Below are 72,089 nucleotides of genomic sequence, written 5' to 3'. Positions count from 1 at the left end.
CTTTCTCCATAATGCAGTAAATGTTGACAATTTGGTCTCTCATTCCTCTGCCTCTTTGAAAACCAGCTTGCTCCTCTGGTAATTCTTGGTTTACGTATAGCTGAAGCCTAGCTTGAAGAATTCTTAAGTATAACCTTGCTGGCATGTGAAATGAGTGCAATTTGTTCAGTAATTTGAACATTCCTTGTCATTGCCCTTCTTTAGAACTGGGATGTAAACTGATCTTTTCCAATGCAGTAGCCACTTTAAACCTATTCATACCTCTACTTCATATTCAAAAGGAATGTTATTTAGGTCATACTTATATGATCTAATAGTTTTCTCTACTTTATTCAAGTCTGAATTTTGCTATGAGAAGCTCATGATATGATCCATAGTCAGTTATGTTGTTTTAACCGTGTAGAATTCTTCCACATAATCAATCTGATTTCTAGATTGCCCATCTAGTGATGGCCATCTGTAGAGTCACTTTTGGGTTGTTGGAAAAGAGGGCTAAGTGGAGAGTTGTCTTAACAAAACTCTATTAACCTCTGCCCTGATTCATTTTGTTATTTCAATTATCTTTTGATTTCCTACTTTAATATTCTAACCTCCTATGGTGAATATGATATCTTTATGTGGAATTGGATGATTTGCCTTGGATTCAAATAGATGTCATTCAGATATTTTTGAGATTATATCCCAGTATTGCTCTTCTCGTCTTCTTATTGACTCATGACTATTTCATTTCTTCTAACGGGCTCTTGTCCACAATAATATATGCAGTGGTTAGCTGAATTAAATTCATCCATTCCCATCAATTTAAATTCACCTACAGTTAAGATACTGATGTTTATTGTTTTCATCTTCTGTTTGACTGCATCTAGCTTGCTTTGATAGATTTTACATTCCAGGTTCATCAGCAGATGCATCCATAGCTTTGCCCCAGCTTTTGACTTTAGCCCAGCTGCTTCATTAATACTACAATTGCTTGAAGTTGTCCTCTATACTACTCCAATATCATACTGGACACATTCCAACTTTATAGGTTTATCTTCCAGTGTCATCTCTTTTATCATTTTAGTACTGTCCATAGGGTTTTGTTGGCAAAGATACCAGAGCAGTTTAGCATCTTTTTCTCCAGTGTATCACCTATTGTCAGAACTCTCCATTATGACCTGTCCATTTTGGGTAACCTATATAGTTATTGCACATTGTTTCACTGACCTATGCAAGGCCCACTACCATGGCAAGACAGTGCTCTAAGAGTGAGGGGATAGGAACATAGGATTGACCTAATGGTTCCTATCAATAGTGTATCAATTGGTGCAATTTGGTGGGGTTAAGTTTAAAGGCTTAGGAATTAAAGGTGAAGAAAAAATTGAAGGTAGAAGGCCATTCTTAGGAGAAGTAAGGGGGGGAGCATAATAGGCTTCTTTTTAATTAAATAAATCTAATTTTGATATGATATTAGAAAATATCAAATCCATGAAATACAACAGAAGAATTACCATGAAGCTTAAGCCAAATAAAGTAGATATTTTGAAGTCTAGCCTTGGAGCATAACTGAAACAAATTAAAACTTTTTTTTCTCCACTTAATGTTAGGATGCTCATATGTATATAAATCATAAACTCTTAGCAACATAGATTAGACATAGAACTTACGTCTCTATTCAACTCTGTCTCTATCACACACCAAATCACAACCAGGCACATGTTACAGTTCAAAGAAATGAAATAGTAATGAAAAAAATCTGAAATTTTGGGAAATCTTACACAACTTGAGTGATTTTGAAAAGTTGAGACAGTCTCTTGTTACTGTTGCTAAGTAGTTTTCAGCCTTGTCTGACTCTCCATGATCTCGTTTGTGGTTTTATTGGTAAAGAAACCTAGAGGGTTTTGCCATTTCCTTCTCCAGCTCTTTTTACAAATGAGGAAACTGGGACAAACACGGTTAAGTGACTTGCCCAGGGTCACCCAACTAGTACGGGTCTGAGGCTAGATTTGAACTCAAGGATTTGAGTCTCCCAGGCTCTGGGGTTCAACACTTTATTCACTGTGCCACTTAACTGCCCAGGGGCATTCTAATATATTTAAAATAGACCTTTTCTTGCTTAGTGTTTTGTAAGAGAATAAGAGAACTTACATAGGTAGGCTTATTGGGCAAAAGAAATTTTTCAGGAAAGAGTATCAATAAATGAGAAGATTTGGAGGAGGGCTATTGCAGTAAACTTGAGTGGTAATGGTCAGAATTAAAATAGTAATAGGGCATGCAGAAGAGATGTGTACAGAAAGGTGATAGTGCTCCTCATACTGTATGTATTTTCTAATACTCATATAGATATCATATGCAAGACAAGGTAAAGTAGAGAAAAATCTTTTGCATAAAATTATACTCAAAACAATAGAGTAGGAAGACTGCTTAGATAAAGGGCATGTGAAGTGGAAGAGAAAAGGCCTTGTTATTCCTAAGAATGAGAAGCTGAAGAAATATTTAAAATAAATACAAAGTAAAATACTTATACTTAGAATAAAGGACAAACTCAATGACTGTCTTAATGAATTTGGGACATTAATAAAGTTACATTGAAAAAGTTTCTTCTATTGGATGGTTAAATTAAATCAGATTTTGCTTTTAAAAGAAAATGCCCCAACAAGTCCATGGTTGTGATCTTAGATCCCAATTCATTTAATGTTTCCTTAAATGTCCTAGTGTAATGAAAGCTTGACAATGAATTCAAAGGACACTGATCCTCCCATAAATTTGGAAGGGCAAAGGGTAGAATTTATTTTCTTTTATCAATGAGAGATAATTGAAATGAACTATTCATTTCTTCAAAGCTGTCTACCATATCTTCCAAACAATTAAACCTGAAGGAGGAGAACATGTCGAGAGAGAAGTCCTGTAAGGGAACACTAAAGGTATTATTTGAAAGTGTATTAATTAAATTGATTTTTAGTCTGGAAAATGCAGTAACTGTACTAAAAGGTTTTGGCAAAGTAGAAATAAATATTGGTTAAAGGGAAGCATGAAAGAATGAAATGATAAAAGTTTTCACTATGCTATTATTTTCAATAGGCATATTAGGAGCTGAAACTGAAAAGAACACTGAAATGGGAAGGAGTGATATTCCATGGAAGATTAAAAGAAGAATTTGACACTTAGATGAATTATCCAGAAACTTATAGGAGCAAATTAGTCTATTTATCTGAGCAGCTAATTTTCTTAGAAAGGAAAAAAAAAAAACAGATTTGCTTTCTTCAGTTCAGTTGGATAGCTGGCTAAAAATTCTTACCTTAGAAATTTCTATACATGCTTGGGAATGAATGAAAATCTTTGAATGACAATTCTGTAAAGAAAAGAACTTTAGAACTACTTGTGATTTGAAAACTTTATACCTAAAGCTACATTTACCTGCCAAGGTTTCAGTGCTGTATGAAATCCCTAATCCTCTAGCTATACTGGAGACCTCAAGGAAATCTGACAGCCTTTAATGAAAAACAAAAATAAAAACATTTTGCTGTTTGGTCTGAAAGGTCAACCTACTGATATGAAGTTACACTAACATGAATGTACTTTAGGGATTGTCCAGAAACTTGACTTAGAGGCTATAGTGACACACATTCTTTGGTGACAACAAAGAACTCATATAAGCACTCATTTTTACATAATCATTACAAATATATTCAAGCTACCCAGCATTTAAAATAATAAAGTTAAATGCTAGCCAAAGAAAGTGTACATGATGCTCATGGATAGGCCGTGCTAATATAATAAAAATGACAATTCTACCCAAATTAATATACTTATTTAGTGCCATACCAATTAAACTATCAGACAATTACTTTCTAGAGCTGGACAAAATAATATCAAAATTCATTTGGAAAAACAAAAGGTCCAGAATATCAAAGGGACTAATGAAAAGAAATGCTTGGGAAGGTGGCCTAGCGCTACCAGACCTCAAACTGTACTATAAAGCAGCAATTATCAAAACCACTTGGTATTGGCTAAGAAACAGAGAGGTAGACAAGTGGAATAGACTTGGCACTCAAGAAGCAGTAGGCAAGGAATATAGCAACCTTCTGTTTGATAAACCCAAGGACCCCAGCTTCTGGGATAAGAACTCATTGTTTGACAAAAATTGCTGGGAAAACTGGATAACAGTGTGGCGGAAATTAGGCATAGACCCATACCTGACACCGTACACAAGAATAAAGTCCAAATGGGTACATGATTTAGGTATAAAGATTGATGCCATGAATAAACTGGAGAAGCAAGGAATAGTGTATTTATCAGATCTATGGAGAAGGGAAGAATTCTTTACTAAAGGAGAGATAGAATGCATTATGAAATGCAAAATGGATAACTTTGATTACATTAAACTGAGAAGTTTTTGCACAACCAAACCCAATGCAACCAAAATCCGGAGGGATGTAGAAAATTGGGAAAGAATTTTTACAGCTAAGCTCGGGGATAAAGGCCTCATTTCTAGAATATATAGAGAACTGATCCAAATGTATAATCATACAAGTCATTCCCCAATTGACAAATGGTCAAAGGATATGAACAGGCAATTTTCAGAGGAAGAGGTTAAGGCTATCTATAATCATATGAAAAAATGCTCTAAATCACTATTGGTTAGAGAGATGCAAATCAAAACAACTCTGAGGTACCACATCACACCTATAAGTTTGGCAAACATGACAGAACAAGAAAATGATAAATGCTGGAGAGGATGTGGGAAAGTTGGAACACTAATTCATTGTTGGTGGAGCTGCGAGCTCATCCAGCCATTCTGGTGAGCAATTTGGAACTATGCCCAAAGGGCTACAAAAATGTGCATACCCTTTGACCCAGCAATATCGCTACTAGGACTATATCCCCAAGAGATCATAAAAATGGGAAAGGGTCCCACATGTACAAAAATATTTATAGCAGCACTCTATGTAGTTGCCAAAAACTGGAAGTCAAGGGGATGTCCATCAATTGGGGAATGGCTGAATAAATTATGGTATATGAATGTAATGGAGTACTATTGTGCCATAAGAAATGATGAACAAGAAGACTTCAGAGAGGCCTGGAAGGACTTATATGACCTGATGCTGAGTGAAAGGAGCAGAACCAGGAGAACTTTATGCACAGCAACAACCAAAGTGTGTGAGAGTTTTTTCTGGTAGACTTAGATTTTTGTAATAACACAAGAACTTCTTACCAAAAAAAAAAAAAAAATCCCAATGGAGGACCTCAAGGCAAAATGCCTGCCACACTCAGAGAGAGAAATATGGAAGTCACTCACATATGGTAGCAGATCATGTTTGTGTATGTGTATGTGTTTGTGTATCATGTTCTGATTTGTTATACGATTTCTTTCATTTATCTTAGTCTGACTACATAGCATGACTATAGTGAAAATATACTCAATAGGAAAGTATATGTAGAATCTATACAGAATTGTATGCAGTCGTGGGGAGGGAGGGGGGGAGTGGGGGGTAGGTGGGGGGGATAAAATCACAATTGTATGGCAGTGATTGTTAAACATTACAAAATAAAAAAAAAAAAGAAAAATACTTTGGGGCATAATTAAATTGCAGAAAGTCCAGTGGTTATCTTTATCAGTGTGAGGGACAGTTAAAATAATAACTTGCTTTCATTATAATTTTTTTTGCTTTGAAAAATAAGTATACTTTTTATTGAAATAAAATTCTGGTGCCATAAAAAAAAAAAAAAGAAAGTGTACATGAAACTGAATGTGCAACTATTTAAGTTTATTTTTTGTCAACAAAAGCATTAATTCATAATATCAAATAGTAAAGATAAAAATTACTCTCCTCATGTGGAATATAATCAATTAGAAAAAAAGTGGCTTATAGGACATGCAGCCAGCCAATGTCTCATTTCATTCTTTGTTTTGAGAACCAAGAAGAATTCATAACTTCTTAGGGGCTTAGTTTTTGGAAGAAAGTTTTTGTGCCAGATGAGACCCTAGGAAGCCACTAAGTAGCCCCATAGGTTTGAAAGCCCAGATGTTGGTGCTTCTCTTTCTGGTAACTACGTTCAGACAGTTGGACCTGTCTGTTTAATTGTGATGCATATACTGTTTACTGTTAGATAGTTTGGAAGAACTGTCTTCTGATTTAGATTTCTCTGTATTTTCTCTGAAGTCTAGGGTGCTGACTTTTTCACCTGAACTAACTGAATGAAATATGTGCTTGGTTAAAATGATTGTTAACCCCTTAAAAATAGAATTTCTAATTTCTTTCTGGTCTGCAATACTTTGGAGACAACACTGAGAAGGAAAAAGACAGAAGAGAAAATGACCTTTTGTCCTTCGTTTCTCACCCATTCTTAGTGGCAGATTGGGCAGAATGTCAGAACCATAAAGATTGGCTCAGAACTTTGAATACATTTTCCTTGTATAGAATGGTGCTAAAAACCAGAAGAGCCCAGAGAAAAAGGAGGAGGAGGTGGTGGAGGCGAAGGACAAAAAGAGCAAGAACAAATAGGATGAACAGAATCACAGAGTACAAGAAGTATCATTGATATAGTATTTTAAAATGCATAGAGTGTTTTACGTAAGTTCTGTTTTTTTCTTTCAAATATCCATGAGATAGATGTTATTATTATTACATTTTAACCAATTAACTGAAACAAGAGATTAAGTAACTTCCTCAAGGTAATAATACTGCTAAGAATCAGATTTCTCTACACTTCAAGACTAGCAATTGATATCCACTGAGACTCATAGCTACTTGAGATCAGTCACTATTATTTTTCCCTAGAATTATATCATGTACATAGAAGTCAACTACTAAAATGTTTACTGAAGGAATAGAAATCCTATGTCCTGGGGCAACATTTGTTATGATATAAACTAATTTTTCTATTTGAGGTAGAAAGATACTAGAAGATTATGACCTATATGATCTCATCTAGCAGACAGAAGTTTGAAGAAGACTTGTTGTGAGAACCAACTAAATGTGCAAAGTCGTCCTAAGGCCATGGAAGCATAAATATGGAGGAAAATAAGCAGACGGAAAATAGAAAACATCTACATAGACTTGAAGAACCATTTTTTTTCACCACTAGAGACAATGGAGAAAGTATACAGTTCAGTTCTTTCAGGATGGTACTTAAATTCTCTCAGAAATTTTCCTCAGATTGCCTTCCCAACAGCACATCTTCTCCACAAAAGATGAAAATTTGATTCTCTCAATTTTCTTCCAGACACTCTCAAAGATAACAGTGAATATTATAAATCCTTTACAGCTTCTTTGTCCATAACAGCTTAATCATAAGATCCTATTTTTTTATTTAACTTTTAACATTCATTTTAACAAAATTTTGGTTTCCAAATTTTCTCCCCTTTTGTCCCCTCCCCCAGCCAAAACACCGAGCATTCTAATTGCCCCTATCACCAATCTGCTCTCTCTTCTATCGTCCCTCTCTGCCCTTGTCTCCATCTTCTCTTTCGTCCTGTAGGGCCAGATAGCTTTCTATACCCCTTTACCTGTATTTCTTATCTCCTAGTGGCAAGAACAGTACTCGACAGTTGTTCCTAAAACTTTGAGTTCCAACTTCTTTACCTCCCTCCCTCCCCACCCCTTCCCTTTGGAAGGCAGGCAATTCAATATAGGCCAAATCTGTGTAGTTTTGCAAATGACTTCCATAATAGTCGTGTTGTATAAGACTAACTATATTTCCCTCCATCCTATCCTGTCCCCCATTACTTCTATTCTCTCTTTTGATCCTGTCCCTCCCCATGAGTGTTGACCTCAAATTGCTGCCTCCTCCCCATGCCCTCCTTTCCATCATCCCCCCCACCCTGCTTATCCCCTTATCCCCCACTTCCCTGTATTGTAAGATAGGTTTTCATACCAAAGTGAGTGTGCATTTTATTCCTTCTTTTAGTGGAATGTGATGAGGGTAAACTCATGTTTTTCTCTCACCTCCCCTCTTTATCCCTCCACTAATAAGTCTTTTGCTTGCCTCTTTTATGAGAGATAATTTGCCCCATTCAATTTCTCCCTTTCTCCTCCCAATATATTTCTCTCTCACTGCCTGATTTCATTTTTTTAAGATATGATCCCATCCTCTTCAATTTACTCTGTGCACTCTGTCTCTATGTGTGTGTGGGTGTGTGCATGTGTGTGTGTGTAATCCCACCCAGTACCCAGATACTGAAAAGCTTCAAGAGTTACATATATTGTCTTTCTATGTAGGAATGTAAACAGTTCAACTTTAGTAAGTCCCTTATGACTTCTCTTTGCTGTTCACCTTTTCATGCTTCTCTTCATTCTTGTGTTTGAAAGTCAGATTTTCTTTTCAGCTCTGGTCTTTTCATCAAGAATGCTTGAAAGTCCTCTATTTCATTGAAAGACCAACTTTTTTCCCTGAAGTATTATGTTCAATTTTGCTGGGTAGGTGATTCTTGGTTTTAGTCCTAGTTCCTTAGACTTCTGGAATCTCCTATTCCATGCCCTTCGATCCCTTAATGTAGAAGCTGCTAGATTTTGTGTTATCCTGATTGTATTTCCACAATACTTGAATTGTTTCTTTCTAGCTGCTTGCAATATTTTCTCCTTGAGCAGGGAACTCTGGAATTTGGCCACAGTGTTCCTAGGAGTGTCTCTTTTTGGATCTCTTTCAGGAGGTGATCAATAGATTCTTTCAATATTTATTTTGCCCCCTGGTTCTAGAATCTCAGGGCAGTTTTCCTTGATAATTTCATGAAAGATGATGTCTAGGCTCTTTTTTTGATCATGGCTTTCAGGTAGTCCCAAAAGTTTTAAATTGTCTCTCCTGGATCTATTTTCCAGGTCAGTTGTTTTTCCAATGAGATATTTCACATTATCTTCCATTTCTTCATTCTTTTGGTTTTGTTTTGTGATTTCTTGGTTTTTCATAAAGTCATTAGCCTCCATCTGTTCCATTCTAATTTTGAAAGAACTATTTTCTTCAGTGAGTTTCTGAACCTCATTTTCCATTTGGCTAATTCTGCTTTTGAAAGCATTCTTCTCCTCATTGGCTTTTTGAACCTCTTTTGCCAATTGAGTTAGCCTATTTTTCAAGGTGTTATTTTCTTCAGCATTTTTTTGGGTCTCCTTTAGCAGGGTGCTGACCTGCTGTTCATGCTTTGACTGCATGTCTCTCATTTCTCTTCCCAGCTTTTCCTCCACCTCTCTAACTTGATTTTCAAAATCCTTTTTGAGCTCTTCCATGGCCTGAGCCCACTGAGTGGGCTGGGATACAGAAGCCTTGACTTCTGTGTCTTTCCCTGATGGTAAGCATTGTTCTTCCTCATCAGAAAGGAAGGAAGTAAATGCCTGTTCACCAAGAAAGTAACCTTCTGTAGTCATTTCTTTTCCCTTTTCTGGGCATTTTCCCAGCCAGTGACTTTACTTCTGAATATTCTCTGCACACCCACTTTGCCTCTGGATCCTCCCAGCCAGCACTTGGGGCCTCAGATTCAAATGCTGCTTCCCAGCCTCAGGGCTTTGGGCAGGGGCGGGGCTGCTAGTCAGTGTGAGATTAAGTTCAAGTGCTCAGGTGGGGGCAGGGCTGCCTCTCAGTCTCAGTTCCCTCAGGGGGTTTATGCAGAGACCTTCAACAATGGATCCGGGCTCCTGCCTGCTTGGGGAGCCCTGGTCTGCTCCTGCCTCTGCTGCTGCCTCCGGAGGGGGCCTGAGTTATGGGGGCACCCCACTCCCCTCTCGACCCGCCAAAGAGACCCTCTCACCAACCCCCATCACCTGTGCATGGAGGGACCCGCGTGGCCACTGGAGATTCTGTCCCTGAAGCCCACTCGGATCTGCTCCTCTCGGTGCTGCGGCCAGCGCAGGGATGGGCTCGACTCCACTTCCAAAGCCCGACGGACCTTTTGCGAGAGGTTTACAGGGCTCTCTGGACCAGAAATCTCCTCTGCTCCACTGTTCTGTGGCCTCTGGTGCTCCAGAATTCGCCGGAAGTTCTTTTTCACAGATGTTCTATGGGCTGTGGGTTCGGACCTATGTGTATGTGCGTCTTTCTACTCTGCCATCTTGGCTCCTCCCCCCCACAGCTACTATTTTTACTGAAGTCTTCATGATGTCTGACTTAAGTATTGTGTAGCTACTTTGTTAATATCATTGTAGAGTCCTGAATCTCTCTTTCCTCATCTTTGCCATTGATTAACAAAGCAAAACTGCCACTAGTTTCCACCCTCTCTAGGATATTGCTTGGATGTTGCTAAAAAAGTTAAAAACCTCTGGCTTATTTGATTAATAGTAATATTCATGTGAATGTGGAGAAGAGAATGACTATTTTAACACATGGTTATTTTGGAGTTAAAAATTATAAGAAAAAACAATGGGTTAATATGGTAGGTAAGAAGAGTGAAGGCTAGAGGATGGCATTAATAATTAACTGAGGTGACTGCAAGAATGGTGAAATCTTTGACAGAAATATGGAAGTAAGATAGAATGGTCAGTTCAGAGGAAAAGATATTGAGTTCTGATCTGAATAGCTCAGTCTGAGTTGTTTATGTGACATTCAGTGGAATTATCTACAGTTAAAGGAGTTGGAGATAAATGAGAGAAGCTCAGAAAAGACTTAGGGTTAAATCGTGCAGGAATATACATAAAGATAAGTGAGGTAATAAGAGCTAATGGGATCATCTGGAAAGAATGTGTAGCTAGGGAAGAGAAGGCTTCAGACGTTCAGAAGAGTCTCCTGACAACTGTCTTTTCCCTCATCTCCAACTCCCCAAGTCCATTTTGGAGGTGGAATATAAATAATGATCCAATAAAGGAGACTAGGAAAGAACAGCAAGATGGGAAGTGAGAGAACTAGGGAAGATTAGTATCTCCAAAATCCAAAGAAAAAAAGACTATCATATAGGAGTGTGGACAGTAGTGTCGCATGCGTATAAAGATCAAGAAGAATGAAAGCTGAGAAAAGCCATGAGCTATGTTAAAAGATCATTGGTAACTCTGAAAAGAACAGTTTTAGTTGAGGGATGGTCAATAACTTCAATTTTCTTAGTTAAGTATTCCGGTTCCTTGACATGTGAGAAAGAGATGACAGAGGATGTTGGAAATGAGATTTGAAACACCTGCAGTGGAGAATGAGATAGGAAAGAATAAAATAACCACTTATAAAGTATCCAGATAAAGCTATAATAAACAGAAAGTGACCATCCTTTTCTGAAAGAAAACCTAGTTCAATCTCCAGTGCTAATATTTGCTATGATCAAGTCATTAACTTATCAGAGGTCCAAAACACCTCTCTAAGATTAGAAGTTACAGATGAATCTCTATGTCTCATAAGCAGGAATTTGCACACAGAGGGAAAAATATCTGAAAGAAAGGGCAGCAATTAAAAGTCTGCCACCACCAATATCTAGCAATATTATTTGTAAGGTCAGCTTCCAGGAAGTATCTTCTTAATTGTAAATACCATTTATAAGCCATTTGAGTGGAAAGATGTTTAATTTTGTTATCTCTTTTAAGACTGCAGGGATCATAGCTTTAGAGATAAAGAAATTGAGATTTATAGAGATCAAGTGACTTCCCCAGGATCACATAGATCATAAAAGCTAAGAAACGATTTTAAATAGGGCCTTCTTGACCTCAATTTGAGTGCTTTGTCCATAGTGCTAGCTCAATTTATGGATACATATATACTATGTGATCAAGTACTTCCTATGAAATTATAATAATGACTTTAGCACATTTTATTGTCTTCAAATTAGTAAGAAATAAAGTGTTCACCTTTTAACCATCTTCCTTTGGATAAATATTTCATAAGTTATGTAGTATTTCTAGAAGTATTTTTTCAATAGTCACTATATCATTACTTTCATGCATACATTGGATCCTTGAGCTAAAAAGTAGCTTGTAGAGGAAAGTAGGCTGCTGTGATACTTTAGGGAGAAAAAGAGTTGATGGCCTTAGGGAAGTCTTTGAAGACAACACCAGTGTTCTACAGGTGGCTGTGTAGTCTTCTTATGCCCCTCGGACACTAATTTATTATGCAAGTTTAGGTTTGAATATATACTTCTTAGGACTTCAGAAAAAAATGAAATTACCTTTAGAAGATGGCACTAAAAGTACTTTAAAATGCTTCTGGAATAGATCCATAGTTTAGGAAGTAACTTCAATATCCTCTGAAAAATCATATGTGACACAGTTTAGAAATTACAAATGGATAAGGGCTAAGTCTTTTTACTGATATAGGGAACCCCAGCCTAAGGAAACTCCAAAAAATGTGGGTTAGCCCCTTTCAGTCTTTGATAACCTGAGTATTAGTATATGTAATTAGAAAAAAAAACAGTAATCACCTATATTCCAAAAATATGGAAATGTTCATCCCAAGTGGTGCCATGTATCATTATAGTACTGCACCTGGGATCAAGAAGACCTGAGTTCAAATCCTGACTCAAAGGCCTATCCTGGGCAAGTCATTTAACCTCTGTTGGCCTCAGTTTCATCAACCATAAAGATGGGGATAATAAAAGCACTAACCTTATAGAGTTATTGTGAGGATCAAATGAAATTATATTTGTAAAATGCTTAGTCAATATGTGTTACGCACTTACTATCTTCCAGGCACTGTGCTAAGTTCTAGGAAAACAAAAAGAATCAAAAAGAGTCCCTTCCTCAAGGAACTCACGTTCCAATGGATGAGACAACAAGCAAACAAATATGCATGAACAAGTTCTATACAGGAAAAATAGGAAGAAATTAAAAGCAGAAGATGTTAGAATGAAGAGGGGTTTCAAAAGACTTGCTGTAGAAGATGAGGTATTTCTTGGGACTTAAAGGAAATCAGAGATGTCAATAGCTAGAAATAAGGAAGAACATTCCAGGAAAAGCACAAAAAATGCACAGGGTTAAGAGGACTGCCTTGTTAGTGGAACAGAAAGGAAGCCTGTGTCACTCTGTGGAAAAATATACGAAGCTGATGGATTGGAGAGAACAAAGAGAAGAGTTTGGTAAAGGAAAGCAGAAGGAAAGGTGAAAGACCAATAGATTATAGTCAAATAAGAAGATTTCAGAATTCTTGAAGACTGATGTGGTGCACAGCACCTGATACATAGCAGGCACTGAATTCATTGGGAAAATGCTGTTAGAAAAGATGTTAGGCAGAAGGAAGAGTCGGCAAAGGTGAGATAGAGATTGTCATGGAAACAATGGACATGAGCTTGGGCAGGCTTCACAAGACAGTGAAGGATAGAAAGGCCTGGTGTGTTATGATGCATAAGAGCAAGAAGAAGCAGACACAACAGAACAACTGAACAACAGGCACTAGGTGAATATTAACTGTTGCTACTGCGGCTGCTACTGCTGCTGCTGCTGCTGCTGTTGATGATGATGAAGAAGATGATGATGATGACTGCAATGAAACAGCATAATGAAAATCAAGATGAATATTATATGGAAGAAAAACAAATAAGGAAAATCTTTCTGAAATAACTTAAAATGAATAAAAAGCTTATCTAGGAAAATAAGGTAGATTCTAAATATGAGGGGGAGAAAACACAATTAAGATGAATGCATAAAGAATCCTGAGGGAGATTTAGAAAGAGGGACCAAAAATGTGATGATGTTTGAGACGGTAAAGTTATGAAAAGTTACTAAACAAATTTAGTTGCTGTCTTCCTTGCCACTAAGTAAGCACAAAGCCACCATTTGCAATATGTATCAGGCTACAATACCCCCTACATATCACTCAATTGTTTGGTTTTTTTGCTTCATCTCAGATCTTAATTTTTCAAGATTATGGTACACTCTGATTCACAAAAAGAATCTTGATATGAAAAACATGTTCTTTTTTATCTGAGAACAGCTTGTGATCCTTAATCGCCCAATGCAATTTCCCAATGCAACACAGCCTGCTTTCTACCTCCTATTCAATATCAAGGACCAGCTCATTATCCATCTGCAGTGTCTGTCCACATATATGTCCGCATGGATAAATTAAAAGGGTTGTTCATTCAAGTGCATGTCGCAATCGGGAAATACTAATTCTTGGCTCTTTTTTTCTGCTCTATATTTAGAGGGTCTGAGAGTCTCGGGATTTATACAGAAAACCTCATTGAATTCCAAGATTTAAAGAAATAAGTATGTTGCCATACACAAACAGAAGCTTGTGAAGAAGGTCACCCTAGGAAATCATTTTAATATATAATTTTTTGGTAAATTGAGTGTTAATTTTTAACAGTTTTATTGTTATATTTTGTTTCCTGTCACTTACATTTACCTTGTTCCTGAAAGAGTCATTCCCTATAACAACAAATAAAGTCGTGAAAAAAATTCAGTCAAACTAGTCAACACACCAAAGAAATTCAACGTTGTATTCAAAATTCCACATATCTAGTTCCCCACATCTCTGAAGAAGAGAGGGAGGTGTGTTTTCATAAAGGTTCTTTAAGGCTGTTTTTTTCCACTCCTTTCAGCTTTTCATGATACAACACCTCAAAGGGTCTAATTAACTGTTTTCCTCAATGATCTCCCATTCACTAAACTCATTCACCAATTTGTTGTATACTGCCACCCCCTTATAGACTTTATATCTAAATGTTACAGAACTCCCTGCTATCAGTGATCAAATCCCATTCTCCATCCACTTCTGCCCACCTGTTTATTTTCATCCAGTTCAACCTCAGCCCTTCCATTTCCCAGATTTGATTTGCCCCACTCTTTTCTCTATGCCCTTTGAAATGCCTGATCCATAATTGCAAACTTGTTGATTTGAAATCCTTGCTATCTTATACCTTCAAACTTCTGGGTCTCACCAACACTAGACTCTCTGAAAACACTATTTCCCTAGCTATGCATTCCAAGTTTTGACTACTTTTTTTCATACTCCCAATGACTGATTGGGTGGAGAATCTGAAGGACTCTGCTCTCCATTGCCACTTATACTTGGTGGCTATACTTCTCCCCCTCTGACTCTCTTCTAAATTTCTAAGATCCAGAGAAAGTGAAGAGTTTTATAAAAATGTGAGACACAAGCATATAATTGTTGGCATTAGAGGAGTCACTAGGTAAATACTGAAGATTTGAAGATGAAAATGGAGGGCAATTTGTTGGAACAGAGGAGAAAGAAAGGGATAATGGATCCATGTAGAGGGGGTTGGCCTTGGCATGGACAAGGGCCACTTCCACTTCAGAGACTGGAGTGAAAAAAGAGATAGGATGTTGTAAAAGGGCTATGAAATCAGGAGGAAGAGAGAAGACAGAACTTCTGACAGAAGTACTATTTTTTTTTGTCCAGTGAAGTGTGAAGCAAAGTACTTGGTTGGGAGGGTAGAGGAAAAAATGCCTGGGGAGGTTTGAGGAGATGTGGTTAGAAACATCTGCTACTATGGATGTGATAATCAGTTAGGGATGAGTCTAGGATTAACCTGCTGCATTGATGGGGACAGTTGAAATTAGAAAACATAAATTCATAGTGACCTCAATCAGAGCAGAATATTCTCATATTACCAAGGATACTTGAACAAGCAGGTTATGAACATGTGCCTTGGAAGTCTTTTTAGCCTCCACCCGAGAATAAATCAGGAAAATTTTTTCTCCCACAGAAAAGCTTTTTCTCTCTCAGTTTCCAAAGATGAACTATTTTAGTCTTAGCCAAATAGCATTGTTAAAGGTCATGCAATTTATTGAGCATTGAATAATTAATAATAGATAAGCATTTAAAGATAGTATAGGCTTGAAAGAAAATCTCTTTTATCAAAAATAGCAGAACTAGAAAATACATAGAGTTTTCTTCTAAGCCTGCCAAGAGTCTCTGAACAATGTCTTTTAATAATTTACTTCTCTTCAGAGTGGTGGTTAACAATCTTTGTAGTTCTCTTACTGAGATAACACCAGTGTCCAAAATCCTTATGATTCTCTTAATAGTAAAACATCAGTAATAATAAGAACAATAATAAAATTAACATTCATATAGTGATTACTATGGACCAAACTCTGTGCTTTACAGTAATCTCATTTGATCCTCACAACCACCCTGGGAGATAGATGTTATTATTACCCTCATTCTATAGATGAGGAAACTGAGACAAACAGGAATTAAGCAACTTGCCCACGGTAGCTACTAAGCGTCTGAGGCCAGATTTGAACAACTCAGGTTTCTTGCCTCCAGGTCTGACACTTGTCCACTGTGCTACCTACTTGCCCCCAAGTTTGTTTGTCAATTGGGGTCTCAGCAAGCTAGGACTGCTTTAGTCAATATTGAAAGCAAATATCATTGAGTAAAGGGTAGGGCCACTTCACTAGAAATGTCTTTGTGAATTTATACTGTCCCATTAGTAACTACTCTTTGGTTATAATCACTTAATCAACCCAGAATCTTTTAAAAGGGCAAAAGTGAGAAACTGTCAGATAGTTTGCCATATATTTGAAATGCCTCTGATCATCAAAAGATTGTTTAAAAGGGAAATAAGTCTAGTGTGACATGATGTTTTCGTGTTGAAGCCAACCCGGCGCTTAGTGATTACCACTATTTTTCTAAATTATATCTAATAGCTAGCATTTATATATCACTTTAAGATTTGCAAAGAGCTTTACAAATGTTACTTTATTTGATCAGGACAGCAACCACATGAGGCAGGTGTTATTATTATCTCTATTTTACTGAGGCTGAAAGAAGCTATAAGTGATGTGCCTAGTAAGTGAGATAAGACTTGAACTCAGGTCTTCCTTACTCCCAGTCTTTACATTGTGGCACCTAATTACATGTCTACAGATACCTAGAGAAAGAAGTCTTTGAATTTTACTAGAACTCAAAGTCAAGATCACTAGCCTATAAATTTAAGTTATCTACGTCTTCCAGCTTTTTGATTATTCAAATCCTGTCTTTATCCAGTTCTGCTCCACTTCTCTTGTTTTTCATCATCTGGCAAAGTTTAGTGACAGTGATCCAGCAATCACATTTGGAATTTCATGTTCAGGTCAGGTACCTTGAAACTAAGTACATGCAAGAATTCTTTTTTAACCTCTTTATTAATTATTTTACCATGCTCTTGTCTATCTAAGTATAATTTTTCCTGGAAGAGAAAAGAGGAACAAAATGATAGTTGGTTCATTCTGCTTTCTCTCTACCATCCATTATCATGATATGATGCATCTCAACCAGCAATCAAATTAAATTTTGCCTTTAGCATTCATTCCTTGCCTCCATTCATATTGAGCTTCAGTGGTAGTCTTATATAACACAAATTCTTTTAAGTATTCACCTGCCACTTCATTTTATTTTCTATATATTTTTTAAAAATATCATTTGTTTAATGACTTTCCTTCACATTCTCACTGTTCTTTTTAGAATACTTCAAATTTTCTGCCAAATAAGATTTATTTCTCTTTTAATTTTGAATTTTATTTTTAAGAATTTCCCTTCCCTCTTAGGTAGATTTCCCTGTATAGTTCTGGGACATAGGATTCTCTTTACCTCTTGTTGAATTCTTTGTAGTTTCTCTACAAATTTTCATATGATACATCATCTTCCATCTCATTCTCTCTTATGAATTCTAAGATAAATAACTTCTTCGTTCATTCTAATCCAATATTTCTTTCTTTTGGGTAATAATGAGGATCGAAATACAAGTTCTTTATTTTTATCCACTTTCAAAAGAATAAAATTATTAATGCCACTCAGAATGTTTTTTTGTCTGTTTTGCTTTTGGCAGAGAATTATTTCAACACTTATTTTAATATCTGTCAGTACCTGTGCAATATTGTGTCAACACTCTGGGTTTATGATTTGTTCCTTAAACTTCTTATCTGTTTTTTTTTCTTCTGGCCGGGAAATTTGTGTATGGTCTTCTACAATATAACTTCTGTTTCTGCCTCCAAGGACCTTAATCTTCATGCTTCCTTACTCAAATTCATGTGTTTTCTCAAATGAATATATCATCTAGATATAATTTACCACATCTTTTATCATATGTGCGTGTTGAAGAAAAAAAAAGACAAACATGCATTTTTTTAATGATAGGTGGTAAATAAAGGTCAATGAAAAACTAGCCCAGTGTCAGGAAAATCTAAGTTTGGATCTCAAAACAGATAAATATTCTCAGTGTTCCAAGCAGAATTCTAAGACTATAAATTGAAAAAAATAGTTTTTACTAATCATAATAGATTCAATTTCCCTTTTTGACAGTCAAGATTTTTGAGGGACAGCCAAGATATCAGAGTTAAGGTAGAGATCGACTGGAGCACTCCCCAAAACCCCTCCAAATACCTTTAAGTAATGAATCTAAACAAATTCTAGAGTGTCAGAAACCACAAAAAACAGAGTAAAACAATTTTCCAATCCTTAGAAAGGTGGGAAGTAAGATGTGTTGCAGCAGGGTGAGAGAAAAGCACAATCCAGTGCAGACTGTGCAATGCAGACCATCCCCAGCAAATCCAGAGCAGGCCATAGCAGTGCTGATTTCCAGATGTCACAGATCCCAAAGATAAATTAGAAGGTCAATAGGAAACGTCTGTAACATCTGGGTGAGAGTGCAGGACAGTCCAGTGGAGGCCATACCAGCACAGGCCCAGATCCAGAAAACCAGGAGCAGGCTTTGGGAGCCATTGAATCAGCAACAGCTTCAGCTGTTTCTGGAGCTCTCAGCCTATGTAGATTATGGGGTCAGAACAACTGGTAAGGAGATTATAGGGGTTTCTGTGTACTGTGGCAGTACTGTTGCTTTACTCATACTCATATCTATATGGCAGTCCTGGATGGCATTCCCAGTGTAAGGAGGAGTGCTAGCATAGCAGAGCCAGTAGACATGGTGGAATAGGGACCCTCCTCACAGTTTTAGAGCAGAGTACTTGTGGTGACTCACAGAACAGATTACAAGCCAGGAGAGTAGCAAACACCTCTCATGCCTTCTAAGAAGAACTGAAAACTTATAGCTGCCTAGAAGTCTGAAAACACCTGCACAAATACCCTAAAAATTGGAAAAGTGTGCCCTCCACCCTGAAAGCAGAGTCCCACTTTAACAAAGAGTAAAAAAATCAGGTAATAGGCTTGGAAAATGAGCAAACAACAGAAAAAAAAATCTGACCATAGAAAGTTATATCATGACAAGGAAGATCAAAATATACATTTAGAAGAGGATAACAGAGTCAGAATTCATACATCCAAAACCTCCAAGAAAAATAGGAATTGGTCTCAGGCCATGGAAAAGCTCAAAAAGGATTTCAAAAAATCAAGTAGGAGACCTAGAAGAAAAATTGAGCCAAGAAATGAGAGTGATGCAAGAAAATCATAAAAACAAGTCAACAAGTCAACAGCTTAGTAAAGGAGACATACACACAAAAATACTGAGGAAAATAACATTAAATAGCAGAGTAGAAGAAAGGATAAAAAGGTACAACAAGTCAATGACAAGAAGAAGGCTTTAAAAAGCAGAATTGGCCAAATAGGAAAAGAGGCACAAAAAGTCACTGAAGAACAAACTCCTTAAGAAGTAGAATTGGCTAAATGGAAGAGGAGGTAAAAATTCACTGAAGAAAATAAGTCCTTAAAAATTAGAACTGAGCAAATGGAAGGTAATGACATTTTGAGAAATCAAGAAAGAATAAAACAAAATCAAAACAATAAAAAAATAGAAGACAATGTGAAATATCTCATTAGAAATACAACTGATCTGGAAAATCGATCCAAGAGAGATAATTTTTTTTTAATTATTGCATTACCTGAAAGCCATGATCAAAAAAAGAGTCTAGATATCATCTTTCAAAAAATTATCAAGGTAAACCTGATATTCTAGATCTAGAAGATAAAATAGAAATTGAAAAAATCTACGGATCACCTCCTGAAAGAAATCCTAAAACGAAAACTCTCAAAAATATTTTAGACAAATTCCAGAGCTCCCATATCAATGAGAAAATATTATAAGCAACCAGAAAGAAAAATTCAAGTATTAGGGACCCACAGTTAGGAAAATATAAGATTTAGCAGCTTAAAGGATTAGAGAGCTTGGTATATAATATTCTAGAGGGCAAAAGAGCTAGGATTACAACCAAGAATCACCTACATAGCAAAACTGAGTATAATCCTTCAGGAGGAAAATGGACATTCACTGAAGTAGAAGACTTTTAAGCATTCTTGATGAAAATACCAGAGCTCAGTAGAAAATTTGACTTTCAAAAAAAGACTTGAGAAGTATGAAAAGGTAAACAGAAAAGAGAAATCATAAGAGGTTTAATACATTTAAACCATTTGCATTCCTATATGGGAAGATGATGCTTTTAGCTCATAAGAACTTTCTCATAATTAGAGCAGTTGGAAGGGCTATATATAGGCAGAGGGCATAGATATGAGTTGAATATGAAAAGATGACATCTAAAAATAAAATTACGGAGTGAGAGAGGAATGTATTGGGAGAAAAGGAAAGGAATATGTAGAAGGAGGTAAATTATCTCCTATAAAGGAGGCAAGAAAAAGTTTTTACAGTAGAGGGGAAGAGGAGGGAGGTAAGGGGAAGTGAGTGTACCTTACCTTCATCAGAATTGGATCAAAGAAGGAACAACATACACACTCAGATGGGCATGGAAATCTTATCTTACCTTCCACTAAAGTAAGAGGGGAAGGAGAATAGAGAGGGGGGCAGTGATAGAAGAAAGGGCAGAGTAGGGATGGGCGTAGTCAGAACAAAAGCACCTTTGAATGGTGAAACAAGAAAATAGAATAAATGAGGGGTTAGTGGGGGAATAAGATGGAGGAAAATGCAATTAGCAATAGTAACTGTGAAAAAAAATTTGAAACAAGTTTCTTTGACAAAGGCCCCATTTCTCCCACACAGAGAAGAGTCAAATTTATAAAAATAGCTATTCTTCAATTGATAAATGATCAAAAAACAGTTTTCAGATGAAGTAATCAAAGTTATCTACAGCCATATGAAAAAAATCCTCTAACTCACTATTAAGTAGAGAAATGCAAATTAAAACAATTCTGAGATATTACCTCATACCTATTAGATCGCTTAATAGGATAGAAAAGGAAAATGACAAATGTTGGAGGGGATGTGGAAAAAAATGAGACATTAATGCACCATTGGTGGAGTTGTGAACTGATTAAACAATTCTGTAGAGCAATATAGAACTATGCCCAAAGGGCTATAAAACCACACATACCCTTTGATCTAGCAATACCACTACTATGCCTGTATCCCAAAAGATATAAAAAAACAAAAAGGAAAAGGACCTATATGTACAAAAATATCTGTAGCACCTCTTCTCTACTGGTAAAGAACTGGAAATTGAGGGGATGTCCATTAATTGGGGAATGGTTGAACACATCATGCTAAGTGATTATGATGGAATAGTATTGTGCTATAAGAACCGAAGAGCAGGATGCTCTCACAAACTTGGAAAGATATACATGAGCTGATGCAAAGTGAAATGTACTGTCTACAAAGTAATAGCAATATTGTAAGATGATCAACTGTGCAAGTGACTCAGCTATTCTTAATGATCCAAGACAGCTCTAAAAGACTTATGATGAACAATGCCATCTATTCCCAGAAAAAGAACTGATGGTGTTTGAATACAGAATGAAGCATACTTTATTTTTCTAATTTTATTTTTCTTTGGGTTTTGTTTTTGTCAATGTTTTCTTTCACAACATGAATATTATGGAAATGTTTTGCCTCATTACACGTTTATAGCATACCTAATTGCTTGTTACTCAATGGGGGTAGGAGGGTAAAGGGAGAGAGAGGTACAGAATTTGGAACTCAAAGTTTAAAAATGAATGTTAAAAATTGTTTAAACGTGTAACTGGGGAAAATAAAATACTAAATAAATTTAAACAAAAACAAAATTCCATACATCAATGAAATTACAGATTTGGTAAAAAAAAAATTCTTTCACAGTCATATTCACAGTTTCATTTCAGCAATTATCAATGATCTTGAGGTCAAATGTCACTCCTTTGTTTGGTTCTATAATTCACCCTATATATTACTAATATTTACTGATTTTTGGAATGTGTATATCTGAAAACTCTTCCTTTTGTGGCCAAAAAAACAGATGTAATTCCTCTTCATAATAGTTCTTCAAATATTTGAAGGCAAATGTAACTGCTCTTTAACTATAGCTGCCCTAAGTCAAATTTCCCATTTCTGAGGTAAAGACCCTTACTTGTTTACTAACAATTTATATGCATTGAACTTGAGGTCCCCACCTCCCCCTCCACTTCCTAGTGCTATGCCCATTTTTTCCCAAACATTCCTTGCTGGTCTTTTCCCAGGGCACATGGCTCAAGTTTGGCACAACTGGGGCCAGTTCATGCTGCTTACAATCTGGAGGGGGGCTTCATCGGGAGTGTCCCTGTTGTCCCTTCTACACCTGCCTCTGCACTCTCACTCTCCAGAAAAGGTTATATTATTTTTCCTTCTCATATATTCTTTGTTCTTGAAGAGTGCCAATACCATCAGGAGATTAATGCCTTGAGTTGCAAGTGAATTGCATTTAAGTGACACAGAGTTGTGCAAAGTCATCACCCTCACTCTTTCCACCAGAGTCATCTGAGTCCAGTGGCAAGAAATAGGTCAAGACAACTGGAGATGGCCTCAATTGCAGTAGGAGAGCTTGGCCTTTTTAAGTTAACGTCTTTCCCAGGTCTCAGTCTGTTTGAAGCAACACCTATTCAGTGATTTAAGACTAGGTAAGAATTGAGGCAAAAGATGACTGAGTTTGCTTATTGAAAAAAATAAATCTGGGAGGTGAAGACCATCAGGGTTATCATCCTTGGCCCTCCCCCCTCTCCAACAGAGCTGAAGCATCCTGGGTGTAGGAAAATCATAACTGTAGGTTTTCCCCCAGTCAGAGCCAGATCCCACTTCACACTGGTTGTTCCCCATCCCACCTCCCATTGATGTCAAGTCCTGGATGTTTGTCCTGTCCTTGGTGACTGTGAAGTACAGTTTTCCTTGATGAAAATTCTAGGATAAACAAATCCAAATTTTGACTTTTGCTCAACTGCTCCCTAATATAGAAATCATATTGGGACAAATTCACATTTTCAAAATGCTATGGAATAACTATTTGCATGTATGTGTGTATATGCATGTATATAACTAATATATATATTTATGTTTATACATATATTCTTATATACATATATATAAGTGATATTTATCTCTATACATATATATGTATTGGGTGTAATCTACCATCAAAAAGATCACTGATATCTGTATCTCTCTCTCTCTTTCTTTCCCTTCCTCTCTCTCCAGAGAGAGATGATAATGGCAGATAAAGAAAAAAGAAGAAATACAAATAAATGGATATCCTTTAGTTCCCACCATCATGACTTCTTTCCAACTCTTGATTAAAATGTACTGATTGCCTTTCTGGGGAGAATTTCTAAATGTCTGATTTAAAACATGGACTTAGAAGGCCACCTAAAACATATTAAAACATTTTTAGATGACAGAATTGAATAGTTGAAAGAACCCTATATTTGGAGTCCCACATTCAAGTTTTAGTTCTTTTTATCTACTGTATTTTCTAAAGCAAATCACTTAAACTCTCTGGCCCTTAGTTTGCTCATCAATAAAATGAAACAATTGGGTTAGATAATTTCCAAGGTCTTTTTTGGTTCTAAATATTATGGGATCATCAGCTGTCTCCTTATGTGTACATTACAGTATAGATTCAAGGAAAATTAGGCTATAGGGGATTGCTATTATCATTTAACATAAAATTATTCTGAAATACTTTAATGGTCTGTTTTCACAGCAGGAAAGGAAAATGAAAGATTACGTGCAGATGTGCATTAGCCTCAGATGGCTTTTATCAATCTATTTCAATGTCATTTTTAATACATTTGAATGTTGAAAATATTCTACTTAGTGAAATAGTCACTTTAGAAAAAATAGTAGGAGTAAAAAAATGGGCCATCAACCTGAATGCAAATTTAATCATATGGTGTGGAGTACAGGTTGATATTTTACTGATGAATTTAAGTTTATTATTTAAATATTGTGCTTATGTATTTCCCAATCTCCATATACAGTCATGAATTACACACACAGTGTAGCCTATTAAACAAAATATTAGGAGGCAATGAAATGTTGCATGGCATTTTATTGTTTAGTTTTAAATGACGTTTGATAAATACTCACATAACTGACTTGATGAAGTTGTGATTGCATAAGACAAAGGTTGATTTTAAAACTAAAAACATGGTGTGTGTGTGTGTGTGTGTGTGTGTGTGTGTGTGTGTCTAACTGCGGAAATTACAGAATTTATAAATTGGAAAAGTAGTTCTATAAAATTGTGAATGAATACCTTTTCATATGAATTCAGTTTCACTCTATACATACAAACTAAAGTAGAAAAAAATAATAATTCAGTTTATCCAACCAGCTCTACTAGATGACAGAATCATAGGCTCTACTATTTGGAGCTAAAAGAGAGAGACCTTTCAATTAAATCTTCACCTTTTACAGATGAAAAAACCATAGGTCCAAAGATCAGTAACTGATTTAAGGTCAAAGTATTGAGTAGCAGAGTTCTGATTCAAACCCCAAGTACACTAACTAGAAATCTGCTGTTCTGTCGCCTTCTGAATCTTACTATTCTTTTCCCTATCTCCCAAACTTAAATAACTGGTGATTAACTGAAATTTGACCTTCAAAAATGAATATATGTCATTAGCCATAGTCAGTCTAAAGAAATAGAAATCTTTGTATAAATGCACTATTCTTAGTATAGGATAGGTAGGATATGGATTTGGGGATTTCTTTTATATTATAATTGTTATTAGTGAGGCATACTTGATAAAGGGTTAGCCTTGGATTGAAAAAGATCTAAAGTCTTGCACTCCAGTGTCCTTGTCAGTTCCTTAAGACTATAAATTGCAGAGAAGATAAGGCTTAGAGAGATCCATAACTAGGATAGACTACCTGGGCATTTTTGCCAAAGGACACTGACATTCAGTCAGGATTATGTGCTGCCTCATGTAAATGTTTTTTTTTTTTTTCTATCTTACTATACATTGAACCTCAGGCTTCTGTTGGTCCTATCCCACATAGTATATCCACCACTACTCCGTTGTTTGGATCAATCCATCAGCCTTGAGGTTCCTATGGAAATCAAACATCACTTTATCAAGGTTTGCATTATCCCACTACTATTCCTCATGTTAACTCTTCTTCTACCTGTCTACCCATGGAGTATGAGTCCAAAGACCAGGATTTTATTTCTCATGACAAGGTAGTGCAGCTCAGGTTCTGGAAGACAGGTAGCAACCACTCCTAGAGCAATGACATATAACTAAAACCATACTGCAACATCTTAGGACCTGTGCACATATTACACAGTGAAAACTCATTATTAACATCCTAAGTCCTCTCAGAACCCTGGGTAAACTCCTCCCCATATCTAACTTGATTTGCCCAGGGCACTAGAATTCCAAGTTACAGCTTTGGACTCTTAAGTCGACTGTTCTGGAATAATCTTCCTTTTCCTTATATCCTCTTTGTCTCCCTTAAGATAAACAAAGTATTTTTATAAGAGATAGAAAAGATTAAAATGCAGTCTGTGGACATGAAATTTATTTTTTTCTCTATGCAAATCTGATCAGCTTAGGCATGGATTAAATTCCTAGTATTCTGGGCTTTTTAATGTCACGATTTAACCACCTAAGATCTCTGACCATAAATGTTATTGCTGCTGTTTTTTTTTTTTTTAAATAAAGACAGTATTCCATCTCATTATAAGCTTTTCATTTAAAAAATCTTTTAAGTCACTCTGGAAGAAACAAGTGCTTTTATCTTTATGATGCTTACTATCCAGATATAATAGCTGATCCAAGAAGTGACTGTAGCCTATTGCAAATTACAGAAGCACTTTGTTTTTTAAGTGAAGGAATAGGTCATTAAGATTAGTCATATTGTTACTAGTTACATATTTGATCCATCTGATCAAAGTCCACTTTGATCGAGTCCACTTATAACCTTTAGAAAGCAAAAATATAACTAATGATTTTCCAATTCAGCTCTACCCTCTCTGTTAAAGTTCCACTCTCACATCTCCAACTGCCCACATCTCAGAATGGATATCTTCTAGACATCTTGAATGCAACGTGCAAATCCAAGTTCATTATCTTTCCCCAAAAATCATCTTTACTTTATGACTTACCCATTATTATCAAATGTATCACTATTCTCCCAGTCATTCAGTCTTGCAACCTAGATGTCATCCCCAATACCCCACCTTCTCTCTCTGCCTGCCTCTGACTCTCTCTGTCTCTGAGCTCTGTCGGAGTCTCTGTTCAAGCCTCTGTCTCTCTCTGTCTCTGCCTCTGTCTCTCTCTGTCTCTCTCTGTCTCTCTGTGTCTTTCTGTCTCTCTCTCTCTCTCTCTCTCTCTCTCTCTCTCTCTCTCTCTCTCTCTCTCTTTTTCATCTCCTCTCATATCCCTCCTATCTGTCATCAAGGCTTGCCAATGACTATTTTACCTTTGTAGCGTCTCTCTTCATACATTCCCTTCTTTCCTCTGACACTGCCACCACTTTCGTGCAGGCCCTCACCACCTTATTCCTTAATATTTCAAAAGTCTATCCTTTGTTCTCCTTGCCACAAATCTGTTGCATTTCTGGTCCATCATCCATTCAACTGGTAAAGTGATTGTCCTACACTATTGTAAATCTGACCAATTAACTTCTCTACAAATAAACTCCAAGTTTATTTGGCTCCCAATCACCTCCAAGACCAAATATAAAATTCTCTTTTTGGTATTCAAAGCCCTTCATAACTGGCCCTACCTGCCTTACCACTTTAATTTTTACACCTTAATCTCTGCCTTCCCCCCACATACATATCAAGTGACATTGGCCCCTTTGCTGTTATTCAAACAAGATACTCCATCTCCCAAAATCTAGGTCTCCAATTTTCATCGACTGCCCCCCAAACACAGAATACTCTTCCTCCTCATCTCTACTTCCCAATTTCCTCAACTTTCATCAAATATCAACTAAAATCCCACTTTCTACAGAAATTCTTTCCCAATCTCTCATCCATGGAAGAGGATATTAGGTTGGCTTCCCCTTAAAATGTATAGGCATTTTGTCTGTATTGCCTTTATTAAAATAGTATCACGTTCAATAGAAAATATTATGTATTCAATCAATAAAAAAGTATGTCGCTCTTCCTCGGACTGCTCGTTTGTAAAATGAGGATGATAATGACAGCTATAGTATTTCCCTCATAAACCACTTTTGAGTGTAAAAGAAGATTGCATTAATCAAAAAAATCTATACTCCCTAACTCCAACCAAGAAAAGGAAAAATGGGGTCTTTGGATTGGGTGATGAGAAAGGAAGTTACATCATTTAGCAGCTTAGAGAGTGCTGCTGAAGCTCAGATTAAAAGGGATACAAGATTATCATATGATTGATCATTTCTTTTCTGATACTGATTTTCTGTTCCATACATATGATTCTCAACAGGATAGGGATGACCCCTGACATCCCCCCAGGGATGGCCCCTGACAATGATCAAAGAACTGAGATGGGGAAACAATCAAGGACCACACATGAATTCTAGCTCACACTCTGCATCTTTCATTTCCTCATCTTGAATAAATGAAAATGACACTATTTTTCTTGTCTTCTTTTCTTAATTCGTAACATTGTAGGATGACAGATTTAAGCCGTAATGGACCTTAGAGCCTGTTGAATCCAAATTCCTTATTCTACAAATGAGAAAAATGAGGTAGAAAGGTTAATTGATTTGACACAGCTTGAAAGCATCTGAGGCAGAATTTGAACTCAAGTTTATCTAACTCCAGGACTAGTACCCTATCACTGGGTAATTTTATGCCTATTTTTACTTCAGAATAATTTTCAAGTGCATACTTTCTCATTGAATCCTTCCTGATAAATGCAGTTGATTCATCAAATTGTTGGTGCCTTTCTCTCAAAAAATATTTTGTATATATTCTGTATATATTTTGCATTCCTTTATCTGTTTGCATGCTAGCTTCCCAGGGTAGAATGTAACTTGAGAGAAGAGATTGTTTCAGTTTTACCTTGTATGTTTAGCACCTACCACCTGGCACGTAGTATGCACATTAAAATATTTCTGATTTTAATTAAAATCATCCAAAAATTTTATCTAGTCTTGTGCTCTCATGGAGTTGTCAAGGATAAGTATAATAGAAATGCATGATGTCAAACTTGGCATAAATGGGACAGGAAATTTCTCAATTTTTAGAGTAGCCTATATATGTAAAAGGCACGGGTTGACTCACTGTATTCTTCACTCTTTCCTTTATATTATATTCCTTAATTATTTAACAGGCTCACAACACTGTTTCTGAAGGCCTATGATAATTTGGAAATTTTTCATGAAGAGTGTATACACATCTCCTTTCTCATATAGTATATTAGTGGATTTATCTGTGCACAATAATTCGGAGGATCTTTTTCAACTGACATAATTCATGAGGATGGACTATCAGATAAAAATCAGTCTTTCCAATATATTAATATAGACTTGACCTAGTACAAGTGAAGTTTGCAACTCTTGATGTCATGTAGTGATATGGAGTTGAGTAAAGGTGTCATTTCCATCCATAATAATGGTTTTTGCCCTCAGATGCAATATATATAGCTGTTCATCTCTATTTCTGAATGCCATGATGATTCTATTTATTTGAAGTAGTTCAATTAGAAGTTCAGAGTTACTAATATTCTGTTCTTACAATTTACTTGGTTTTATTTATAGGTGACTTAAACAGTTATTTATGTTTTTTGAAATAGATTTCACTTAAGAATAGTCCTTCCTATTTTATTAGCATGACCACATTTGCTTAGGGACTTGAGACACAGAAAATTAGACTATTATATTGAAATTTACCTCTAAATTAAGTACAAATCTTTTATCTTCATTTTGACAGGTATTTGCCCAATGTTACATGGAAAATATAAGGGGAAACAGGATGCAGGCCTCCTTTGAAGAACTATTTCATGCAGACCCCAGTAATGATTCATTTTACTCAATAGCTTGAGTTGTTAAATCATGATTAAGTCAACTTCTCAAATAGTAGTGTCAATCAACTCCCACATACCGTAACTTTCCAGAACAAAGCTTAGCTCCCTCAACATCATTCATTATCTCCCTCATTGGAATATATGCTTCTTGAGAACAGGAAATATTTTTACTTTTGTACATGTGTTCTCAACACCAGGCAAACAGTACATTCATGGCAAATAGTGAGTGATTAGTTATTTTTTATTTCATTCATGCAGTCCAGGATTCTATTCCTTTACTCAAAATTTTCCAACTAAGTCACTGGCTCTTTCATTACTTCTACCATAAGAAATCTCATATTTCCTTTAAAGTTTTTTTTTTAATTTTTTAATTAAAGGCAGATGCTGCAAGTTTAAAATGTGACATAAAATCTATATTGACTTTTCTGTACCTATATTTCATTAAGCTGCTGTATGAATTAAAAAAGTGAAAAAAAACATTGGTCTAATATTTATATAACTAGAATTTTAGGTAAATAATGCAAATAACACACATAAAAATACAAAAAACATCAGCAATTTTAAAACATGATTTTAAAGTTCAATTCTCCAAAATAGTATTTATAATCATCCTTGGGTACAGCAGTTTGATTATAACCTTTTGACTTTCTATAGAGGCCTACTTGGTGAAAATTTTAACTATTTGGTCTAATTCATATGGAATTCAGTACTTGTAAAATGCATTCCAATTGGAAATAAACACATGACAATATATTTTTGTCCATTTATTTGAAAATATTTATTGGGTCCTTACTATGTACAAAGCACTGACCCAGGTGCTGCTAATTAGCTGTGTATTTGACTCAAATAAATCACAAAATATTATATGAAATGAAAACCAGTTTAGGTAACATATGGAAACTATTCCATTAATATATAAAAAAATGTAATGTTGAAAACTTGAACAGAGTAAGTGATAAATAAATGATCACTGAATTGAAGTATATTTAACCACATACTGGTATGAGTAACCTCAAATACTTTTTAAGATTTCCTGGATATGAAAGACCAAGAATATAGTTAGGCAGATATTCAAGAAGATGACCTTGTTCTATGAGCTTTGCTTTGTCTAGATCCTTTTTGCCTACTAACCCATCAAAATGGGCCAGAGAAAAGGGTTTGTAGTTGAAAACAGAAAGCAAAACAGACTATAACAAAAAGTTGGGGAATCCTATCACCAGGGCTGTTTGGTACATTGAGGCAACAGACCTGGCATGAATGGTGAATAGTTCCACTCTAATCTTGAAAAGTGTAAGATGTTTACCCTGAGCTAAAGTAAGGTTTTATGGAAATCTCAAGCCCAGTGAATAGAAAATTTGGCAGCTAAGTGATGCAGTAGAGTAAGCATTGAGCCAAGAATAAGGAAGACCTGACATCAAATCTGGTCTCAGATACTTACTAGTTATGTAATCTAGGAATGTCACTTAAACTCTGTCAGCCTCAGTTTCCTCAAATATAAATTGAAGGTAATACTATGATTGTTATTAGGGTGGCATAAGATAATGTTTGTTTTAAAGCACTTGGAAGAATATTTTGCACATAGTAGATCCTTAATAAAAGGTTACTTCCTTCCATCCAAAGAAAACATAAAGCTGCCTGAAGGTAACAGGTACTCATCTCAAAATGCTTTGTGTTTTAAAGACTTATTAAGCATCTGTGTTTGCGAATCTGCTGCAGATGATGAGATATGATGTGAGAAAGGCATTAAAGAAATTAGATTGGTTTAGAAGGGGAGAGGAGATTGGAGAAGACTGTGCCTGTTTTTCTTTGTATGCTTTGGTGTGTGTTGCAGGAGGTGGGGGGGGGTATTTTTTATTGTTTTTTGCCCTAGGGATATTGCTGGCCTTTTGGCTGAGGATGGTTGCTTCCTGACAGTCTAGAAACTACAAGTTTGTTTTAACTTAAATAACTTTGTCAAGTACATTAATCCCAAAAGGAAGAGAAAACAATATAGGTAAAGAAATAAGGTAGAAAAAACACTTAGAATCATAGAAATGTTCCACAGCCATATTCTCAATGGGAGTTGAGCTTGGCCAAGTCCAACTGAGACCACATAGCCAGAAGACTATTTTAAGGAGGGGACTATGTATCTTGCAGTGACCAAAAGGGAACAGACCCAAAGAGAACAGTACTACAAAATAGCAGTATTAGAGTTTCAGTCTGCTTCCTACATGTGTGTGCCTTGTATGTGTCTACACATATGCATATATGTGTGTATTTCTATGTTTATTATATGTAATATACATGCTCAAGAAAACCTTTCTTAGAAACCTTCTTAGGAAGTACTCAATATGAAAGAGAATTGTTGCATTTATCATAATCTTACTTTATTTGGAATATATAGTATGCTTAGAACAAAAATATGCTTTCAGTTAAAAGGTTTCACTGACATTCAAAGATGCTATTTTTAATAGGATTTTAGGTCTACAGATTCTAGTACAGTTGTTATTTGAATTAAAGTCTTTCTGTTCTTGCTTCTACTAGATTACTTTCTGGACCACATGAAATGAAAACTGAATGGAATTATTTATTTCCAATAGTAGAGTTAAATTTCACCAATCTGTAGCAACTGGGATGAAAGTCAAACTAAATTTGGGAAATGTCTGAGTTTCAGAATACCATATTTTTTTTTAAAAAATTCATTTTTATCATTAAAATTAAAAGCATAAATCAAAAGAGCAGCATAGACTGATTCCAAAAACATTATTCCTACTTTACTGAACAAATAAGAATCATTTATAATTAGTACACGCATTTTTTTTATTTAAATGAGTACTTATAAAGCATTTGAGAACAGTTTGTTCCCTTAATTAGGTAAAATTAGTTTCTTTAAAATACAGCCTTATTTAAACTGCTGGTTTCTTTAGCAAATTTTTTTTTCTCTCATTTTAATGATAATAGACTTCATGACAACCTTCTATCTAAATCATCTTAGATTTTTACTTAATGTAGTTTGCTATAATAAATCCTTACTAAATAGTAGTCCTTAAAATATATATGTATATGTATGTGTGTGTGTGTGTGTGTGTGTGTGTGTATTCTACTATGTTTTATAGACTGAAATTCAAGCCAACCAGGGCAGAACAAGCAATATTCTGAACAAATATGTTGTTACTTTGGGAAACAAAAACAAAGGCTTCTTATTCCTCCCCTCACTTTAAAATTTGAGGCTTGAAGTAAATATGCTATTCTCTGTGACAGTCTAAATGCAGAATTTCTTCTCCATGGAATGGGAATGTAGGAAATAACACATCATTAGGGACATTTCACTGCAGTAGGAGTCTGGCCTACATGTAGAATGCATCACCAAGCATGGTTGATGTGACATCTCCACCTGAGTAGGTCTTAGCCTTTGGGTCAGTCCTTTCAATTGCTCTGTTTATCATTGGACATTTTGCTCACTGTGTCTGGCAAAAGCTAATGCCATAAGGGGAAAAATGTTGGGCCTTTTCCCCTGCCATGTGGGTCTGATTTTTGTCATTTTGTCAAATGCTCTGCATTTGTCATTTTCCATTAGATTGGCTCCTCTGTGGTTACGTTAGGTTACTTGAATTTCAAGAGATCATGAGAGTCTCCCCACATCCTAGTGTTCTATAGTCCAGGTTTGCAATCTGTGAAACATCAAAATAAATCCCACAGGAGCAAAGATTTACCTTCTTGACCTAGTACAGTAGTAGCTGAGATCAGGACCATCTGGTAATTATATCACATCAACATAAGCTTGGTGGGAGAATCATGACATTTAGGAACTGAGGTTAGACTTGGTTTTGAAGGTACAGTTGGATGTTCACATGTTTTTGTTTCTGTTTTTTTCTTATTAGTATGATATGAGTTCAGCAGTTTCAGTTGCATCTAACTCTTCATGACCCCATTTGACATTATGTTGGGAAAAAATACAATCACCCTAATGAATATCTGGATTCCAGTGACTCTGGAAGAAAAATGAGGCTGGTGACCTTGCATTGACCTCCCTCACTCAAAACAAAGTCAAGTGAAAGTCATGTCATCATTTCTCTGATGGCACGAAGCAACGAAGGATGAACACAACAACAAGTGGAGTGATTTACTATTTCCTTCTCCAGATCATTTGTCTCAGGAATTGAGGCAAACAAGGTTAAGTGACTTGCCCAGGGTCACAGTGCTAGTAAATGTCTGAGGCCAGATCTGAACTCAGGTCTTACTGACTCCAAGTATGGCACCCTATCCATTATACAAACTAGATATAAAAGATAGATGATGTTAAATAATTAAATGGAACAGAGAAGAAAGTCACTCTCATCAAACAAACAGCTGGTGGGATATGAGTAGATGACAATAGAAAACAGACATCTCAAGCCCTAGAATTCCAAGGTATAAATATGGTTGGATTTATTGTGGGATAGTGACCCCAGAGTATTGTCATTATATCAGAAAGAAGAGTATGGCTTTCATTCTTTAAAGACACAGATAGATAGATAGATAGATAGATAGATAGATAGATAGATAGATAGATAGATAGATAGATAGATAGATAGACAATAGATAGATAGATGTTGGATGGAAAAGAGATAGAACCCCATCCCATTCATTTCCTCTCACCTATGTTAGTCCATTAGAACACATTTGTATTTATCAACTATATAACCCACTTATAAGAGCATAAAATGAATTAAAACTTAGAAGTCATTGTGTCAAACGACCTCAATTAACAGATGAATAGAATGAGCCCCACAGAAGATTAGTGACTTTTCTAGGTTCATACAGAGGGTACATACCTGAGACAGGGTTTGAACCTAGGTTTTCCTGATGGCTTGTATTCTATCTACAACACAATGTTGACTTGTTCCTTATTAGCAATAGTTCCCCAAAGTAAGTAATAATGAAATTTTAAAGTTGAAGTAAAGTTGTCATTATGTCAATGAGATTGTGTTTGTTGAATGGGCTCAATGCATGTAAGGGTGAGAGATATATTACTTGCCTATAATGAATATCTCTTCATAAATAATGCATGGCTCCTGACTGAAGGCTGATGGGATAAGTTTATTTAGCACTCAGCAAATTTATGTTCAGGTAATCACTACAAGACTTTTAGCATCCATTAGTACTATTTTGGAAGCACATCTGGTCAGATATCCACACTAATATTTGAACTGAGGAAAATCTATATTTGTTATGTTTTTCTTTTTAGAGTCAGTGGCTGCCTTTTTATCTATGCTTAGTTTTCATTGATATTAAAAGCAGTAACAGGGAAGGATTGAAGGAAACATATGGCACTTACATATTATTTTCATTAATGGATGATAAGCTGATTTACATGCAAATTAAGTTTAGTGTACTCCAGAGGGCTATATTCAATCAATAAATTCAGAAACGCTCATCATACCTCATCACAGGATTCGTGAGACATGGGTAAAGTCAAAAGTAAATTTAGAACTCTGAACAAAATGTGCCAAATTGCATTAGAATATCACATGTATTTGCAACCCAACATCAAAAGAAAAAGTAAAAAGAAAAGAATTAAAGATAGTAAGATTTCAAGACTTAGTCATGAATAAATATGAATCATCTTGAGGTTATATTTTTAAAAGTGGAAATATTCTTGAAAAAGTTTTTAATGAATATGACATTTTAGTTATTAAGATAACAGAGAAGTTAAGATTAGTTTTGAAAACAATTCATTGTGGATGTGAAGACAAAATCAAATACAAAGATTTCATAAAGCACATACTATTCTATTACTGTAGAAATGGCTTAGAAGTTATCAGTGCTTAATTCTCAAAATCTGTAGAAAAGAAAAATGAAACATAAACTTGACATTGTAGGGCTCAAAATGCATAAATTCATTACAGATATACTATGGGTTAATTTCCAGGAGCCTAATAATGAGAAAGACATAAAACATATACATGTCCAACCCTAAGAAGGCAGATATTCAACATTTTGGAGGGGATTATTAAAATTCAATGCTTATTTGCATGTTTTTAGCAACAGAATTAAATAGTAAACCCATAAAATGCCTTAATGTGTTGGATCAATTACTGATAACTTTACTTGCTGTTTACTTATGTAACATAAGCCAAAAAGATTATCAGACAGAATCGTATTGGGACTAAAAAGTATAGAACAATAAGGGGTAACAGGGAATTAAAACAAATGTTATATAAAAGCAGGGAAAATAGAAAATACTGGAGGCATAATTCTAATGTCATCATCTTCTTAGTTCACATTCAGTACTAGAGGTGAAAGGAGAGAGAAGGAAGCACCTGTAAGTCACTGAATTATTAATGAAGGAAGTTTAACTTAGCCCTAACACAAAAAGAATATTTAAAAAATATACAGTGTCATTTATCTTCCCTTTACATGCTGCCTTATTTGATCAATATATCATTGGGGTTTGTCATCTCGGTTGTTCTTAGGCACCCACTGAATCTGAGAGGCTTAGATGTCCCATGCCTGGGACATTTTATTGCCCTGGATCTCCAAGAAGTATACCAGGGGACCCAGAGTCAATCAGATCACAAAGGCAGCTTTGTCCTGGATCTATATCATACTGACTAGTTGATGGGAGAGTGGAGTGGAGAAGGAAGCTGTATCAGGGAAGCTGAAGTCATAGGTGAAATTTCTCCATGTTATAGGTTAGAAAAAAGAAGTTGCATTAGATGAGAGAAGTGCTGGTTCAAATACAGATATGTTTAATGAGACATTCTCAATATTTATTTAGCAGTCAAGCTATGGGATTGCTGGGCTTTCTCATATGAGAAACTTCAGAAGTATATGAGAACAGACTTCAAGCTCAATCTAAGTCTACCAATGAGATATGGCAGTCAAAAAATTTTGAAATGTTATATTAAAAGTAACATAAAATCCAGAATCACTCAACAACCATCTATTAAGTTAATATAAAGTTCTTAGGGCTATGAAGATAAAATAATACAATCCCTGTCCTCAAAGAATTTATACTCAATCAGGGAAAACAAAATGTATGCACTGTTAGAAAGAAAATACATTCCAAGAAAAAGAAATGAGGGTTTTGTCTGTTTGTTTATTTTTGGAGGGGACAGAGGCAATAGAAGCTGAGGTAGGATTTGAAGGATACTTGAAAGGCTAAGAGACTAAAGTGCAGTATGTTTGCTCTCCAAACAAGGGAGATAACAGAGAAAAAAGGTGGAATGATATCATCAAACAGGGCAATTTGACTGGATCATAGAATATGCAAAGGGAAACAAACCAGGAAATGGAGATTGGAACTAGATTGTGAAGGATTTCAAATTCTTACTATATTCATCCCTGGTAGGACTCAATAAAGTTCAAAAGTATCACTGATCACTGACAAGGTGGAAGGAAGATGGTGAGGAGAGGGACACTGACAAATAGATGAGGTTACTTGAAGTCATATAATAACTGAAGATCAGTTAAAGAGCATAAAAGATAAGTTTAGAGCTGGAAGAGACCTTAAGGATGATCTAGTTTGAATAACTTCTTTAACATGGGAGGAAACTGAAATATAATCTGATTGGCCAAAGGTCATATAAGTAATCAGGGACAGAGCAGGTATGTGAAAGCAATTATCTCTGACTCTAAATTCATACTGTTGTCAGTACAATATGGGTATTATAACAAGTGTCATTGAGTATTTAAACAACTGTTATTAGCAAATAATGTGAATAGTGTAGGGGTGCAGTGTAAAGTAATCCCCCAGAAATAGGAACTGCATCAAGCCTCGTTTACTAGCCATATTTACATCTATGGTGAGAATATATGTTTCTCACTTAATGGGATATGTCTTTAAAATTAATCTCATGAATTGTTCATTAAATGTAGGACCATTGTGTGTGTGTGTGTGTGTCTGTGTGTGTGTGTGTGTGTGTGTGTGTTGTTTCTGTTTTTACAAGTACTGAAACAATAGTGGTTCAGTGGAGGAAAATATTTTGGAATCTTCTGATATATGTTTGATATGGGTAAAATGGACACCAGCCTAAAAGTTATTTCCTTTTGTGATATATTAAAAAATCTTGCTGGCCAGTCTGGCACTTATAAAGATGTTGTATTGGATATTCATTTGTTTATAATTCTCTCCTGACATTATATATAGAAAGAACAATATGTAATTGAAACAACAGAAAACCAAACAGCCTCTGTTCAGAAAGAACAAATCATACTTTATTGATAAAGCAAAAAATAGTCTATCTTAGAAAAGATATTTTGATGATTCTGGACACAGGCTATCTTAATACTTACTTTTTGTCTTTTCAACATATTGTTTCAATGCTTTAGACCTAAAGAACTAAGTCCCTAAATAAAGACAGAACAATTAGACATGGCTAAGCTATAGTATCAATTAGATTATAACTGAATATAAATTGAATTTATTTATGTAGTGGGCTTATTGATTCTGAAAAGATAAAAACTATCAAAATATTAAAACAATACTGTAGCAAAGAATTCTAAAATCAATTTCAAATGTGTCAATGCTCTTTTAAAAGAAGCATGAAAATGATCTGAACTTTGAAAACCTTTCACTGTAGTATTGACTCAGCCACTGATTTTCTGACTGACTTTGGAAAAATCCTTCCATCTATCTAGGCCCGAGCTTCTTCATTCATGATGTGGGATGCACTGAAATCAGCATTAGATTTAGAGTCAGACAACCTAGGTTCATATCCCAAATCAGCTACTTCCTCTCTTTATGATCTTAAACAAGGTACTTTTCTATCCCAGATTTGAGTTTCCTCATTTGTTAAAGGAGGAGGATTGGCTCTAAGGTATCACCTCTTCCAATTCCTTAACTTTACAAATGAGTAAACTGAGGCTTAAGAAGACTAAATTAACTTGCCCAAGATTACTCAAATAGTATTCGTTAGGGTATAGAATCACTTCACATGACTTTAGAGTTGAGGCTGTTTCCATTGTAACTTTCTAACTTCATAAAAATGTCCTGGTTACATGTGTTCTTCTATTTTTTGACCATAAATGTATGTTCCCTGGCCACATTCATTCATTCTCTTTATGTGCACTATCCATCAATGTTCCCGTCCACTCATAATTTGTGTGTGTTCTTCTGCAACTGATAGTATGTTAAGCAATGGAAAATTACACCCCATATGTGACACAGAGCAAAAGGGAAGTCTTTCTGAAAATTTACTATGTTGTTCCACCACAACCACCACCACCACCCTGCCCCGACAATGTGCCTTCTGCTTTTAGAACAGCAAATACATTGATGGGTCTGACTAGCTATGCTATTTATTTTTTTTTTTTGAGTAGCTCTTTTCCCACAAAGTACCTTCAATAATTGTACGTATTCTGGGGACAAGCAGAGGAGATGAATACAAACGAATGTATAATCCATGATGATTAATAACTTAAACTCTGTTTATGAATATAATGAAAGGAATCAAGTAATATAATGAAAGAATCAATACTTCTATTGGAAACAGCCTTTCACTGAGAGTGTCCTCTTTTTTCACATTTCCCTTTCCCCTACTCTTCTTTTAAATAAACGTGCTTTCTTTTTTTTTTTCCATCATCTATAATAAGTGCCAACATTTTCTCTCCTCTAGACATTTTTTTAAAAGATTCTTATAACTGTCATCCAGTCTTATCATTCAAAAGAAACTGCTCTCTCCAAAGTTACCAGTGGTCTCTTAATTACCAGCTCTAAAGGTCTTTCCTCAGTCCTTATCCTTCTTAACCTCTGTGTAACCTTTGATAGTTTATCCCCTTATTCTACTTGATATTTTCTTTCCTCTCAGTTTTCATGACTTTATTTTCTCCTGAGGCTCCTCTTAGACTTATCTGACTACTCTTTCACAGTCTTCTCTGCAGGAATTTAATCAAGATATGAGTACCACTAGATGACACAATAGATAGAGTACTAGGTCTGGAATCAGGAACACTCATCTTCCTAAATCCAAATCTGACCTCAGACACTAACTAGCTGTGTGACCCTGAGCAATTCTCTTACCTCTGTTTGTCTCAGTTTCCTCATCTGTAAAATGAACTGGAGAAGGAAATGTCACACTGTTCCAGTATCTTTGCCAAGAAAACCCCAAGTGGGGTCATGGAGAGTTGGACAAAACTGAAAACAACTAAACACCTACATTCAATCAAGTTGTGCCTGCTAACAAGGGTTGTTTAGCAGTGCTCTACCTGGAGTACTCTTTTCCCTTTATACTTTCACTTAGTCTTCTCATAGGCTCCCGTGGATTAGATGATTATTTCTCTGCTGACCTCCAGATTCACATTTCTCCTTTAAACTTAACATGTTCAAAATTGAACTCACTATCTTTCCCCTCAAAATCTCTCCCTTTCAAATTTCACTAACACTGCCAAGAGAACTACCATCACCCCAATTTTGCAGGCTCATAGTCTAGATGTCACCCTGAACTCCTCACTCTTTCTCCCTCCCTCCTCATATCCAATCTGTTGTCTAGGTCTGTCAATTTTACTTTTGTAATATCTCTCATATAAGTCCCTTTCTCTTTTCTACCACCTATCATCTTGGTGTGGATCCTCCTCTACTCATACCTAGATTATTATGGTAGCCTGCTGATTTAACTTCCTGCTACAAGCTTCTCTGAACTTCAGTCTATCCTTCATTCTGCTGTCAAAATGATTTTCCTAAAGTTCAGGTTTGATCACATCACTCCCCACTCAACAAATTCCAGAGGAGATACAAAGAAAGGCAAATAAATAATCTTTGCCCTTCAAGAACACACGAACTATTGCAGAGACAACAAACAAACAAATACGCACAAAAAAACCCTCTATCTATAAAATAAAAAGGAAATAATTAACTGAAGGAAGACACTGAAATTAAGAGCTATTAGGGAAAGATTTCTGTAGCAGATGAAATTTTATCTGACTCTTGAAAGAAGTGAGGGAAGCCTAGTGGTTGAGATGAGCTGGGACAGCATTCCATATATGAGGGACAGTCAATGAAGATGCCTATGGTCAGGAGGTGGAATGTCTTATTCATGGAATAATATGGAGGTAAGTCACTTGATTTAACAGAATCTGAGAGACTGAAGGCATAAGAAGACTGAAAGGTGTGTGTGTGTGTGTGTGTGTGTGTGTGTGTGTGTGTCATAGGGTGACTATCAAAATTCCATTGCACAGTATCAAACATGATATGATAAGTCATTGTAAAGCAAATATGTCATTCAGCTTAATTTCTAAATCTATACATTGATGCCAATTTTAAATTCTCAATGATATTGAATACAGATAGTTAGAGGGTTTCCTCATGCTGATATTTTGGCATGACTAAAAGAAAAATTCTTACAAGTTCATTCCCTACAATAATTAATGCTGAAACAGAAATTCTCTGGTTTACATTTCCCAGAAGTCAATACATATGGCTATAATTGATCCATAAATCCATATGCATTCAGTAATCACCTTCTGTGTGCCAGCTGCCTTACCACAGGGAGTAAAAAGCTGAAAGAAAATCATTTCTTGTCTTTGAGGTCCTTACATTTTATTAAACACTGACATACAATAACAGATGACAAAGAAAATTAAGAGCCAGGATTAGAGTCAGAGAGGCAAATCCTGAAGTTATTGGAAGCAGAGATAAAAATGGAAAGTTACAAGGTGGTATGTCAATGGTGTCTCTACACATAGAAGTCCTGGCTAGATATCTTTTTTACCATGTTTCCCTTAAAAGCATATTTATAATATGGCTAAGCGAAATTTGGATTACAATTGGTTGTTGTATTACTAACTGACACAAATGATCTAATTAGCACCCTATAAAAACAAATTATGCCTCCTGATCTAGAATCACATACTTAATGTATTCAACAATATAGACCTCCACAATCAGGTGCTGAATTTATCATAGGCATTTAATTTATATGTTCTCATTATACTCAGTTGGATCACCAACCATCCCTGTAGGTATCTCACAATTACCTACCACCATATTTTTGCTCAAACCATTTGCTACAAATATTCCTATTGAAATCCTGATTGTTCTCTAAATGCCAACTCAGAAAATATCCTCCTCTCTAACTTTCTCTGATTTCTCAAATCCATTTGTCCTTTTGTACTTTACATAGAATTTGATTCACATGTCTCATAACTGTATACATGTCACATTGTATTAGAGTTAGTGTATCATGTGCCGCTTTATTGTAGCTTCATCAGGACCATCTTTGCATCTCATGTAAAATTTGTAATGTTAATACTACTAGTAATAATGAGAACTAGCATTTATAAAGTGTTTTAAGGTTTATTAAGTACTTTGTAAATACTACCTCATTTTATCCTAACAACAATGCTGGGAGACATGTGTTACTGTAACCTTTATAGAACTATCACCTCCATCACCCGTGGTTCTCACTATTCCTTACTAATGATTTATGATAGGAATTTAGGATGGCTCTCACTGGTCCACATCATGCTCTCTGTTGGAGTTATACATCAGTGCTTAATACACTTAATATTGAATTGCTGATTATGTATTTACAGACAAGAATGATTTTCCTATTATAAGTCTAAGCATTTGAGATAATTTTATTTTTATAAACAAACCCAATATTCCCTAAGTGGCAGAGAGAATTACATACATGATCTATGATACATTCCTCAAAGAGGAATACTGTAAGGGTGGACAAGAAAAATGATAGCTACATGGCTCTGATGCAGGTGTGCAGCTATATTGTTACTGGAGTAAAGTAAATGGTTATAAGAAAGATAAGAAAGGGATGATCACTGATGAGGAAGACACACACATATAATACACATATACATACAGACATATGTAATTATAGTTAGGCAATATAATGAGAAAGTAAAAATCAAAATCATGTAAAGTGCACAAAACAGCAATGGAAGATTTCAATCATTTAAATCTAATATGAAATTCACTAAATGAAAGAAATGATTCAAGACAAAATATGATCTTTGCTTCCTGGGTAATCCATATTTGTCATGAGGATTTTCTCTCTCTTTTTATAAAATTGTCAAATGGAGCATTGGAGTGGGGGCATTTGGAGGTAAAAATAGAAAATTCTCGTGTAAACAAATGAACAACTGAATGTATAATCATCATACCAAATTATAAAGGAATAAGCAAGGTTAGTGTGAGCTTTTATTCCATTGAAAAAACAGTATAAATAGTACGTTTTGGTTTGAAATTATTGTAGGAAAAAATGTAATAGTACTAGAAAAATTAACATTTTACCTTATGAAACTCCTGGAAAGAGAAATAAATTTATCTATCATGAATACTTATTATTAATCATTAGTAAGCAACAGTTATTGAGCACCACAATATGAAAAAAATATTAGGATAGATGATATGCTAACTATAAAAAGACAACAAAAATTACTGATACTCAAGAAAGTGAAAATATACTCAAGTAGAAGGATGAATAAAATTAAAATTCTTTAAAATATTGTAAGGAAAGTATATAACTATTGAGAGAATCAGAATCAGATTAAAGGAAAAACAATGCTTTAGCATTAAGTTTAGTCAGGAAAATTCTCATAGTGGAAATATTTTTAACTAAAGTGAAGGACATGATATTTAAAATACCCTTGTGCCAACTCTCCAATCTTTTAACATATATTGATGGAGTACACAATCCTAGAAATTTCATCCAATATATCATTGTCTTTTTGTTCATTATACCTTACTCTGAACTTATTCCGGATAATATGAACAAAGGAAGCTCATGTCTAAGTCTCTAAAAATACAGATAACATGCTCCCTGCTCCCATAGAAACAATGAAGGTAATATCAGATACAGAAGGACACTCAGTTGGTCTTCTAACTTGTGCCCATGTACCATTGCCAAAATACTGATGGGAAAAAGTATTCTCTATATAGACTCCAATTGTCAGCCAACAAATTTTATCACTACATTATTACCATGGCAGTGTGTATTTCTAAATTCTTTTTCTAATTCATTATTTCAGCATAGTAATAAAATCAGTATCATAGTTGCTTTGGGAAAGGACATGTTAGTCAATTTTTCTATGGATCAAATTGTCATCTTGTTGACTCCTCAGACCTAAGCTCCCCTCCTTGGATACAATTGCCCTATGTGTATTGCCTCCTTCTATGAGCATTTAAGCCCCTTGTACACAAGGAGTATCTATTTTTTGTATTTATGTTTCTCCAAATTTAATAATGTCTAGCTAAGAGTAAGCAATTGATAAAAGCTTTTTTCTTCCTTTCATTTATTTCTTCCCTCTTTTCTTTCTCTCCCACTTTCTCTTTCTTTCTCTTCTTTTATTCTTCCTTCCACTTAAAAATACAGAAAACAAATAAATAACTCATAATTGCCCATAAAACTTAATGCAATTTCCTTCTCTTTCCGGTGAAATCATCCAGACTAAGAGTGTCATCCTGTAGTTTGGATTCCTCTTGGAAAGGAAATTAACTTGAGTTAACTGATAGAAAATTCTAGTGAGTTCTACACTTCAAAGGATTCAAACAATCTCCCATACTCATCATTCTCAGATTTAGATTCACCTCAGAAGAACAGTGAATCTCGCTGTCAAGAAATCTCACATCTACCTTTCTATAGATCAGAACAAAGGGTGGATATGTCTTCAACAGTCTGAGTCAATTAATTTGGCTAATATTTATCTTTGGCCAAGAAATGCATCTACATCCTCCATGTGGAGAAGCAATGAAGATTTCAAAGGTTAATTTTCCTCAAATTCAGGTGTGAGGCATCAAAATTTGTCCATAGTCAATATCTCCTAAAATAAATTAAAATCTAATTGAAGAGTATTTAACAAAATAAATGGAAGTATACTTCTATTTCTATTTCTATTTATAAATAGAAGTATATATAGCATATATACAGCTAATTTATATTTTCCAAAGTCAATACACTGGCAGGGAACTCTTTTAAGTTTAAAAGCAGTTTGACACTGAAGTAATTGATTAAGAAATTGTCTTGATAAACTTCCTATAAATGTGTAACACACTATGGGATCTTTGATAAATTCTATGGTGTTTTGAGATGATAGGACATTTGTTAATCATATGCTACATATTCTGCTCATTTTTTGGTTTTGCTTTGTAACTGAGGGAGAAAGAAGGTGATGGTATGAATGGAACATACATGGGGCTATTTGGGCAGGAATGGAAGCTCACCCAATCAGGAATGACAACTTCTGCTTGGTTGAATTTTTCTAAGTGATTATTAAACTTTAGCAATAAGATAAGCCTAGGAAACTAGAGGTTGGTTTGAGTCAGATACACAAGGGGGGTCTATTTTATCAGAATAACAAGAGGAAGCCAAGATCACAGGATGATGAATCCATTGTGTGATTTGGGGATCAAGCCTAGAGAGATGCATGCACACACACACAGAGATACACACATACATACATACAGGTGTGTATATGGTATATATGTATTTATGCATGTATTTGGGAGGGGGGTATATGTGTATGTGTATCCAGCATTTGGAGCTATCTAGTTTGCTTGACCTAGATTCTTTATTCAGTTTACTCCTAATGACCTTTTAAAATATTTTTTCTTCATTCCCTCTTTTCTCTATTAATGAATCATATATTTCATTTAATACTTTATGATCACATCTTATTATGTATTCCTAGTTCTATTATCATTAAGGTAATTTTCAGGTTCATTCTTAAACATAAAGGTAGAGGGGTAGATAGTTTAAACAGGTTGTAGAAACCATCTACTCCAACTTGCATTTCATAGAGGAAGAAACTATGCACCAGAAAGAAAAAGTCTTGGACAAAGTCATACTCTTTTCCCTGTATTGTAAAGAAAAGAGTAGACAGTTTCACTAGATGTAATTTTTCACTTGTAATAGGTATAGCTCTGAAATATTATTGTACTGTATGAGAAGAGAGTTGTTAGGAGGCTCTTCCAGTTCAATTTCATTTCTGTTCTAGAACTGAGTTTACTAGAAGAACCAAGAGTTAACATCTCTACATCATGGAATCATTTCCCTAATTCCCCAGTGGTATAGTTTCATCATATCTATAGATATTACCTAAGATTACTTTTACTTGCTCATTCAGATAGATAGACAGACAAACAGATAGACAGAGATACATGCACATATACAAATATGCATACACACATCTATATCTATTTATTTAGATATAGATGATAGGCAGACAGACACAGACATAAGATAGATAGATGGATAGATAGATAGATAGATAGATAGATAGATAGATAGATAGATAGATAGATAGAAAGATGATAGATAGATAGATAGATAGATAGACAGATACCAAAATTCATAAGATTACTAAAATTTTGTAGCAATTTTGTTTTGAAGTCATGATCTCTTTTATCACACTATTATAGCTGTATCATGGAAGAGTGATTTGGTATATTTTCTATAATTTCCAGGAAAATGTGTTCTGGTCTAACCAATTTTTATGAAGAAAAGTAGTTATCAATAATTTCATTATTCATTTGAAGATGAAACATACACACTCATTTCAGTATACGTTCTAATTTCCTTGATTGAATGTCTAATAGAAATTTGTTCATTTTAGAACACACCTGAACTCAGATGACTCCCTGCAATAAATGAGATGGCCTCTACTCTCTGAGTCTCTTGTACACCAAGGAAGAGCTAGAAGTACCTTGGTCATACGTCATAATCATACCTTCACTAGACTGGTTGGACACTTATTATTCCAGAACTGAATCCCTGTGGTTGTACTGAAGCATAAATTCAGGGAGTATTCATGCTACTTTTAACCATATGTTGATTTCAATTTGACATTTTGTGTTCTTTTGTTTTTTCCAAAAATGGAAGTGAATCTTGAATGGTGTCTAGTCTCTTATAGAGACACTATAAGCACTTCCATCTTATTCTTGCTTTCCTGATTTTACCAGAGCCAGAAATCAAAGCATACTTAAGAGACTCAGTCCTCTTAATCTACAGCCTGTCCTGTTCCACTTCAACCTACTCAGCCATTTGACTTTGCTGGATTATCCAGATAAGTGCTAACTAAGGGAGGGAACAGAATTATTAGGCACTAGCTACACTCTTTTGGATTCGAATCTATCATGACTCTGGGAAGGTTAATTATCAGGAAACTAATCATCCCATGAGAATGCATCAAGCTTGGTATTTACACCTTATTAGTGCATTCCATACCCTTTACTCTGTAATGAAAATGCTGCATAACAGAGAAAAAAAATTTTTCCTATAGCCTACGTTTAAGGAGAGCCCTTAGAGTAGTCAGTCATCTCTTCATTTCTCAACAGCTCCACTCTTTTGGATGGGACTCCATAATGCCCCACATGCCTTGTAATTTTGTAGTTCCTTTCCCCTCTTCCTTTCAGCTTCTTTTTGTGTGCTGCCTTAACCCAAGAGATTGTAAGCTCCTTGAGGGCAGAGACTGTCTCTGTTTCATATTTGTGTGCCAAGCATTTAACATAGTGTTTGTCATATTGATTGACTGACTGACTTTAACCTCCTTATTTCTGGACATTTGGTCTCTCTTAAAACAACCCTAAATCATATTAGTTTAAACATTTTATTTTCTTCTGTCATATTACACTATTGACATATGAAGTCATGAAATTACCCTACACTCTTTTCAGAAAAAAATAAACAGCTGTCTAATCATGCCTCTCACATGTCTATATGCTACACTTGTAAAGTTGATTCTTTTGAACTTGTTGGGGATGGAAGCTCAATTCCAGGTGGACAGTCTCGGGCGGGTAAAGGTGGGAACTTCTAAATCTTAGAGTTCTCACGAGACCCCCCAGGAAACGACTGGGAATCGAGGTGAACCGAGCTATCTCGTGTATTTCCGCCTCTTCCCGTGAGAAACGTGATGGGAGAGAGCTCTCCCCGCCCTCGAGATTGTCCCGGATTGGAGCACACCTGTTGTTACCTAACAGGCTCGGTATTGACGTGCAAACTACGCGATGGGAGAGTTTAAGTAGGATCAGGAAAGCCTGAAAGCTCTCTTGGGCGGAGGGGCACGGAGCGGTGAGGACAACAAGGCTCCGCTTTTCCTCTCTCCTCTCTCCCCTCCCCCTCTCTCCCCACTTGTATTCTACTTCCAATCTCTTATTGTAAGATCTTTGCCTCCTTGGGAGATTCTTCACTCCCTCCTAAGGAAGAATTCCCCTGCACTTGTAACTAGACCCTGAAATAAAGCTCAACCCTTGTTCGACTCTGGAACGTCCGTTCTCTCATACGAGCATCCGGTTTGGCCAACCGAAGACCTCGGGATAGAGGTAAGAAGACTCGGGTAGCCCTCAGGCCTCTAGGCCTGGCATGAACTCAAGTGTAAGATTATATTTATTCATATTGAATTTCTTCTTATTAGATTCAAGTCAATGCTCTAGCTCAGTGATACTTCAATTTTGTTGTTGTTGCGGCATAGAAGTCATTGGTATTCTGGTGAAGCTATGAAACACTTCTTACTTGTGATACTTTCTTCTGTCTAGGTTTCTATGGCACGGCTCTCTTCTGGTTTGCCTCTAGGTATCTGACTGTGCCTTCTCAGTCCCCTTGCTGGATCTTCTTCTAGATCATATAAACTAACCATGGAATTCCCGGAAGGTTCTGTCTTGTGCCCACTTCTTTTCCCTCTCTATACTATTTCTTTGGTGATCTTACTAGCTCCAATGGATTAAATTAACTTCTCTGTTAGTCTCAATTAATCTCAGATCTAATTATCCAAACTTAAACTCTCTGTTAGTCTCAAGTAGTATCAGATTTATTTATCCAAACTTAAACTCTCTAATGACTTGTAGTCTCACATCTCTAGCTGTCTGTTGGTCTTCATGAACTCTAGTCTCAGAGATATCTTAAATTAAATATAATCCAAAAGTGAAATCATTATCCTCCCCTCAAATTCTCGTATATTCCTAAATTTCCTATTATTGTTAAATATACCACCATCCTCCTAGTTCCCTAGGCTCACAATCTAAGTGTAATCCATGATTCTTCACCTTCTCTCACCTCCAATATTCAATTAGATATCAAGTCCTATTGTTTCCACCTTCTTAACACCTCTTTCAAATCCTCCCCTTCTCTCTTGTAACATTGCCACTATCCTAATGCAGGCCCCCTTCACTTAACTTCTGGACTATTATAATAGCTTTCTGGTTGGACTTTCCTCAGATTTCTCTTTGCTCCAATTTATCCAGTAATTTACAAAATTCATCTTCCTAACTTAATGCAGATCTGACCATATAAATCCCTACCTGTTCAATGAACTTCAATGGTTCTCTATTGTAAAATAAAATATAGAAATTTCTGTTTGGCTTTTAAAGTGTTTCATAACTTTTTCTATCATGGTTCTAGTCTTTACACACCTTCTGACCTCCATGTACTTTGTGATCCAATGACGCTGGTCTTCTTGATATTCCTTTGACAGGGACCTCATCTCCCAAATAAAGATATTCTCACTTGCTGGATCCCATACCTACAATTATCTCCCTTCTCATCTCTGTCTCCTAGCATCCCTTTCTTCAGGTCTTAGAATAGTCCTTTAGGCCCTAGTCACTGATTACCTATAGGAGTTAATGAACAAGCTGAAGTCAAGATCAATAGTTTATTGTTTTTATATTCTGCTCTCCTCACATTTGAAAAAATTGGGGCATTTGCTCTTTTCTAATTAAGTGGTATCATTTTCCACAGTCTTTCAAATATCATTCATCTTTATTTAGCACTCACATCTGTCCATTTTTTTCAGGATCCAAGGATATAATTAATCTAAACCAGGTGACATGAATTCATCAAAACAATTTTAAGCTCTTCTATTATCTTCTTATTTAATTGGGTGTCAATTACCTGTTAACCATTTTATTTCTCAGGAATTTTCAGTGCAAAGTTAATTCTCCTTGGCAGAAAAAGTAGGAGGCAGATAAATTGGAACAGTTCTGTTGTCAGTTACCATCTACCACAAGCTATGATCCTATCCTTTCTTTCTTACTCCTCCTCTTAATATAGATTTAAAAATTCTATTGCCTTTCATTTTCCTCAATTGCATTAGTTTATTCTGAGTTTCAGCACTTCTGATGGTGATTTATAGAACCATGCTGTTATTTTATCTTGTGTTTCCTTTGATTTTATCTTCTGTAAGTATCTTTTCAAAATCAGAGTTGGTTGGGGAGTTCATTCTGTTATTCTCATAGATCTGTTGTGACAGTTCTTGTTTGCATTTTTCCCCTCCACATTATGCTTATATCATTTCATGTCTTCAAAATATTATTTAGAAGTGTTTATATCCCTAGTTAAATGACTTGTCTTGAATAATTTCAGTCCATAGAATCCCAATTATCCTTCATTGGGATCCTTTGAGATGTTTTCCAAAAATCTAGGGTACATATATAAATATCAGTAATTTTCATCTCCATCTCTATCACAAACTCAAGGAAGTCAATTTTGACTATTAATGTGCTTGTTTTTCTTCCACTGATCTTTAGCTAAGTACTCCTCACTCTATTTCTCAATTTGGTTTATGGAAATTCTCATATGATGATACCTTCCTAATACGCTATGGTGCTTCTCTCATCTTTGTACATTTTCTTTTTCTTTTTAATAAGGTAAACCCATCCAAAGCCATGTTGTTTTCATAGGTTTCATCCCACCACAGCTTACTTATGGATACAGGAAGTAATTTTACCCCTTGCTTTATGATTTTATCTGTAATTTAAAGAGTTTGAACTAGATCTCTTTTGGGTTCCATTTCAGCTTATAATTGTGTGATCCTATGAGTAGTACCATTGCCGGATGTATTGTTTTGATATAACTTGTAGGGTTATAAGACATTTTCACTAGATCATACCCTTCCCATTTGGTCAAAGACTGAAGCTGTAACCAACGTTTTTATAAAAACAAGATCTCTTTAACTAGTAACTTTTCTTATCTAAACGCCATGGTTAGTAAGGATGACAGAAAAAAATATATGTGTATAACTATATAATGAATATATTTCTCAATGCTTATTAAATTTGAAGATGATACAGAATGATGAGTGATCATTAAGACCCTACATGATGAGTGAAATATCCATTCTAGAATTGGGTTAACTCACAAAAGATGAAATTCTATTTATTAACAAAAGGCATTGAGAGCCCAGAAATCATGACAGATGTTCAATATTCAACTCTTCTGTCAGACATTTAACTACAAAACCTATAGGTATATAGAAATTCAATTACTATGTAGGGGTTAAGTCATTGTGAGTACATGAAAATCAAATTTCAGAACAAACACATCTATCTGCATATTTGTTGGGGCCTGTGATTTATTGTTCAGAGATGAATATACAAGTTTGTATATAGTTATCAGAATGGTGATTTCCCTGGTAAAGAAAATTCCTTAGTGAGGAAATTCTTTCTGTCTATGATTTTCTACATATTCTTTACAATTTTAAGTCTTTCAAAATTCCCTGCTTTAGTAAGAGGCTACATGACTTGCCTTATAGCTACACAGCCAGTATGTATCAAGGATAGGATTTAATTCTGTTTTCATAACTTCTAGAATAGCTCTCTATTCATTATATTAACTTGCCTCCAAAGTATAAACACACACACACACACACACACACACACACACACACATATATTAGATGTGCACACTTGCATGTCTTTATGTAGGAATCTGTGTGCTTATATATACATATATGTATGAATGTATGTTTATGCACATATATGTATACACATACATATATACATACATGTGCATACATACACACATATATAAATGTATCAGTTTAAGAAATATAGTTTTAATACATCTTAAAGTTTCCAGTAATGTGCTGCTATATTTTCCAAGCAACCAGACTTATTTAACAAAATATAAAATAACAAATTTTATTCAGAACATTTATTGGATTTCTTATAAACAGTTTTTTGTGAAAATGTTTGATAAATGCATTTTCTTGAATAGATAAAATTTTACCTATATATTATACATTTATTTTCCTTGAAATTTCTTTTAAAAACAGATATTAAGGCAAATAGCTTCCTGGAAAGATGGCTTCCAGTTTCATTTTCTTGTTATTATTATTTTTATAATGGTCCTTAATTAGTATACAAATTTCAAAGGTGGATGCATAAATGTGCATAAATATGCAATAGTCAAAATAAATTATTTCGGGTTTTAATACCACTAAATAATATAAATGGAACAGAAGGATCTGTGAAGTTTCAAGAAATAAGGCAACAAAAAATGACATTCTCTGTTCTGCTTATGCAATTCTCAACTAATGAAGAAAAATGGGAAATTAGGTATAGTGTACTTCCCAGATTTTTCTTTACATGATCATCAAGGTCCAGCCAGAAAGGGAATCTTTGAAAAAATATTCAACTAAGAATCAGGGCACATAGTATATTATTTTTTAGCTGTGCTTTCATAAGGCACACAGTCCTTTTCCCAATTTGAAAGCATTTTCTGCTTTAATAAGTGTTGTTACCTTAATGACAAGTATTTACAAATAATTTAAATTCAAAGGAAAATCAAACTTCAAACTATAAATTATTTCTTGCAATTAAATAAGAGAAACTGTCTGCTACAGTTCTTATGATTATATGATCCTATCAACTGAGAAAAGGAATGACCTTTTGCTATTTTTCTCATGAAGAATTTTTAGGTAAAATCACCTTGTAGATCCTTATTTAACTTCCTATAATATGGATTATTATCTAGTTGTTACTTTAAAAAAAATGCATGAGGTAGCAATGAACTTATGGCCAGATCTCTGATGCCAAGTTCCATCAACTTTCAGTTTCCATCAAACTATCTCATCAACATCCTATTATTTTACCTGTTACTTTTACTTCTGACATTGCTTCAAAGAATATAAAGCTTTGGAAATCTGTTTCTTTTATGTTATCAAACAACATATAAACCCAACCCATGCCCTCAATAATGAGCAAGTTATCATCTCTACAGCAGTTCTTTTTGCTTAAATAAATACATTTTCAAAAAACGCACTTTTGAATTTGCAATTGATAATATAAATCATCTTTGAAAATATAAGCACTTGGCTTTAGAATGAACCTCAACATGCTTTATTTGGATGAATATAGAGATATACTTACATAATGACATAATTACACAAATTAGAAAGAGAAATGTTCTGAGTAAATTTCATAATTCAGTTTTTAATAATTTGAGATATGTTTGGACTCTAAAACATTACTATCCAGAGAAACATAACTTGCCATTGGTTCGAAATTTGCTTCAACCTTTTTATGTGGCAACGTATTATATAAATTACTATATATTTTTTTATAGATAGCCAATAAACAACTTCAAGCTCTAGTGATGATTTTAGCTTCCTTGATTACTGATATTGATTGCTAAGGCTGAATCAATTGTTCAGTGATCTGAATCATCATGAAGATGTCTGTAATGAATAGCTGTGAAGTATGCCAAACTCTGGATCCATTCATTGCAGTCATAAAATTGTAGCTATGGATGTGCTAAGATTACGAATATTTCAAAAGAATGCAAAAAACATAAAAAGATTATCTTCCTGAACTGTACAATTGTTAGACAATGAACAAAATGTTCTAACAAGTAGTAATGGAGAGATACAATTTTCCTTTACCATTAGCTTGTTTTTCAGTTCATTTCAGGGGCACTTTCTGAAGAGGCATTTTATGAGCAGACTGATTGATACAGGTAATGCACTTTCCCCATTGCCTTATAATGGTGCAGGTACTTTTATCATGTAAAGTGTTCAAAAAGAATCTGAATCAACAGTAGGATGTATGAATTCATTAGCACTAATGTTTCTTTTTTCTGACTTTAAAAAATACCTTTTTTCTTCCTCTTTTTCCTTCTTTTTCTCTTCTTTTCATTCTGTCTCTTTTAGGTACATCATGCTCTTTTATGAAGAGCATATAAATCAAAAACTAGACCTGCTAAATTGAATATGTCATATTACTTTTTTACTTTGTTCTTTTTACCTTTGAGGTAACTAAATACTAATTACTATAATTGCTATTAACCATGTTTTGCTTGTTTTTCTTTTTTGTCTCCAGTTAAAAGAAAAATCTTAAAAAATACATCTGGTTTCCCATCACCGTGGAAAAGAAAGTTCTTTTGATAATCAGTTGGAGAGAGGATTCTGGGAAGATGGAGGAGTAGGTCAGAAAATTCCAAGCTCTCAAGATTTCCCCCCACAAACGAGAAAAAAATAGGACCTTCAGGAGAAAAAAGTGCAGGTAAAAACAAATAAGAACAGGGGCACAACCAGGGTCTTCCTGGGGCAATTTGAGAACATGACAAGAAAAATTCCAGGAAAAGGTTTGGTCCCAGTGAAGAATAACTACCTCTAGGCTAGAGTCTGCTTCATCAACAAACAGCAACCCACTTAAACAAGTGGCAAGCCCTGGAGTTAATTGGTTTTGAGAAGCTACCTCAGCCCCAGCCACAATAATTTTATCCCCAGGATAGTGAGGAGAGTTGTGTTTCAGTCTGGGAAGATCCAGGGAACTTCTACTGAGAAGGATGCCAGACCCAGCAGTGCTGAAGAGAGTGAGAGTGGCAGGAGTGATAAGGGATCAGCGCATGCCTGGTGAGTGCAGAAGTAGTGGGGCAGAAATCCTTTGTCTGTGGGCACTTATAGGAGTGTAGAAGTTTGTCTGTGCTTCCAGGCTAGAGGAAAGAAAGTAAGCTCTGAGGCAAGAAGCACCATCTCCCACACCCCAGGGACAGAGGTGCTTACAAAAATTAATCAACTACCACAAAAAAAAAAAAAATCACAGGCAAAAGAGAAAGAATTCAACCCTAGAAAGCTATTGTGGAAATATTGTGGGAATACCATTCAAAGGAGGATATTGAAGTAAAGAAACCACCAAAGAGTAACATCAAATGGTCACTGCCCAAAAAAGAATTCATAGAAGGTGTTAAAAAAGACTTTAAAAATCAAATGGGAGAGATGGAGCAAAAGCTAAAAGAAATGAGAATAATTCAAGAAAAACAAGAAGATTATGAAAGGAAATTCAACCCATTAGAAAAAGAGATCCAGAATCTTACGGAGGAAAATAACATTTTAAAAATTAGAATTGGGCAAGACAAAGTCAGCAAAATTATGAAATATCAAGAAATAATTAAACAAAATATGAATAATGAAAAATAGAAGAGAAAGTGAAACATTTTTCTTATAAGAAAAAGCAACATATTTGGAGAATAGATTAAGAAGAGAAAACATAAAAATAACCTAACTGAAAGTTATGATAAAGAAAGAATCTTGATACAATAATACAAGAAATAATTACAGAAAGTTATCCTGAAGCATTAGAACAAGGGGATGAAGGAGGGGAAATAGAAATAGAAAAAAAAATCCATTGATCACCACTTAAAAGAGATTGTGTGAGGAAAACTTATAGATATAGTCAAATCCAGAAACTTCCATCTCAGGGATAAAATATTAAAAGCACCAAGATTAAAACAATTTAAATATGATGGTGCCACAATTAGAATCACATGAGACGTGTCAGTGGACCACAAGTCAGAACACTATTTATCAAACAACAAAAGAACTGGGACTCTGGGCAAAAATATCATACCCAGGAAAATTAAGCATAATCCTGACTGAAAAAAAAAATGGACTTTTGATCAACTGTCAGACTTGCAAGACTTTATTTTAAAAAGAAGCTGAACTTAATACAAGATTTGATATACAAGAGCCAAGAAAAATACAAGGTGCATACGATAGACTGATTATAAGGAATTCATAAGGACAGCCTATTCAATTTTTATTATGTGTAAAATGTATGTCTAAGATTCTTATTAATAATTGGGTAACTCATAAGAAAGACTGGGGTAAACTTGAGTATGATATGAATTTAAATAGTAAAACCATTTAGGAACAGCTAAAAGGGGTAATTATTTTATACAAATGAGGTACAAGGGAAGAATCAATAGAGAGGAAGTAGATGGGGGAGGAGGGCAGGTAGTTCTTCTAACCTACTTTCATTGAAGAAGGAAGAGAGAGCAATACATATATATTTAAGAGAGTATAAAAGTCTTCTAAATTCAGAAGAAATAAAATGGTAGGGGCATAGGGAGGGCGAGAGGACAAGGGAGGGATCTTTAGAGGGGAGGGTGAGAGAATAGATAAAATGTGGTTATAGATGGGTTTTTAGCTTTCTGGGAATGGGAGAATAGGGGGGGAATCCTTGGAGGGAAATATGCAAAGTAGAAGGTAGAAGTAAAATAAAGGAGGCAAGAGGAATAAGAAACAAGAGATATGCAGAAACATAAAAGACAAAGACCAGTTATAGTATTTGTTTGAGAAAGTATATGTTTATGTATTTATGTATATGTGTATGTATATATCTATAGCTACAGAGAAACATATCGAAACTATTATAGCCTTGTGGATGGGGTGTAAGCGGGGGGGAAAGAACAAAGTAAAAAGTGCACAAAAGAAAACAAAATTTAAAAGGACACAAAGAAAAGATGGACAGTTCTCAACGTAGCATGTATTATTTATCACATAGACTTCCGTGAAATGAAAATTAATCGTTACATATTTTGAATTATTTCATATTCTGCTATGTACATGACATACTTTTTTTCTTTCTTTCTTACTTTGTATTAAAGTTCCAATATTTAAGTTTAGGGCATGTTTTTGTTTTTTTTCTCAATTCTATATTTGTGTTCTGGCCTTTGAGTCTAAATAATGAAAAAAAATCATTTATAAGAGAATTGAACCCTAAACTCTACAGGGATATTAAAGCTGTTTATTTTCCCCTTAAAAAAACTCAATGCCTTTTTTCTTGTGTAACAATTCGTCATTAATTCTGATTCTGCTCATTCAGATTTTGTCAACATACAAACCAAATTCTGTTTTTTAATTTTGTGCTCAGTTGGGAAAAGTTTTCTTCTTAGGTTATCTTCAAAGAAGGAAAGAAAAACTGAAGGTCAATGGGAAGTTAGAGTAGATTGATGATGATTGAAAAGTTCAAAATGGTAACATGGGTCTTTCGGAGTTGTAAAATGGACCAAGGGAGAAGAAGTTAGTCATAAAACCATTGACAGGTTATTATAGCTTGTCAACACGCAACAAAAAGAATGAAGCAAGGCATTTTTGAGATAAAGGTTCCAGGAAGAAGTTATCACAGGGCAGGTGAGGGATGAAGAAATTGAAATCTTCATCAGATGTTAAGTATGCTTTAAGTTACATCTACTCTTCAGGCATCTTGCAACTACTTATTAAAAGCACATGTTTGCCCCCACTGGAATGTAAGCTGCTGGAGCACAGGGACCCTTTTTACCTTATGTTTTCTTCCCTCAGCACTCAACACAATGCTCAACACAATAAATATTTAATATATATTTTTGTGTGTGTCACTCTAGGTACTAGGCTCTAAAAATACAAAGGCAATAAAAATAGTACTTGTTCTCAAACAGATTTCATTCTCTCTGGAAGAGAACATGGATATATTTAATAAATATAAAATGTATCCAAAATACAAGTTGAGGGGGGCACTAAAGCTTGGCAAGGAAGGAGGGCAATAGAGCTTGGAGGAAACAAAGGACGTCAATGTTGTTAGGAAAAAAGATTTTTTGGAATTCTTATGGGAGTACGATGAACTATTCAACTGTATTTTCTCTATTATCTAGCTAAGATTAATCCATAAATATAGACTACAGGTGGTATCTTATTAACTAATTCTTCCAGCTATAAAATATCATAATGAGATTCTATATTGATATAACATTGTTGATTTGATATCAAGGGATCTGGTCTTCAATCCCAGCTCTATCACTTAGCAACTGTACAACTTTTAACAAACTACTCTTGGGTCTGACTTTTCTCATCTGTAAAATAAAGCATTAGAAGAGAAGAAGATAAAGGTTTCCTTTCTGACTCTATGAAGTTATACACTTAAGATGACTACAGCATCATGGTTATACTGACAATGATTACTTTAAAATCTGTTTTGAAAAGAAATTAAGCATTTTCTTTGTACAGAATGTCTTTGGGGATAGTTTAGGATGAAGGTCATGCCTTCAAAGTGGCATCCTAAGGAATGAAAATCCAGAAAGAATTCAGAATGCCATTGAAAACTGTGGCTATTATAATCTATATATTTAGGAATACAGATTGCGTCCAGAACTAGATTGTCATCTTAATGTTAGGAAGTATCATTCAGGTGTCTTGGATTACACTTAGAATAAAACATTTTTAGATAACTAATATGATAATGACAAAATATGCATTTTTTCTTTTCTTTAATAAGTGAAGATAAATCTAATTTTAAAAATTCCAGTAAGTTCATCAAAATCATGCAAACATTACTAATTTCAAACTCGAGTTATAGATTATAAGATGCTTTTCTCAAGCACTGTTCCTTGGAAGGGGAATGAACTCATTTGACAATATGTATGGATAATTGTGGTTTGGGTTCCTCATTGCCTCACTAAGACTTCAAGTTGTTCACGTACTGACCTAGCTTCACAGTGATAGAAGTGATAACAGTGATTTTATACATCAAGAATGATGGATTGTACATGCCTTAGCTGACCCACAACTCCAGGAGAAATACCAGGAGCAGAACAGAAGTCTGTACATACTTGTAGATCTGACCAAAGCCTTTAACACTGCTGGTCATGAGGGCTTATGGAAAATTATGTCAAAATTTGGTTGCCCAGAGAAGTTCATCAGTATTCATCAATTTTATGATAGCATATTTGCCCAGGTTCTGGATAGTGGACAATGCTCTTATGTCTTCCCAGTCATCATTGGAGTGAAATGGGGCTGTGTACTTGCTCCCATGTTTTTTAGCATGATGTTTTCATCCATGCCTTCAAATGTTTTCATGATGGTGAACATAGCTTCAAGATCAGCTACTGTACTGATGATAAATTATTCAATTTGAAAAGGCCAAAAGCCAAGACCAAGTGTTGGTGCATGATTGTCTATTTGAAGATGATTGTGCACTCAATGCAGCCTCTGAAGCTGAGATGCAACAAAGGATGGATCAATCCTCTGTTGCCTGTGGTAATTTTGACCTAATAATTAATACCAAAAAAACACAGGTGCTCCATCAGCCACCACCACACCATCTATATGTGGAACCATTGGTTACAACAAATGGAGAAGTTCCGAATACTGTAGATAAGTTCACTTACCTTGGTAGTGTGCTTTCCAGGAATGTACACATTTACAATGAGGTTGAAGCACACATTGCCAGAGCTAAATCAATGTTTGGGAGCTCAAAAAGTTTAAGAGCAAAGACGTATTAGAAAGACTACCAAACTGAAGGTCTACAGAGCTGTTGTGCTGACCTCATTGTTGTATGCCTGTGAAACATTGACAGTCTACCAGCGCCATGCCAGGAAACTGAATCGCTTCCATTTGAACTGTCTTAGGAAGATTCTGAAGATCACCTGTCAGGATAAGGTACCAGTCATTGAGGTCCCTACTAAAACTAAACTGCCACACATTTAAACTATGCTTCAGAAAGTTCAACTCTGATGGGCTGGCCACGTTGTTAGAATGCAAAGCCTAAGCTTGCCAAAAAGACTACTTCACAGAGTACTTACAAGGGGCAAATGATCACATGGTGGTCAAAAGAAGTGATACAAAGACCTCAAGGTCTCAAGAACTATGGAATTGATTGTGCAACATAGGAGACACTGGCACAAGACAGTTCAGCATAGTAGGCCTACATCACAAAGGTTGCTGTGCTCTATGAGCAAAGCAGAATTGAGACAGCACAAAGGAAACATAGGATGTGCAAATTTGGAGTATCCACCCCAAATGTTCACATTGACTTTCTGTGCCCAATCTATGGTAAAGCATTCTGAGCTCATATTGGTCTGATCAGCCACAGTCGGACACATTGAAACTCGACCTTATCGTGGTGATTTCATTTTGGGCCTCTGGGGTAACAAAGGACAACAACCAACCGACTAACCTATTCTACTGATCCACCACTCTCTCACCTAGTACCACATTATTTTGATGATTACTTCTTTGCAATACAGTTTCAAATCTGGTACCACTAGACAACATTCATCCTATTATTTTCATGTATCCCATTGATATTCTTGACCTTTTGTTCTTCCAGATTAATTTTCCTATTATATTTTCTGGTTCTGTAAAATAATTTTTGGTAGTTTGATTGGTATGGCATTGAAGAAGTAAATTAGTTTATGTAGAATAATCATTTTAATTACATTGGTTTGGTTTTCCCATGAGCAATTTTTTTCCAGTTTTTCAGACCTGATTTTATTTGTGTAAAAATGTGTTGTTATTATGCTTTTGACAGTTGTGACAAACCCAGTTTGTCATGGCAGGTATAGTCTCAACTCTTTTATATTATCTGTGGTTATTTTAAAGGAAATCTCTTTCTCTTTCTTCCTGCTGGATTTTGTTGATAACATATAGAAATGCTGATGATTTCTGTGGATTTCTTTTATATGCTGCAACTCTTATAAGGCTGTTAATTATTTCAACTAGTTTTTTAGCTGATTCTCTACAATTCTCCAAGGATACCATCATATCATCTGCAAAAGATGATAGTTTTGTTCCCTAATTGCCTATTCTAATTCCTTCTTTCCTTCATTTTTTATTGCTGTAGCTAGAATTCCTAGTACAATGTGGAATAATAGTGAAAATGATGAATATGCTTACTTCACCTCTAAGCTTATTTTAAAAGGTTTCTAATGTATCCACATTATATATAATTCTTGCTCTTGATTTTAGATACTGCTTGTCTTTTTTAATAGAAAATTCCATTTATTCCTTTGTTTTCCACTGTTTTTTAACAGTGATTAGTGTTGCATTTTGTCAAATTTTTCTGCATCTATTGAGATAATCATATGATTTCTCTTGGTTTTGTTATTGATATGATTAACTGTACTTACAATTTTTCTAGTATTGAACCAGCTCTCCATTCCTGGTATAAATCTCACCAGGCCATAATGTATGATGTTTGTCGTCTGTTGCTGGGATCTCTTTGCAAATATGTCATTTAAAACTTTTACATTAATATTAGACAAATTGGTCTATAGTTTTCTTTTTCTATTTTCATTCTTCCTGATTTAGTTATTAGAACAATATTTGTGTCATAAAAGGAATTTGGTAGGACTCTCTCTTTATCTGTTTTTCCAAATAGTTTAGCTAGTATTGGAATTAATTGTTTTATTTTTTTTTTTTAATTTTGGTAGAATTAACTTTTGAATTCATCTGTTCCTGAGGATATTTCCTTAGGGAACTCATTGAGGGCCTGTTCAATTTGGTTTTTAACATTAGATTATTTAGGTATTCTCTTTCTTTTTCTGCTAATCTGTGCAATTAGGCTTTTGTAAATATTCATCCATTTTATTTATTTTGTTAGATTCATTGGCATATAATTGGACAAAACCGCTCCTAATAATTGCTTTAACTTCCTTTTCATTGTTGGTGAATTCGCCCTTTTTATTTTTGATACTGATAATTTGATTTGCTTCATTTTTTAATAAATTAGCATTTTTTAATATTAGGCAACTGACTCTCTCAAATCAATAAGGACAGGCTCCACAATATCCTGACTCGTATTATATTACCTAGAATGTTTATAATATTGTATACATTCCTTCCAATTCCAGTCTCTGAATCCTTGAATTAGCTGACTTTCACATCTGGATTACATGTTCAGCTTACCTCTTTTTCTTGGGATCCCTAGTTTTCTTCATCATTCACCTCAATCATTCTACAAGATGCCTTTCCTAATTCCATATGCTTTAATGCTTTCTATCCTAAATTCCCCATGTATCAATTTTCTATGCACGTACATATATATATCTCTAATAAACATATAAATTTATGTACATCTGTACATAAATATATATATACATATACACATGTGTGTCACATGTATTTGTCACTCAATAAAATGTGAGCTCCTTGAAAGCAAGACATTTTTTTTACTTTTTCTTTGCACTTTAAGAACCTTGAAGCAAGCTGGATATCTATTAGGTAATTGATGAACACCCACTGATTACTTAATCAATTGATGGTGAACTCGACTATAATATCAAAGGTTAGTTCTCAACTGAGCTGTGTTAAAATTGAACTTAGTTAGACTTTATTCTAGAGTTGAAGTTGTTCATAGGAATTGGTCAGAAAAGTGATCTTAAATTTTCCTTCCTTATATTCTTCTTGTTTTCTTCTAGACCTTCCAGTTTTCTCTAGTTTTTATCTAACAAGAAAATTCTTTCCTGAGAGTTTTTGTTTGGGTTATTATATAAAATAATGTTTTCAGAAAAAAATAGTTCAGATGCATTTGCAAAAAACAGAAATATGATTTCTCAAGTTTATTGGAATGTTGCCCTTCAAGGGAACATAATGCATTACTTTTTTTTGCTGATTAATTATGTTAATTCATTAATATTTCTAAAAGATTAAGAATGTTGGGAAACGAGATTTGTTTGACATGAGTATTTAAAATAATGAACAATATTTGAAGAAAAAAGATACTGCAATGCCAAGTAAATTATAAAAATATAGTAATAAAGATCATAGTAAAGTGGGAAAAACAGGCATTTTAGGAAGTACAGTAAAGAGATATCAAGGGTCTATAGATCTATTTTTATGGTTAGAACTCTAGTCACTGATACTTGTTTCCTCTTATCTTACCTGGGAAAAGAAAATGACCTGATATAAAATTTAAAAAAATGTGTAAGCCAGCCACAGTAATTTAGTACTAGTTCTGTCAGATGACAGATGTAATTGGGCTTCAACAGACAGTATTGCCTACACCTCAGTCTCTCTAAGGATCCATTAACAACTGTCCTTTTGTGCCTAAATGGTGAATGAAATATCTGTCAGTATAAATGCTTACCTGAAGGTTATAAGAAAATCAAGTTATCTGAGAATAAGTGTTCTAAAGTCTGGACACATTCAGGTCAATAAATTGATTGTATGTTTTATAAACAATCCAGTGTTATATTTCCCCATGAATCCAATAAACCAATGAAGAGATGGCTGCAGTAAAGATAGGTAGGTTATGTCACATGACCTAATCTTCTACAGGGGTCAGTGCATGCAAGAATTATGGAAAGCCTCAAAAATGAACTGTTCTGATGAAAAGGGGGAATTTCTCACAGAGAGTTACCTGGATCTGAGATCCATTATCAGATTCAGCTAAGCAAACACATGTTCTAGCTATCAGGTACTTAGAACCACCATTGTCATGGGGCAAGGGGAGATAAGGAATAAAGGGAGAGAAATGTCCTATATCCTCCTTGTTGGAAGTCGAAGGATGAGCTAGTTGGTAGAGGCCCAGACTGGTACATTCCAAAGCACGGGGAAGGCAGAGCTCTATTTCCTTGGAGGTCCCCAAAACATAATAGGGGTGGAAGTTCCTACTAACTCTGTGATAAATCCCAGGTAGATGAGGCCACAGTCAGAGAAAGGGAAAGCAATAAAATAGAAAATACCGGTAATATACATAGCATTCTAATATAACTTCTTCTAGTCACTCCCATTACTTTACATGTACATGTGTGTATGTGTGTGTATATATCATGATATATATGATTATATGTGTGTGTACAAACACACATAGCAGGATGGGGATGTATGTAATAAAGACCATGAAATATAGCAGTGGATTTCTGATAACAATCAAATATGCTATATTCATTGGTTTCCATGATTTTATGAATCATCTTGGACCCAAAGGATTAAAATGATCACTAGTATACACCTTTATTTCACTTGAGATTCTAACTCTTTTATTTCAAGTGAATTTTATGCAAAATATATGTTTACCTAAATTCAATAAACCTTTCATAGTTTAAATAGTAGAAAGCTAAATATACAAAGTAACAAAGGTTGCTTCATCATTATTATTACCTTGTCAGGTGCCAGTCATGGTTAGGGAACAACTCTCAAATTAATTACTTCCCTTTGTTTCTGCCTAGAGTTCTTTGGTGTTATAGAAATCTTTAATGAGTATTAGTAAATAAACTTTTAAAATATTACACATTTTTAAGTATTCTAAAAGGAAATTAACTTTTGAGTATTTTTTTCTTTTTGTTAGCTATAATGGAAATTCTATGAATTAAATTTCTACACAGCTACTTTATTGATGGTATTGATTATTTTATATGTTACCATTGCTTTTGTTATGTTTACTAAATCATCATGTAATATGAAAATAGGCATGATTTTTTCTACTTTGTCAATGCATATTCTGCTCATTTATCTTTCTTGGCTTTTTCTTATACCTAGTACTTTTATAATTACTTCAAATATTAGTACAGATGTAATCATTTTTGCTTTACCCCTGATTGTGATTAGAAAGTTTCCAGGGTTACTATGTTGCAAATAAGTCTAGTTCTGACCTTTAGCTGTATATTTCGATAATGATGATAATAATGATATCAAAAAATGATATTTTCTCACTTAAAATTTATAAAGATTTTAATGTAAATGGGCATACTTTGTCAAAAATCTCATAATCTAATTTTAATCATCAAGACTTTTTGTTATTTATATGATTAATTTGGTTAGTTTTTTATTGTTTAAAGCTCCTCATATCATTGATATACATTTAATTTGGTGCCAATGATTTTTTCATCAATATTTATTAGTGAAATAGGTATATGAATCTGTTTTCTCATTCTTATCTAGTTATGACTCTATATAATGATAAAATTTTAAGAGTCTTCCAAATTTCTAAAAATTTATCATATAAATATTAATTGCTTTCTAAGTATTTCAGAGAATTTTCTTATAAAATTACTTGCATCTGGCTCCCTTTCATATAAACTTTCATAGTTCATCTGCAGTTTGCTCAGTATCTCTTTTGAAGATTGAATTAGTTAATATTTAATTTTCATTTTGTATTTGGGCATTTTTAATTTTGGTAGATAATCACCCATTTCCTTTAAATTCTAAGTTTTCTGCCCAATTAAACAGTTATGTCTAATTGTGTCTGACAATTCTGTTTCTGTTCCTTAACTATGCACTTACCTTGTTGACTTTTAGGGTTTTTTTTATTACTTTAATTTGGTTTCTCACTATCCCTCTTGATAATGTAAAATAATGACCTAGAGATTATTAGTGTTAAAATAACTCAAAATAGAACAGTCCTATGGCAAAAGCCATTTGGAAACATGGCCCCTGGCAGCTGTGCTGAGCTGAGAAGGAGGGGAGGAAGGAGGACGACTGACTGTTCCATAAAAACACAGAATCACCAGTTCCTGCTTTGATGTGACAAGTGACTGCCCAGAACATATCTTGCTTCTGTAGATCAGCTACAGCAGGATTCCATGGTAGCTGGGAAGAACTTTCTGAAAACCAGGACCTCCGGGGCCTCAGAAATATAAAGCCCTAAAGTTTCAAAAGTTAAAGACAGTTGAAAAGGAGGAAAAGGAAGGAAAATATGAATCCCCACAGCCATCGTCACACCAGTCTGCTGAGCCAGCAGATGCAGGAAAAATAGAAAGATCAGAAGACGCTGGGGCAGCCCCTGCTGCACCCTAAGCCTCAGCTTCCCCTAAACCACGGCTTTCTATCCAAGACTGGTGCCCATGTATGAAGATCCCACGCTGCCAGAGGGCTGAATGAGAAAACTCAAGCTATTTCAGGCAGCTCGGCTGGGAAGTAGGTTGTCTGTTTGATCAATCCACATCGAAAAGCGTTTCACTCCAAGGTAGAGTTGATTGAACACTTCGAAAAGGAGGAGACACCTCCCTGGTGTCTAATGATTTTGACTTCCAGGTAACTAGGAGAGGGAGCCCCTTCCGACGAGAGCAGGAACCACCTAAGAAGTTCAAATTCCCCAAGGCTCCAGGGACAGTCTCAGGGAGAGGACGGCCTAAAGGGAGCGGCACAGTGAAACCGAGGGCTACAGCCTTAGAAGGGGTCCAGGTCAAAAGGATGATTGAAAAAAGTCCTGGGAAGCTCCTAGTCAAGATGCCTTCTCAGCCTTCACCCCAGGGAAAGCTAAAGGGGGTGGGGCCGCCACTCCCACCAAAGTCTTGGTGATCAAATACATAGGCAGGAAGCAGAAAGTAGAGAGCGAGCCACAAGTCATCCCTAAAAAGCAGGGACAGAAGCCAGAGAGTATAGTGGCTACGGCTGCTGGAAGCCAAGAAGGAAAGCAATCAGTCTTCCATCAGATTCATTCATGAAACTGTGCTGCCCATCGAAAAGCAGACGACCCAGGAAACCGTCAACATCTAGGAGAAGGAAGTGATGAAGTCTCTGCTTGGCTCAGATGTGGGGGAGAAGAATGACTCAAGCCTGGAAAGGGCCCAGGTAGGAAAAGCAAAGAGCAGCCCCAAAGGGTGAAGAGTAGTACCTCCTCTTCCCCACTCCACCTCACACAAAGCAGCACCAGTACCACCACTACTACCCTTTGTCAGAGTCACCCAAGACCCAACCCCTCACCCTAAACCAGAGAGCTCCAAGGACGGCCAAAGCCCCCCACCTCCACTCTCAGTACTTAACTAGCAAAGTTTGAAAAATAAAGATGATGGCAAGGCGGGGGGGGGGGGGGGGGGAGGACCTGAATGAGAGTGATGGCTGCACAAAGGAGCCCGCTTTGACTCAGCCTATGGCTGCAGCCCCCATGACAACCATCACTGCGGCAGCAGAAAAGTACATCCACTGAGCACAGAGAGACCGAAATGACATTGTTTCGTCTTCTATGCCAAGGCCAAATGGAGAGGAGCCTGAGCGCAGAGCAGAACGCCCATGACACAGAGAGAAATCTGACTTTTTAAAAAGTGGATTTAAAGAGCAAAAAACAAAGACAGCTGTTATCTCTTCTCCTTCAAAAAAGAATAACTCAAAATATTTTAATCTATTCCATAATGTTCATTTTTTTCAACTTTTCCTATTTTCTATAATTAAAGCTTTTTATCCTCTCCTAACCAACTCTCCGTGGGTATGTTCCAAGATTCTGTTCTGAAATCTCTCCTCTTTTTGTTCTACACTGCTTCACTTGGTGATTGTATCAAATCCAGTGGATTGGCCTATCATGTCTGTAGATTGTTCCCAGCTCTTGCGCATCATCTAAGCTACAGCTTCTCATCACCCAATGCCGTCCCAAAATGAATTTTGCAAAGTTTTCTCAAGCAAACCAGAATACATTGTGCTTTTGCCCAAACTTTTCTATTTTATAGATTTCCTTATTACTGTCCAGGGCACCACCATCCTCCCAGGGGTTCATCTTTTTAAACTATGATGTTATATTTTATTCCTCTTTCTCATTCTCATCACATAGAACTTTGCCAAAACTTATCTTCTCTACTTTTAGAATATCATCCATGTCTGTATCCTTCTCTCTAGTCATGAATCCATATTTCAGACCTTGGTCATACTGCTATAGCCTTCCAATGTTCCTGACACAAATTTCACAATCACCCTGTCTTCCAACTGAAGCATCATTGTTGACTTCTCACCGTCTTTCACCATCCCCATCCAATCTATCTTGAACTTCTGTCTATTCCACCTTTATAACATGCCTCAGGTGTACCCTGTTTTCTTCTCTGCCATGATTACCCACATGGTAGAGACCAAAATTACTTCATAACTAGAGTATTGCACTAATTTTTCTGTTGATCTCCCTGCTTTAAGTCTCTCCTCACTCCAGTCCATTCTCCACTCACCTCTGCAACTGATCTTTCCAAAGCACAAATATGACCACATAATTCCCATATTTCATCAAGCCATTGCTTCTTTAACACTTCCAGGAAAACTATGCATCTCCTTTTTGGAATTCAGAGCTATTTGTAATTCCCCTCTCCCCCCCCCCTTTTTTTATTTCTAGTCTTCTTATACCTTACTCACTACAAAATGCTCTAAGATTCAGTGACATTGGCTTCCTAGTTCTTCGTCAAATAAGACACTTCAGCAAATAATTGAGGACATTTTCACTGGCTGTCCCACATGCTTAGAATCCTCTCGCTCCTTATCTCTGCCTCTTAGTTTTCTGGCTACCTTCAGTTCCCAACGAAAATCCCACCTTATACAGGAAGCCTTTCCTTATCACTTGAGCCTTCTCTATGCTGATTATCTACAATTTATTCAGCATATGTCCTGTTGGTACATAACTGTTTACAAATTGTCCCCCATTAGACTATGAGCTCCTTGAAAATAGGGACTGTCTCTTTATATGTCCAACATTGAGCATAGTTCCTAGAATACAGTAAATATTAAATATAAACTTATAAGTTCACACTATATCTTTAAGTTCAGAACCTTTTGTGTGTTGACATCAAATGTTTACTCCTGTTATTCTATTTTTTAATTAAATTATGTTATTTGTTTTCAGTGTTCGACAAGAACTTCCATATGTCTTAGATTACTTTCCCCTCAATCTCTCCTCCCTCTCAGCTCCCTCCCTGAGACAGCATACAGTCCTATATAGGTTCTACACGTACATTCCTACTAAATACATGTTGCATAGAAGAATTAAAATGTATGGGGGAAACCATCAAAGAAAACAAAACATAATACAAAAGAAAATGCTCTATTTCTAACTGCGATCTAATCCCATAGTGCTTTCTCTGGATGTGGAAGGCATTTTGTGTCGAGTCCATTGGAAATTTTTGAAGTCCATGCATTTCAATGAAGTAGTAAGTCTGCCAGAAAAATTCCTCACACACTGTGGTTGTTGCTGTGCACAAAGTTCTCCTGGTTTTGCTCCTGGGAAAAGATAAATTTCCTCTAAAGAGAAGAGCAAATAACCAGTGGATTCAAAATCAAAATAGATTGCCAAAGAAAGAATTGTTTACTACTGTATTGAGAGCAGGGGTATATTTGGAAGCACAGACAGTACTCCAAGTAATGAATTATAAAGAATGTTCTGAAAAAAGGGACTTGATACTAGACAAAACAGACAAGTAAGAATTACCCCTATAGATCTTCCTGAACCCTTGTATCCGGGATTGTCACACCTTCAGGGAAAATAAGAAGTTGGCCAAGCCCCAGCGCAGATTAAAGAAATTCACAGACCCCACATCAATTTGATCATATATTAGAAAAATGGATCAAATACTGAAACTAGGGCATTAAAAATTGAAACATACTGTTTTTTACTCTCTTTTTATTACTCAATGATTTTTTTGGTCTTTTTTTTCTTTTGCAGCTTGGCTAATATGGAAATGTCTTGCATGACTACACATTTATAATCCATATCAAATTGTTTGCAATCTCAGGGAAGAGGGGAGAGCAGGAAAGGAGGGAAAGTATTTGGAAATTAAAATTTGAAATAAAAATTAATATTAAAATTTTTGATTTGCATGTAATTGAGAAATGTTTTTAAAATAGGGAAAAAGGAAAAATAGAAAAAGATCATTGATGGCTGGTTTCATTTGAGTGATGCTGTTGGAAGCTAACTTGCAGGGAATTGAAGAGCATGAATGAAAGAAGACGTAAAGAGGAAATGTTGGCAGCTAGTATAGAGATAATTTTTAGAAGGAGTTTTTTTCTTTTCTGAGAAAGGGAAAGAAGGTATGAGACAATTGTTGGAAAGGCTGGTAGTATCTAGTTAAGGGGAAATGGGCACTTCTGAAAGCAATAGGAGCTAGGGTAAGGTTGAAGATTAGAGAGAGTGAAGTTGATTGAGGATACTATCTTTGAGAAGAGACAGAAAAGGAAGATCTCTTTTTGCAATTATACAATATAAATAAAGGATAAAAAGGTATCCCCTTGCCCTCGAAAGAGCTAAACATCTATAATAATCCAGACTATGTGTTCTCTATCATTCTTTCTACCAGGAAGGCACTTTCCTCTATCTAAATAATTCATTAAGCCTTTCTTGATTTCTCCAGCTGAAAGAGATTACTACCTTCTTAACAATTTATATATTGTATACTACTTGACTGGGAACTTAATCTCATACAGCTAGATTTTTCTAGGATTTTTTCATGTATATCAGTTCATATGCACAACTAAACTTTAAGTTCTTGAAGGCAGGGACTGTGTAATGTGTTTCTCTAGTGTCCCCAGGGTGTGTCACTCTTTAGAAAATGTTTAAAAAATATGGTATTTTTTTCAGTGGACATAGTAAAAATAATCTTTCACTCAACCAGCATTTATTATTTCCTACCTGTTTCTCATTGTGCTAAGGTAAATATATGAATAATTAACAAATTCACTTTAATGTGTCAAGGTAGATGATTTTGTCAATATTTGTAGGTCCTCTAGCAGTAGGAATTACAACCCCTTTATACCTTGGTAGTCATGAATTTTTGCAACTAAATATGTGTCTCTGTGTGTGTGTGTGTGTGTGTGTGTGTGTATCTCATAATTCACCCAATGTGATAATGAATTTCTCAAAACTTAGCTGATCTTTGGAAGGAAGACATTGTCTATTTCCATTTCTATAACTGGAATCAGATTTTAGTAGAGTATAAAAAATATAGAAGTGAAATATAACAAATATATACTTTATATATAAAATATCCATGTGGGCACTAGTACAAGAGCAAATTACACAAATTACTCAAATGTCAACACTTTTCTAGTATCTCTAAATTTATTATTTTCTCTGTATTTAGTGAATACTATAGTTTGCACAATTCTAAGGGAAACACTAATTAAACATAAAAAGGTTTACCTCTCCTTTCACAAGGAACTATAATATGGAATGGCCAACTGGGAGCAGGTGGGAGAGGGGAGGAGTTAAGAAAAAAAGAAAATAGCAGCAATCTTGGGAATGGAAAAAGGAAACAACAGGGCTGTCAGCCCGCCCATACACATTTCTCTCTACCCTTGAGGCTTGGAAAAGTGAAAGTAGGCTCTTGTAAGAAGGCATTTATAGCCAGGAAGCCTCAGTTTGCTTTGAAAATGAAAATGTCAGATATGCCTGTTTAACCTCTGTATGACAACAGAATTCCTGTCGAGCCTTGCACTCTGGTTCCCAAGAGGATATTAATCTTCCCATAACTTTTCTTCCTTCATTAGCTTGATAGGTATTGTTATTGTTATTTTTCAATAACATCTGACTCTTCATGTCCCTATATTCTTGGCAAAGATATTGGAGTAGTTTGACATTTCCTTCTCCAGCTCATTTGACAGATGAGAAAACTGAGGCAAACAGAGGTAACTGACTTAGAGTCACATACCTAGTAAGTGTCTAAGGCCAGAGTTGAGCTCAGGAGGATGAGTTTTCCTAACTCCAGGTCTGGCATTCTATCCACTGTACCTTCTAGCTGTCCATGGTACTTATTATTGAAAAATAAAGAACAAAATTTCCCACAGGTACTTTCCCTAAGGAAAACCAACTTCAGAACTATGTCCCTACTGGGTACAAATATGGTATATATGACAGGTGTTCAGTTGGAGTGCTAACTGGGTTAGATCTAGGGATCGGGACAGTAGGGAAGTGGATTTCTGTTTTCTTGGGATAAATTCCCAGGCGAGGAACCTCCTTCAATCAAGGCATGCCAACATCTTTTCTACAACTTCACTGGACTACTGAATGGTATATATATATATATATATACATATATATATATATACACATATATATAGATATGTACACATACATACATACATATACACACACACACACATATATATATATATATATATATATATATATATATATATATATATATATATATATAATGTCAGATAGACTCTCCAGGTTTTCTCGGCTTTGAGGTAAGCTCTTTATCCATTAGGACTTGCTGCCACTGAGGTGAAGGAATGTGTGGTAATCATAGGCATTAGGAGTGTAGATATCCATGACTAATGTTCCTGTTTTATGACACACAGTAGATAAAGTATACTTAATTTCACTATTATTGGGGTTACTAAATATCTGTCTTTTTTTTTTTTTAATTTTGTGGCCTACATTGTCATAGCAATAGCACAAAATTAGCCAATGGGTGGGTAGAGTCCATGAGGTTTTCCAAGATACGCCTACAGAGATAAAATAGCACAAATAAATCATTTGTTTCAGTCATTTATATTTTTTTAAACTTTATTTTATTTTTTATTTGTGGGATAAAGCAAGAATTTCCATAACATATTAAAATTTTTCCATTCCTATCTGCTTTTACTGGAGATGAGAATAACAGACCTGATCACATAATTTACTTCTACCACCCACATAACCACCCTTCAGTACTGCGGTGAATTGAAAGGAAGCTTCACCTTCATATTTAAAATTAAAACTTTGCCTTTCTGAAAATAAATCCTTTTAGGTGCCTGGCCATTTGTGCCAACTATTCATCTCTCCATGAAGGAAAGACATTAAAGTGATAATCTCCATAGACACAGGATGTGTCTCAGCTACTGGAGGACTTCTGATTCCTTATCAGAGCCTGGGGGATATGGGTTGTTTTTAATGGAAACACGGACATGTGTCTGTTATGTCTGTTTCTCTGGCTGAAGTCAAAGTTTGTGTGAACAGGTTCACATCAAGCTGCTTGTGATCCTCTTTTTTTCCCACCAGCTGGAAACTGTGACAGATGTGCTATGCACCACCCCCCTTCTCAGAGCAATTTCCAGTGACTCGCTTTTTTAAGTAGAGTGAAACGTTGCCTCTAATTAGAACAGCAATCTGTTCCTAGGCAGCTTTCACACTCTACTTACACTTCCTACTGTGTTCTTCCCTTTATTCCACCCTTCCTTCCAATTCTCTAATTTTTGTTTTATGCCTGTCAAACTGCCAGTTAAGTGGATCATTTTGGGGAGTTCATTACCTCTAGTTTTTACTTTCAGAGTTTAAATAGCTCATACAAGTGGTTTCTTCATTTCTCTCCTGGCTGATTTTTGTTACTTATTGGAGATTGATATTAAAATATTGATGATAAAAAGTATTGATGATTAAAATAGACACAGAATCATACAATGAACTTTAGAGCTTATCTAGTCTATTTACTCTCACACCCATTTCATTTTACTCCTGAGAAAAGTATGACCTAGAGGGATTATTTCACTTTCCATAAGCAGCAAAATGAGAATCATGGCATCAGAGAATCAAAAATGTTATTTGACTTGTCATAAATAAGTTAACTTGCTACTAGCAAAGTAAGGTTCTTAGGATCAACAGATCATAGAATTTAAGCTGAACCTATGTTGGACCTACCTTATAGATCAATTAGGCCAATCCTATCTTAGAGTTGGGAAAACTGAGTTCTGGAGAGCTCAGTTGAATTGCCTGAAATCATAAAGTGGGAAAAGTGACAGAG

General features: G+C 35.3%; 1 pseudogene; it reads left to right on the top strand.

Annotated features, from left to right (window-relative positions):
• Nucleotides 1-46,882: 46,882 nt before the first annotated feature.
• LOC140512278 (methyl-CpG-binding protein 2 pseudogene) lies at nucleotides 46,883-65,655 on the top strand (annotated as a pseudogene).
• The last annotated feature ends 6,434 nt before the right edge of the window (nucleotides 65,656-72,089 follow it).

The sequence above is a fragment of the Notamacropus eugenii genome, chromosome 6, assembly GCF_028372415.1.
Source record: "Notamacropus eugenii isolate mMacEug1 chromosome 6, mMacEug1.pri_v2, whole genome shotgun sequence".
NCBI classification, from domain to species: domain Eukaryota; kingdom Metazoa; phylum Chordata; class Mammalia; order Diprotodontia; family Macropodidae; genus Notamacropus; species Notamacropus eugenii.
This window is presented reverse-complemented; position numbering and strand designations above follow the sequence as displayed.